Below are 72,089 nucleotides of genomic sequence, written 5' to 3' on the forward strand. Positions count from 1 at the left end.
AAAGAGCACTTCACACCAAGTATATTTTGCCTTCCTTCTCTAATCTGTGGGCAGGAAGAAACTGGAAGGCAATCTCTGACTTTCAAGTGCCTTTCAAGGTTCCTGCTGTTGTCTATGGCCTGCGCAGTTCCACTTGATGCCACATAATTGGTTCCAAACTGAATTATCTCCCAGATAACAGTGTAAGCTTCTGCAGTAGTGCAATTGCTTTTTGTGTTTTTGCTTTGGGGAGACAACATGCTGTCATATTTTCCTGGTGTCATTTCCTGTCAACTTTGTCCACTCTGGATCATACAGGAGTGGCATGTTTACTTAATACTGTAAGGAATGGTGCTGCAGACGTATTTGGCAGCATTGTATTTCAGTACATGAACTGCTGGATATCTGAAGGTGTGACACTTTTAGCTGGCCAAATACCCATTCCTGCTTTTTTTGCACGTAAAGTGTCCAATCCAGTTCTTTTGTTTCTATTCTCATTTCCCTGATGCTGTCCTCCCCCATGGTTTCTGTGGCAACAGCTTCTGAATGTAGTCATCCAAGAGGCATTCGTTTTCTGAAATACTATACTTTTGATATACACACTTCTAGACCACAGATATTATGTAAAGGAACTGCTTGAGGATACTTCAGGTTGCAATAGATTTCAGTTATAAGACTCCTGAAGTCATGTTCTTTATGTTTCAGCTGAAGTAACTATTTTAATTAGTTTAGTTGCTAAAAATTGTTTACTTCTGAAGATGATAGAAAGTATCATGGTTTGACATTACACACATTATCTTTTTTTACAGTGAAAGGATGCATTTGTGATCCAAGGCCTTATGTGCATTATTCTTACTAATAATGCATTTTCATCTGCAAAATATATCCCATATATGAAAAGAGGCAGGGGGGATGTATCTTAGATAGCTTTATGCTTTTTTTAATGCAGGTAGGAACATCTGGAACGACTCACCCAGATTTCTGTTAGTCTGCACAAATAGGCATATCTGGATGATTCACCTCCTTCCCAAACAGACACTTCTAGTGACTGATACAAATGACAACTCTACAGATCAGCTTTATTATCCAAGATGTCTGAGACTAGGGTATGCAAATCCCAGACCACAGAAACCAAACAGTTGGTCATCTGGAGAGGAACTGAGATAAAGAACTCACAGGTGCTGTGTGCATCTTCATGTGCCCCTTCTGCTGGGAGGCACCTCAGGGCTTTGAGAAGACAACGGCTCTTCAGATGCATGAAGTCTAAGGTGAGCCTGCCATTATTAGTAGGTAAAAGTTTTCTACTTCTGAATTTGCCTTATTCTTCAGTTGCGAGTTAAACCTGTTCACTCTCCGCACCTCTCCAGGCCACAAGGGAACTCCTTCCCTAGAAGCGGCTCAGCACTTGCATTGAGTAGCACCCACCAAAACCAGGCCCCGCTCCCTCCCTCTTCCAATGCCCTCACCCAGCACCTGCCCGTTAGATCTCAGTTGTAGGCCACAGGAGTTAGTAAGAAGGAAAGGGGAAAGTGGGAAGGGGAGGGAAAGGAAAGGAAGGACTGAAGGCGGAGGGCAACTCTCCCGCCTCCCCCTGCCATGCTGGGGCGCAGGACCCCGCCTGAGGCGGCCAGCGAACCGCCCCCGCCCGTTCTAACGGCTCACGGCGCGCCCCCACCCCGCCCCCTCGGCTCCGCGCATGCCTGTTGGGGCGCGCTCGGCGCCGGGGGAGACGCCGAGGAGGCGTGGCCAGCCCCGGGGCGGTGCCGCGGCTGGAGGGGCGGGCGGGAGGCCGCCGGTGACCCGGCGGGGCTCGGGCGTGGCTTGAGGCGGGGCTGCGCTGCGGGGCGGAGGGGAGCGGAGCGGAGCGGGGCGGAGGGGAGCGGAGCGGAGCGAGCCTCAGTGGCGCCGGCCGGTACCCGCGCGCCCGGACGTTGGGGCCGCTGGGGCCGCACGCGCCCCGGGGCGGGCGCTGCCCGGCCCCCGTCGCTCTGCCTTCGCTTTCCCTTCCCTTCCCCTCCTACTCCCGCCCGGCACAGCCCGGCTCCGTTCGGCTCGGCGCTGTGATTGGGCGGAAGATGGCGCTGGGCGGATGGAAATCCTAATGACAGTCTCCAAAATCGCCTCCATCTGTACCATGGTGAGGGAGTGAGTGAGGGGCCGGGGCAGCTCGCTCCCGGCTGCTCGCGGGTGGAAAGGGCGGTGTGGAGGCTGGGTTTGCGCAGCGCCCCGGTGGGCGGCTGGGTGGTGCGGAGCGGAGCGCTGGGACGGAGCAGCGGGGAGGCGGCTGTGGCCGTGGGTGGGGATGGGAAGCGGAGCGGGGTTAATCGGCTTTGGGAGGCTCAACCTTGGTGCAGACGCTGATGGGATCGGGTTGGGCTGGGCGCCGGGGGCAGTCCTGTCTGTGAACGGGACAGGGAGGAGTGCGGGGTTGCTGAGCGCGGCTCCTCCCCGAAGTGTGCCGGGAGCCGGGGCATTGCCTTGAGTTCGGGTGGCTTGTTGCAGGTGTGTTGCTCTTAGCGTAGGGTGCCTCCTTGTCCCTGTGCACTCGGTAACTGTCCCTTCTCCCTGCGTACCTCACTCCTGCGGTGGAGCAGTGCCCGTGAGCGGGCGGGTTACCCGGAAAAGTGCTCGCACCTTGCATGAGCTGCTCAGCCGCGCGCGCTCCACGCGCTGGCTGTAATTGGACTTGTTCGCTTCGATCCGCGTCCTGATAGGAGCGATCCTCCGCTGATCGCGCTTTCATTACACTCTCCCTTGAAATTAGAGCTATAAGCAGGTGTGATAAGGTTCTCTCGGGTCTTTTTAAAGAGGGGTGGATTCACTGGTGGAGGAATGCTGAATTTAAGGAAGGAAATAGCCCTTAGTCAATAGAAGTTACTGTTACTCGTCATGGAAGAGATGTATTGATGATTCATAGCTGAGGATCTTGCATTTGTGCTGTTTTCTACCTATTCCATGGCCAAGTGAAAGTTCTTGTTCTCAAATCTGTTTCTGTGAGGGAGGGGAAGAGATACTTGAGGGGAAAAAAACTAGATGCACTCTGTCATCTAGTTTTTTAATTTGCTGAATTGGGATTATAATGTCTTGTAACGTCAAACAGTGGGGAATGCTCACGTTTTATATTACTGGAAACTGATTTATGGTTTTCATAAATCTTGCTGCAAAGAGGCTTTAAACAGGAGTTTCAGAGGTGGCTCATGCGAACTTTGTATGAGCATCTGTAAGTCCGTGTGGTGAGATTGCTCAGGTGGGGTGTTGGTCTGCTGGAGCAGTAGTTTTCTGTGATATGGGAGATCACTTCCTTTTGTCTGGACTTGGAAAGTCTGACTTCTTGAATTAATGAGCTGTATACCAGCACCTTTATGCGGCCAAATGTCGTAGGACATAGATTTTAGGAGTTTTCATTCTCTGAAGTAGTTAGATTTTAGGTTATACTGTTGACGTGTCAGTGTGGTTGACCCTTGACCTGGGACCACCTTGTTTTATTGCCATTCTAACTAACATATTTTCACTTGCAGCTGACCACTAGCCATTGTGTCAGTATAAATCCAGTGCTGGCCCTAGATTAGGCCCACTGAAAGAAGAGGCCTAAACTTTTCTGCTTCTGGACAGCACAGAAGTTGTATTTGTGGACTGGCCAAACAGCTAGTTTAAGGTTATTCTGTATGTATGCTTATTAGAAATTACATTATGTCAGTGCCATTTAGGTCAGTCCCAAATCGATTAGTTTCAACTAAAAATCTTCTGATTAACTAAAGTGTCTATATCCATGAAGCTGAAATTCTGATGGAAATTGGGCATTATCTGTCCAATCGTAATCATGTGCACCGAGATGGATAAATTCCAGGCATAAGGTTTTTCCTGTGCATTTCTGATGCATGATCTTGAATAGTACTGTGAGGCGGGACAGCTGGTATAGGATACCTGCTTTAAAAGTTCTTTCACACTTAATAGATAGTGTGAGATTGTGCTTAAAAATATTTCCGTAAAGATAGTGTGGAGAAGCACTTGGTATTTACTGTGGAATTGTTTAGACCAGTGTGGTTGTGGTCAGGCAAATCTATTTAATTCTAACAAGAGTCATATACTCATGTTTAAGCATATGTTTTGCAAAACCAAAAAGGAATATAATTGCTGAGTAATACTATTTTTTTCCCAGCAGTTCTTCTTTGTGTCAACACACTGTTTGCTAAACTGCCAACTTCTTAAAAATCTGTACAAGTTTGTCCTGCCCTTCCCCATGTCTCTTACAAGAACTTTCAGGCTGCTGCTTCTCTTCTTGTGTTTGCTTAGTACAAAACCAGTAATAGGCAATTTTTGTCAGAGACGGTTTATGCCTACACAAACCTAACACACACGTACACTTACAGTCTGTAACAGAGCAGTCTGGAACTGTGTTGAAGAAGCCCTTCCATTGCAGTCCTGTGTTTCACGACTTCCATTTTTGTACCCAAATTTAAGTTTCACTTCTGCTGACTCACTTGTCTTTTATGCATCTTATTCTTGTTCAAGATCTGAATATTAGAAAGTAATAAATGACATTTTACGGTACTGGCGGATCGTGTGGGTATAGTGAAGAGCGATATCCAGTAATTTTAGTTTGTTAGCCACAGTGGCTTTTGAGATGATCTTACAAGAGCACATTCTGCCTACAAAGGGTTTTCTATGCTTCATTAGTTCATTCATCTATACTCCAGCGTTCATACCAGTGATGGCAGAGCTCTTCCTGTCATACCGTCTCCTAGTGCTGTATTCCCTTCGAGCTTCCTTTGCTCTGCGTCACCACTCACATGGTTCCTTGTGCTGTAGTCTCGATTACAAGGCTGGAGATTGTGGAAGAGCACTGGAAAATTCCTTTGCCCTCGAGTGGTTTAGCCAGTGTTCTTGTTGCAGGTGGATAAGGTTAACAGTGTGGGGCCTTTTTTTTTAATGTCTTTGCAGTAGAAGTAGAACTTGGTCTTTTATCCTCATCCGTGCATTAAACTGCAGCCAGAGTCTTACCTGACTGAATTATATGGGGTTTTTATGCATGGCTTAGAAATGGTAAAGTAACCCATGCTAACTGCCATGAAGGTGTGACCCATGCTATGCTCACCATAAAACGTAGATTGAATCTAATACTTCTGACTTTTGCTTCTGTTATCTAACAAAAAATTGCTAGCAGTTGAAAAGTATTAAATCTTATAGTGGCTGAAGCAGAGAGGAGATAGAAATTACCTTTTGTAGCTTAAAAGCTACAAAAAGCTACAGAGATGTCAGTCTAAGACATGCAGAAGGAACTTGTAATGGGAGTAGTATTTGGTTTTCAGTGTTCTAGAAACTGGTTGCTTATGTTACCACAGCCTGAAAAAGTTTAATGAAATTTAAAAATGATGCTAATCTGGAAGCTGTTGCATTAGACATGAAAATCTTTTCTTCATGTTTCAGGTATTTGTTCCCTTCTCTATCTGCCAGTTTAGCATCTTATTTACAGGACCAGTGTCACTGAATGTCTTCAGTGATTCACTCAGCTCCCCAACATTGACACGACATACATAGTTTTTAGCTAGACTGTATGATGTGACAGTGTGTTCTTCATGAGAAATCTGTGCATATCTTATAACCCAAATTTTTGTTTTTGAAAGGAGTGGGACTTGTGGAGCCACTCTGAATGGCTGTCTATTGTCCTTTTCCTGCCTGTCTCCTGTCTAAGGGTACTGTCACCAATACCCTTTTACTGTTTCAGTCACATTTGATGACGATTTAGAGGTCTTGGAGGTACTTAAGTTCAAACAAGCACATTGGGAGTGGCAGAGGGGGAGGAAAGCAGCTTAGAGGAAATAGACCCTGACGTGCCCAGTTGAGAGAAGGCTGCAGTGCACCTACCTTGGATGTCACAGCAGAGAGGCTTTATAAAAACATTGAACTGTAGGAAAATTTAATAACTAACTGTGAGATAGGTAAACATACATGGACTTCATTATTGCTTAAGGAATTATGTGTTTACAATAGGTTTTTCAAACCTGATTGTGAAATCCGCACTTAATGTAAATTGATGTTTGCCAGAGTCTGCAGTGAGCCAGAAATGGCTATGATGTACTCACTCCTGTTCCCTCTAATTGCACCGTCTCTTCTGAAGCGCAAATTACAATACTTAAACATTAATTGATGATAAGGTTAATAGATTCAACAGGAAAGTGTGCAGAAGACTGGTGCTAGAAGAAGTGAGAATTGAAAATTACAGCAAAGAAAGAAAAGTTGTGGGAAAACATACCTTCAAAATGAATTGGTGACAGAAAAGAAAGCAGGGGAGGAGAGGACTAAAGTAACACAGAGAAGATAGTGTTATGGTATTCCTTCATCCAACTGACTTGCTCATGTAGCAGGGTTGGCAAGAAGGAACATGTGCTGTGTCTCAGCCACTGTATTTCATTCTGGCATCATGACCTGAATCCGCCTTGAGACACAGACTGGAGTGTTCAGGCACGTGTTCTGATGTGGTGATTCTGTTGCAAGCGCATTACATTTTGGAGAAGTATTTGTTGGGTAACAGCTTAAACCACAGTAGGGAGGTTCACTCATCTGTTGGGAGTTATCAGGAGAGTCTTTCATGATAAATATGACCCTAAGATTCAAGTTGTCATAATTTTTCTAGATGTAACATGCTACAGTATGGTGATAAAAGATGAGTCCATATATTTGCTCTTTAAAATACTGTATCTGTGACACTGCTTAGTATACTAATTAATTTAGACAAATTTGGTTTAAACTTACATGAAACTGATTTTGACTCTGAATTAATATAAAGCAAATGTCAAATATGAGACACAGAGAAAAACTCCTGAAGTTGTATACCTGTAAAGCAATATTTATACCAGCACCAATAATTATTTAGTTGGCATATTACTTATATTGGAAAATGTCAATTATATAAATGTTCCCTTTTCTTTTTTACCTGCTTGTACACATATACTCATCTTGCAAGTTCTAAGCACAAAGAAACAACGAAATACAGACTTGGGCTCTGGTCTTGCCAACAGAATTTTTAGCTGTGTTGTAGGGAATACAAAGCTTGAATATCTAGATTGGTTATTTAATACTCTTTGTCTTTATTTTTTAAACTACTGAAACAGCTAATTTGCATTAAAACTAGGAATGACTCTATAAAATGTGGTAAAAGGATGTTTGCCTTTTAATTGATATTGCCTACTTTTCTCTTTCAAATTTGTGAAGGAAAGAGGTATATAAAGGCCCTGTATGGGGGGTAGCTTCTGTTTTTCTAGCTTAGCAAATTTCCTAAAGTTAAATGCTTTTAACAAATGATTTGTTCAGTGTATCTGATCTTTCAGTTGAGGGGAAAAAACCCCAACTAGATCTTTTTGTGGTGTAGAACCAGAATGGTGTATTAACATAAGTAGACCAGAACTGGAAAAGATTTTTTGCTGTTTTTCATCAACTCAAATTCTTTTTATAATTCCACAGAAGTGGGAAATTATAAAAGCAACATACTTGTTTTTATGAAACAGGAATTATGTGGGTTAAAAAAGCATGTGAGACACATCACAGTGTGCAGTTTATCAATGAAAGCAGTTGAGCAAATGTGTTGTTCCCTACCCTCCCCTGCATTTTGGGTGATTAGTTGAGTCTGATTTTTCCAAAAGATTAATATAATGCTTATAACTGACTGTACTTTTTAGGCAGTAAAAGATTTCTAAGATCAGATCTTCTTTAAATACATCTCGCAGACTCCTGTCTTGTCTGCTAGTGTAATTCAACCTTTAACTAAAAGTCTTTGAAGGTGGTAGTTTTGATCTTTTGGGACCTCACTTAATGAGTGTTGTTATGAGATGTGTTGCTCTGATGCTACGGAAAATCCATCTGATTGGAGGAAATTGAAGCAAAGGCACCTAATATTATAAACAGCATCAACCCAGGAATTTTCTGGAATTACACAGTATAAATACGACTTACCTTGTTGCCAGTATTTTAGTTTTTAGGAATGTGATTTTATTCCGTACTGGGGGTAGTACTGAACTGTAGAAGGATCACTGCATCTTTTTGTGTTTGGAATATCCATTCCATGGAAGAGCCAAACCCAGAGCCCTAATTCTCTCTATGTCAGCTTCATAGGTTAGAGTAATTTATCTTTGACTTCAGTATTAAAAGCAGAAGGAAGGATGACTGTGCATAGTTGCTATGAAGAAAAATGTGTTGTGTATGTTCAGTGGGGCTCAAAAAGATGGGTTTGGTAGATGCACCAAATATGAAGAGAAGGTGATTTTGTGCTATGATAACATTTTCCTTGCCCAGGTAGAGATGTTTTTGCTTTGTACTCAATAAAACCCCTTTTGTCTTAGCTGCGCATGATTAGAATATATATGACTATGTCTTAAATTAATTAGTTACAAATAGTGTTATTTTCTGAAGTATTTTAAAAATATGAACTGAAATTATCCAAATATTTCATAGTTACTTTAACAAGTTGTGTATAACTAACACATGTTCTTTTGCAAATAAGTGAACAATGAGGATTATTGAATCCCACTCAGTATATGTAGTTTCTGCTTCCTAGGCTGGAAACAGTATCAAAAGAAATACATTTCCATTTTGGCTGCAGTTGAAACAACATATATAAACTGATATAATGTAGCTGTTCTGTTTGCGCTTAATCACAATTCATATAAATATGTGGAAAAGTATGTATTCACACATTCTGTTAAAACATAACTGGAAGAGTGGAAATACGTATTTCTTCTTTACCAGATTCTGTCAGTTACAGTGTATTAGTGTAGGCTGTGAAATTCTGGATACCTTCACCAGTAGCACAGACAAGGAAGATTTTTCTAATACATGGCAAAAAAAAAAAGGCAAAAGCACTAGTAAATGAGCATTTCTACATTGAAGGTTTTTTTTATTATAACTGATTAATTTTATGCTTGCAGTGTTTTATTCTTGTTCAGGAAAACATTGCTATTCCTGGTTACCAAGTTTCCCTTTTAGTTCTAATGCCATTCACAGTATCACAGTATGCTAGAGATTGGAAGGGACCTCAAAAGATCATCTAGTCCAATCCCCCTGCCAGAGCAGGAACACCTAGATAATGTTACACAGGAATGTGTCCAGGCGGGTTTTGAATGTCTCCAGGGAAGGAGACTCCACAACCTCCCTGGGCAGCCTGTTCCAGTGTTCCGTCACCCTCACTGAGAAGAAGTTTCTTCTCAAGTTTAAGTGGAACCTCTTGTGTTCCAGTTTGTACCCATTACCCCTTGTCCTATCATTGTTTGCCACTGAGTAGAGCCTGGCTCCATCCTCGTGACACTCCCCCTTTATATATTTATAGACACTTATAAAGTCACCCCTCAGTCTCCTCTTCTCCAAACTATAGAGACCCAGCTCCCTCAGTCTTTCCTCATAAGGGAGATGCTCCACTCCCTTAATCATCTTGGTTGCCCTGCGCTGGACTCTCTCCAGCAGGTCCCTGTCCTTCTTGAACTGAGGGGTCCAGAACTGGACACAATATTCCAGATGGGGTCTCACCAGGGCAGAGTAGAGGGGAAGGAGAACCTCTCTCAACCTACTAACCACCCCCCTTCTAATACACCCCAGGATGCCATTGGCCTTCTTGGCCACAAGGGCACAGTGTTGGCTCATGGTCATCCTGTTGTCCACTAGGACCCCCAGGTCCCTCTCCCCTACACTGCTCTCTAACAGGTCGCTTCCCAACCTATACTGGAACGTGGGGTTGTTCCTGCCCAGATGCAGGACTCTACACTTTCCCGTGTTATATTTCATCCAGTTATTCCCTGCCCAACACTCCAGCCTGTCCAGGTCTCGCTGGATGGCAGCACAGCCTTCTGGCGTGTCAGCCACTCCTCCCAGCTTAGTGTCATCAGCAAACTTGCTGATAGTACACTCAATTCCCTCATCTAAATCATTGATGAATATATTAAATAATACTGGTGCCAGTACTGACCCTTGAGGCACTCCACTAGTTACAGGCCTCCAACTAGACTCAGCCCCATAGACTACAACTCTCTGGCTTCTCTCCTTCAGCCAGTTCACAGTCCACCTCACTACCTGATCATCCAGTCCACACTTCCTCAATTTAGCTGTGAGGATGCTGTGGGAGACTGTGTCAAATGCTTTGCTGAAGTCAAGGTAGACCACATCCACCGCTCTGCCATCATTTATCCACCGTGTTATTTCCTCATAAAAGGCTATGAGATTGGTCAAGCATGATTTCTCCTTGGTGAAGCCATGTTGACTGCCCCTCATAACCCTCTTATCCTTGATATGCCTTAAGATGGCACCAAGGATAAGTTGTTCCATCACTTTCCCAGGGATGGAGGTGAGGCTGACCGGTCTATAGTTACCCGGGTCCTCCTTCTTGCTCTTTTTGAAGACTGGAGTGACATTTGCTTTCCTCCAGTCCTCAGGCACCTCTCCCGTTTCCCAAGACTTGGTGAAGATGATGGAGAGTGGTCTAGCAATGACTTCCGCCAGTTCCCTCAGCACCCGCGGGTGCATCCCATCTGGACCCATGGATTTATGGATGTCCAGATTGCTCAACTGATCTCTAACCCATTCCTCATCGACTAAGGCAAACCGCTCCGTTGGCCTGACTTCATCTAAGGTCTCAGGGGTACAGGGCTCTTCAGGACTGCCTGCAGCAGAGTAGACAGAGACAAAGAAGGCATTCAGTAACTCTGCCATCTCTGTATCTTCTGTCACCAGGGCACCCATCCCGTTCATCAGTGGGCCTACATTGCCTCTGGTGTTAGTTTTGTCTGCCATGTATTTGAAAAAGCTCTTTCTGCTGTCCTTGACCCCTCTCACCAGGTTTAATTCTAAGGATGCCTTAGTCCTCCTAGCTGCCTTCCTACATCCTCTAGCAGCAGCCTTATATTCCTCCCAAGTGGCCAGCCCCTCCTTCCATGACCTGTAAACTCTCCTCTTCCACTTGAGCATACCCAGCAATTCTCTGTTTAGCCACGCAGGTCTCATGGCCCTCTTCCTTGACTTCCTACGTGTCGGGATGCTCCGATCTTGAGCTCAGAAAAAGCAGTCCTTGAATGCCAACCAACTATCTTGGGCCCCTTTACCTTCAAGCAGCCTTGCCCATGGGATTTCCCCTAGCAATTGCTTGAAAAGGCCAAAGTTTGCCCTGCTAAAGTCCAGGGTTGCAATTCTACTTGCTATTCTACTGGTCCTACCACACAAGATCCTGAATTCCACCATCTCATGGTCACTGCAACCAAGGCAGCCCTCAACCTTTCTGTCATAGGAAGAATAAAAGTTCTGTTTTGTAGCATTAATTTTTGTGATTGTTCGCTTACCTGTACATAAGGTAATGTTTAAAAAAATTGGACTTATATATTCCTATGCAACATGGTTTAATGATGTGAGTCACCTTTTATCTTTATTTTTCCTTGCTTCTTGAGGGAGGTGGAGAGCATTGTAGGGAAGGATCTAGCATAATGCGCATGTGAAGGGAAAAATGTATCTTCAGAATTTTTGCAATAAATCTAAGTTTCAAGGTAAATAATTTCAAAGTGAAATGTTTTGTTTTACTTGGGAAATTTACAACTCCATAAAGCTGGATGATAAAGCTGTTAAAGCAAACTACTGCAAAGATGAGCCACCAAGTTACCAACCGATACTTATTCTAGAGAGGGATGGATCAACCCCTCTAGCCCAGCCTAAGAAGACTTAACACCAGTGTAATCTTCAAAGCACATTTGGCTCATTATGAATATAGTCTTTGTAAGAGAATTGCTGCCAACTAGGTGGGATGATAAACTGCAATTGTTTGCCTGCTGGCTGGCATGTTTTTAGACAGTATTTTTTTATACAGGTTGGCTTTTTTTTTTTTTTTTGGTTCTTTTTAGAAAAGTGCCAGATGCGTTTTTGTTAGTGTTTTAGTTCAGATGAAGGTCTGTGCAATTCTGAAGCAATTCTCCCAAACAGCCTGCATCTTGGAGTGGTCTTCACATGCACAAATCAGATTGCTTGTGGAGAAAACCAAATCAGGCAATGTAGTTCAGCTGCAGCTGGGTGTTCAGTCACCAGCCAGCCTAGAACTAATCTGGCAAAACCCTTCTGAAACCCAAAGCCTGTATGTCAAATCATAAGCACCAACTGATTTGCTTTACAGTTTGGCTTCTGTTAGCTTATCCATATGTTAGCTGTTAGTGTGTCTCAGGGATACTAGTTTGACATGTAGCACCACAACAGTGTGACTTGTATGGTAATGAGAAAAGGCACTAGTAAAGTGGAAATGGCATTTAAGGATATTACTGCTTTAGCAAGTGAAAAACTAAACAAATAAAAATGCCCATCATATGTCTGCACTTTTCATTTTTCCCTTTTTCCATTTAAATGTACAATATCGGGGGTTTAGTTTATTTTAGAACTTTGTGAGAATCAATATCTGTAAAACTGGAAAATCAGGAAGATTCAACTGTACTTAATTAGAAGATACTACACTGTCCTCTCCCACTGTATTTTCTGAGCTTTGATTCCACTAAACTGAAATAAAACACTCATTTGGTTAATGCTACATGTAGTTATTTATAGAAAACCCAAGCTCTTTTGAAAATAAAAGTTGAGAAACTTAATTAAGGGCCTTCAACAGTAAACACGGACTCTTACCTCTTCATTAGTAGCGCCTTTTTCTCTAACTTGGTGGTGGAGATCAACAGTACATGTTCAACTGATTTGAACATAGTTAAACTAAGATTACTTATTGTTTATCTCGTGTCAGTTTGAAGTTAAGCACAGGATAAAGGGTACAGTGAAGTAAAGGTCAGCTTTACACCTAACTTTCATTATGTGTGAGAGCACTCGTTTATAATCATTGATACTTTAACATTGTTTCCAGGATCATTTTTGGTAACAAAGGAAAGTTATGCAAATCTTCATTTCATATTGTGTTTTTGTATATACGCCTTAGCTGATAAACTTTCCACTTTGTAAAGCTATATTGCGTTCAGTATGACAAATAGGTGTTCTGTATGCCTTTATAATTATGTCTGTGCTAGAAGGTGTGTAATGCAGGGCAGTATTTGGTGATGTATAGTTTTATACTAATCTGATGCAAAACCTAGTAAATGCAAGTACTATTGCAATATTAGCTCTTTTGGACTTTGTGCCTCTGTTCCTTCCTACTTCTGGTAATGCCTTGCGTGCTTCTGCTCAAAAGGGTAGGAGAAACTGGAGGTGGATGTACTAACCAAAGCTGATGATGTTCTTTCTGTCCTCTGCGCAATGTCAAAGCCAAGTTGCTGTGTGGGAGCTGAGCACCTATGGTATGGGTTGTTCAGTGAGACCCCCCGAAAAGAGAGGTTTGTTTTGGGATCTTCATACATCCCAGTTAAGTGGCAGAGGAAGAAATTCTGTATTCTGCAGCATGCATCACAAGCTGAAATTTCCCAAGGCTAGATCCCAAGCCAAGTAATTCCATCCAGGCTGATGGAAAGAGGTAGACTCCACTCCTGCTTTAAACCCCTGCTGTCCTCTTGACCAGAAGATGGTATAATACCACAGTAGTTGGTGGTGTGACAGTGCTTCCCCTCTGCATCTGTATTCACAGAATAGAAGAGTCAGCTGGAACTGGTAGTGTGTATGGTAATAATGAATGTGAAATGTTTTGCAGTGAGGGATAGCTAGAATCTTTAAATGTTTTTTATGGGTCAGACGTGAACATGCATTTTAGCATACTCTTTCAAGCCCCTGCTGCATACTGTGTTTTCGCCCTCTGCAACCAACATGCTGTGCGCTGTATGAATGATTCTTTGGAGGGAGGAATAACATCTTTTATGACAGACCAAAAGAGAGCTGTAGGGGGAAGTCTGAGTAGCTTGAGGGTTTTTATATTGGTGTAAAACATCCGCACTGGTTTGTAGTAATAAAACATTCATAAACAGCTGCATTCAAACATAGGCAATGCCCTGCTTTGAAATCATGTGAAAGTCTAAGCCTTGAATGAAACAGCCTTGAAGAATCAGAAAACCATAACAATATGGGAGTATCTCAGCATGTCTATCTTGTTGCCAAGTCAGGGTCTGTATTGTGCTACAAAACTAAATACAGAGTTCAGGTTTGTACAAAACAAAAACATCAAAGTTTATACCATAATATTCTTCCTTCCAAAGATAGAATAAAGTAGCTGCTCCACCCTAGCTTCGAAAAGAGAGAGAATTTCCTAAAAGCCTGCTTTTGAATGTATTTATTTTTAAAGAAGTAGAGATTTTAACAATAGGATAAAAAGGCCTCCACAGTTCCTTTTTTGCCTAGTTTATTTGCAAATAATACCCACCCAGCCAAAGCTCATGGGTGTATTTCAGTAAGGATGCAAAACTAAATACTCAGAAATCCTGGAGACCTTTAATCTTAAATGAGGGTTTCTACCCCTTAGCAGCAACATCACCATCTGAGAACAGCTTCTAAGGTAGTAAACCCTGCAGCTAAGTCCCTGGTAAAGGAGAGGCTTTATTGTACTGGATAATTGCAAGGGATACAGCTGACCATGCCATGACATGACCTGTCAGCAGCTGGGGCTGTGATGTGAATGGAGCAGAACTGTACTCTCTCAAGTGTGGAATTACACTCTTTTTTTGCTCTATTCTAGTTAAAGTTGCTACCTCCAAATGGGCCTTTGGCCATGTGTTTCAGAACTACTAATCTAAACTGTGTAACCACTCTTAGGTTCTGTAATACCAAAATCACATCATGGCAGATACCACAAAACAGAGTTTCATTTTTATTTCATACATTTTGATACATTCCTAATTTTAAGTCTACACCCTTCCCCCTATCTGTAATTAGCCTGTGAAATCCTGCATGTAATTTTTAATGCAGTTGTGATTTTGATTTATAGTTTTACTGTTGTAATGCGCAGGGCTATTTACTACGTCTTTGGTGTAAAGAAGGAACTTGTCGGGAAGGAGTCGTATCTGGTTTTAAGATTCTTTGCTGTATACTGTGCGCCTCTGGCTACGGTCATGTGCCCAGCGCTGTTGCTTTTGCTTTATTGACTTTGTCCTTCAATAAAACCTTGTTATCTTGTTTAGAGGAGGGAATTCGTATTTCACAGTGCCATTTTAGCTTCACTTAGGCCTGACTTTAGACTGGAATACTGGAATAGTCATGCTTATGCATTCGTTTGATAGTGTGTATGTATATGTATATATATACACATATCAGTGATGTTGTATGCAACGAAAGTGATTTAGAGTTGGATATATTTGCTTTTATCTAAAACCAGTCAGTGTAAGAGCTCATAAAAAGCTAGGGGGTTTTAGTTCTCTCAGTTTTCCAGGGTAGAGGTTTTTCTGTCTCTGAATAAATTAAAAAAACAAAAAAAAACCAACCCCAAAATAACCAAACAACAAAACCCGCTTATTCCTTTGAAATCCAATGTTTATTGCACCAGTTCAGTCAGCAGTTATTGGTTGGAACTATAGAGTAACCAAAGTTACTTTCTCTGAGTTCTTTTTGAGGACCAGACACAGCAGATTTGTTGTGCAAAGGCTGCAGCATTCGTAATGCACACCAACAGTAGCTGTACTACGTTGTCTTTTAATTTTACAAAGTTCAAGGTATTTAACAAAGCCCTTTGAACAGTTTATGTTTTCGGTGTAGGTGGAACAGACCAGTCTCTCTGCTTCCTATGACCAAGCTGCATTTTTTAACTTTTTCTGAAATGTGCTATGCATTATGAAAATTACATGTGAAGAAGAGCTTGCCATTTGGCCTTGTATCACCTGCTTTGCAATACTATATTAATGCAGTTCTTACTAAAGAAGGTCCTGTCTGAAAATAATAAATACAGAACATTGAACCAGTATAATTGCATGAAAATATATGAAAATGATAAAACTTACTCGGGATGTTTTTGAACAGAACATATTTGGAAACACATATCTCTGAGGTAATTTGGATTATGTTGAAATAGTTTTCTTGTGGTGGAAGAATGTTAGGCTCTTTATTATAAGTAGCGAAGCATTATGTTACGGCACAGAAGACTTGCTGTCTACTTTAAGACCTGTGGGAAGTGGTTTTGTAGACAATCTAAATGTCCTGACAGTGCAAATCAACAGAGAACTTAAAGGACTGAATTTTCTACATTCATGCCTAATGTTATCGTGCCTATGAGCTTGTCTTTGCATTAACTAAACAAGTTCAGTTAATTTGCCATGTGTGATTGTTGAGCTGGGTCACAAGCTCCACTTTCTCTCCCACCTCCAGGGTAGAGACAGAAAGGTGTTTCATCCATTTTTAGTATTTAGTCTCATTGATTTCTGTTTTTCTCCCTCCTGACTAGAGAGACTTTCAGTGCAAGTAAACTCAGTAAACCAAAGTCTTATGCTCTGAGATCTGAAGATACTGGTTTGGTGTTAGCAAGGTCCATAGTAGTAACCAGTTTTGTTAGGGGGTTGTTTTTTGGGGGATTGGTTTGTTTTGGTCATTTATCTTTGCCAAAAAAACTTCTTCCCTTTCTCAACTACTTAAATTCACTGTGTACATAGTTGCAACACTGATATTTTGTGGCTTTTGTTTTTTCTAGGGCGCCAATGCCTCAGCTTTGGAGAAAGAGATTGGTCCGGAACAATTTCCAGTCAATGAGCACTATTTTGGTTTGGTTAATGTAAGTTTCAGACCATAACTTCATTGCTTTAAAATGCCGGCAGAGGATTTGTTAGATTACAAGATTGTGACTGAATGATGAATTAAAGCACTGAAAGATACAGTAGTTGAATATACATATTTATTGAAATGTTTCAATATTTACTGTATTTGTTGGACTGTGTATTTAATGCTTAATCTCATTTTACTAATGTAAAATGTAGATTACTCTTAAAAATAATTTTCTTGCTATTAAAATGTCTAAGTCTTAACAAAAGCTTGTTCATAGTATGCCAGTCTAAGTGAATAAATAACAGAAAAAAATCTGTGAAAGGCTGTTGATGATATGTTCACGTCTGCTATTTGTGTTAACATTTACAAAAAATACTGAGCCCAAAGAGGAAAGCAGTGGTAGAAGAAACATACTGAATTGTTTGATTCAATCATTAGTTTTAAGGAATTATTTAAATTTTAATTTCTGTTATTACCAATGAAAAGTGTATCTTGTTAGAAATTGCGTTATTCTGACACAAAATATTAAATGATTTTCTTTGGGGGGGCTTCAGAAAGTACATATTTCATCTAAGTTGATTTAACAAGAGCTATCATCTTGCTTTTCTTAATGAAACTCATTACTTCTAATGCCGTCCTGCTACTGTAACATAGGTTTCTACCTCTAGGTCCTTAGCACTGACATGGTTCAAGAGTGCAATCTGAGTAGACACTTTGAAGTCAGTAAACATTCTAACTGATAAGCTGACTTACATGAACCTCAAATGCCATTACTTAAATTACTGCTAATTTTAACTTTCTCATGAAAGTTGAAATACCTTCAAACTGACACATCGTTTCTCTGAAAAGAGGAAATACAGTAGCTTAACTGTTAATACTTGCTCTGTAGCAGAGCTTAGGCTTTCCATCAAAACTGTCCTTATCTGCTATTATCTGTTACGATATTATCAGTATCTTCTCAATTCTGTTATTCCGTTGACAGATCATATGTTTTCTTAATTTCTTGTCCAAATCTAGAAAGGATTTAAGACTTCACAGTAAAATTGTATTATACACCTAATCTTGAAGTTTTACATACTTTGTACCCTTAAGAAAAGTTTCAATAAAGGACAATCTTCCTAATATATAATGAATATAAAGAAATCTTGCCTTTCTGTAGTCCAGAGGGAGTAGGAAATTTCAGAGGTCATCTGTCTTTAAGTCATTGCTCTCGGCCATACATATAAGAGGCAGGCAGCTAAGATACCTTGGAGTGCTGTTAACTTTCTCTGTAATACAGGAATATGCTTATTTTAGCTCCAAACAATAAAGTTTTGTAGACCAGAAGTCTTTGAATTGTAACAGATAGTAAAATGGGATTCCATTACATCTGTGGCACCCTGGTGCTGTGTTTTTTGCTATAGTGGTTAGCAAAGGAAATTCAGTCATATTGTTGCTTGGATGGTTTTCAGATCTGTTCTACTTATTGTGTTTACTAACACAGTATGTTTACAGAAAGAAATATATATAAATATATAATATAAATAAAAATTTATAAAAATAATAATATATATATAAATATATAAAAAGCTTTCGGAATTTAAATCTATCAGGAAAAAGAAAGGTAGTGACCTTTTCATTAGCAAACTATGGCGAATAGCCATTCAGAAAGAATGACAGCTAGTAATAATTAAAAGAAATATTAGATCATTAGGTAACAAATTTAAAGTACTATTAGTTTGAGAAGTGGTAGAAATCACTGGTTTTGCCTTCATTGATTTCTCTAATTGTTTTTTAGCAGTTACAAGAAGTGAACCTCTTAGAGGTTCATTAACATTTATTGCTGATTTTTTCTAATTTGTTTATTGATTTTGTTTGTGCTGACTTTGTCCAGCGTAATGGAAAAAATTGAGATAATGTGGAAAACTGAGGTAATGTGTAGCTCTATCCTACCTCTGTAATAGCTAGCCATTTGAGACGTCCAGAATGCAGGTCAGGATTTTAGATAAAGATGGCAGTTCTGAAATAGAGATTTGTCACTGGTAAATGTGGTGTTTATTCAGAGGTTGTGTAAAGAAGAGAAGGTAGAAGCACTGTCTTATCTCCTCTCCAGCTTTGTGTTGTCACCTAAGGATTATTCAGAGGATGTACTGAAAGAACAATTAGAGAGGTAGGAGAAGAATTAAGAAAGGACAATTATGGGAAGCAGATGTAAGACCAGATGGGATTTTTGTTCTGTCAATGAAAGCTCAAAATGGAAAATTTAGTTTAGACTTCGAAGAACAATATCATTCACTAAATCAGCAGGAAATGTTTTAAATGTGATGAGAGGAAAATGTTAGTAGTATGATGTTCCGTCACATGGACAACCAGGAACACCAAGTCTGCATATCATTCTTTCCCCCTGTGGTGCAGTAATGCAAACTATTAAAATCTATGTGTTTCACAAATTAAATGAATTATTTTATCCAAAGGGTATAAGATAATGGACATTTTTAATCTCTTGAGAACTAATCTGGTGGCTCCTAAACAGTTTACCAGACTTACTCTGAGGGTGGTGAGGTACTGGAATAGGTTGCCCAAAGAAGTGATAAATGCTCCATCCCTGACAGTGTTCAAGGCTAGGCTGGATGGAGTCTTGGGTGACATGGTCTAGTGTGAGGCATCCCAGCCCATAGCAGAGGGGTTGGAACTTGATGATCTTAAGGTCCTTTCCAGCCCTAACTATTCTATGATTCCATTATAGAGCAGGAAGTTTGGTTATCCAGTCTCTTGCAATGGATTGCATGTTTTGGAGAAAGCTGATTTACTGGCATGGCCCATTGCAGCGATAAAAGTCATCGGATCTGTCAACACATCAGAGCTGGGAGGAGCCCAAGTGCTGCTCAGTGTTCTCAGCAGATCTGAGTTCTTGTAGATCTTGTGTTCATTTTTATAGCTCTGCGGTGTTCAACAACCAGGGTTCTTTGTGGTTGTATGTTGCATCAGAAGATTAAACTATAAGGCTACAAGCCTTAGTGAGTGTGTGGTGTTTTTGCTGCAGCTTTTCTGATTGTCTCTTTTTATATTTCCACACAGGTTTGGGGTTTTTTTGGGTTTTCTTTGTTTTTTTTTTTTTTTTTTTTTTTAAAAAAAGGGTGTGTGTATGAAATGTCCAGAATGCAGTATTTTTGTGAAAGGAAAGTCTGATTTCTCAGAATTTGGAATAGAAGAGTAATGTGGACTGAAAAAAAGAGCAAATGTGTATTTTGTACGTTTCTTAGATATGCACATTTTAAGAAGGTCTCACAGAAACAGAGAGGCAAACAATAAACCAGTTGAAAACATGGGTTAAATGACTCTGCTGTGTATAGTCTCAATTACGTTTCCCTGAATGAGGTTGAGGAGTTTCAGTGTCCCACACATTACAATGATGGCCTTTCTTACAGTTTGCCACTGTTACTCTGAGGCAGACTTGACAAGCATTTTGTTATACAGCACTTGCCAATCTTCTTACAAGTGTTGTGCTTCTGAGGCCATGAGGGGAGATGGAAGAGGTCTGTTGGCCTTGTTAAGAGGGTTGAAGTGTTGAGTGTTGAATAAGCAGAATTGGAAAGCAAAGTTCAGTGACTAGTGGGAGGATTGGGAGACTGCAAAATCTTGGGTGTTCCCTAAACGTGGGATCTACTTTTGTATTGAAGTCAGTGACGGGAAGTAAAGTAATAATGGTGGTAAGACCAGTATTTATCCATGTAACAAATTCCCTGTTTGCTTAATCTAGAAACCTCCCTGCCTTTCCCCCCTTGTTTAGTACAGGTACCATTATAATTTTTAACAATTGGAAGCTTTTCTTTCAAAGTATTTGAAGTTTTGAAGCAATGAAGCCAGATGCTTTAGATATAAACCAAATGTGAACTAATTAATCTTTTTTTCAGGAGTTTGTTTTATAACAATCTTCTATTGCCTACTGTCTTTCTGGATTAGGTTGAAGAAAACCTTTCTCTGCTTGCTTTAATTTCCTACCTACAGGCACATAGATTAGCATACATTCATCTTAAATTAATCTGAATTTTGTTCATTGTTTTGAGTTCTCATATTTTCGTTGTCTTTCACTTCCTGTGCACCATTCTAATTAATTTATCATCAGACTATTCCTTTTTAAAACGGGAAGATTATGGAATTTCTAATTTGCTGCCTTTTCATCTGTTGACATTTGCTGTAGAAATTTTAACACTTTTCCCATTTGATTTAATTTTAAGAACTTTCTTAACATTTTAATGTAGTTCTCTGTGGCTATTTCTAATTATAACCTTATAAACAGTGAGCTTACAATACTAAATGTTTTGACATAAGCTACTGTGTAATTTCATCTGCTTCCTTTTAGGGAAAAAAAAAGCTGGTTTTCCTCTTAAGTTCATTTACCTCCTTGAGAGCAGATTTGGACAAAGAAGCTAATATAAGCATTTTCCCTAGCTTAAATAAATAAAAATAATGGGTGTTAATTTCCTCACTTTTTGATATGGAGCTCTTAAGACTTCTAAAAATATATATATATATATATATATATATATATATTTGAATACACTTCTTATTCTTTGGACATGTCTTGGGTATTTAGAAAGTAGTTCTTAATATTTCAGTAATTTAAAATAATAGAAAACAATGTACTTCCCAGTTTTGTGATGAAATTGCGTAGTGCTCTTGTTTGTCATTGTCTCATTCAGGAGAGAGCAAAAACCACTTACTTACCTGTTATTGCTAGGATGTAAAATCTTTCAGTTCTTTTTATCTGTTGAAAGAAGCTGTTCTTAAAATATCTCTCAGTGCGCTCTTTTTGCTATATGACAGTCTCCCCATCACAATACAGTCTTAGAATTTGTTACCCATATATGCTGCTATCTTTACAGAAAACGTGAATATGAACACTGTTTTCACATTTTACAGAATGTGTGTGGTAGGTATGTGCTTCAATTTGCGGTTGAGTGACTGCAGCTGAAAGGTTGGATTACTTGCTGAGGACCTTAAAGATTTTTCTCACACTTTCAGTGTTAGATAATAGGTTTCACTGGAGGAGGGCAGCATAAAATGAGAGTGGCTGTATCCACCAGCAAGGCACGATGCCTTTGTAGAGGAGGTGGGGAGGTTCACAGTGTTGGGGTGAGCTGGAGGCAGTGTCAATGAGGTGGAAGGAGTCTGGGGAAGAGGGACATCTGGAGCGTCCTGGTACAAAGCGGGTTATGGATGTTTTTCTTGCTCTGCTTGCCCCCTGGCAATTCAGTAGCTTGCCTCCAAAATGTGCATGTCCAATTTGTGCATTTTTTAACTTTCAGTCTTGCTTTGAAACTACTGATAGTGCCACAGCTTTGAATCCTGAAGAGGCCATGTTGCACTGTTTCAAGAAAACTCCTGAATTCCAATCCTGTTGTAGAGTCGTATCATAGAATCATAGACTGGTTTGGGTTGGAAGGGACTGTAAAGATTATCTGGTTCCAAACCCCCTGCCATGGACAGGGACACCTTCTGCTAGACCAGGTTGCTGAAAGCCCCAGCCAGCCTGGCCTTGAACACTGCCATGGATGAGGCAGCCACAGCTTCTCTGGGCAACCTGTGCCAGTGTCTCACCACCCTCACAATAAAGAACTTCTTCCTAATAGCTAATTAAATCTACCCTCTTTCAGCTTAAAGCCATTCCCCCTTGTTCTATCATTACATGCCCTGTCACCCTAAAATGAGTGTCACTGAAACCTGAGGAACAAGTTAAAGCATTATTTCTGACTTTGATCACAACTAATAAGATACGGAGAATCCGATTTCTGAAGTGTCTTAGAAGCTTTCAATTTATTCACAGTAAAAGCTGAATTTCTTCACAGTACAAGGTCATGCTGTGCCTGTTCTTTACTGTTGTGTCTGACTTAAGTAGATGTATAGTTATTTTTACCTGGGTATATTTTGGGCACTGTGAAATTGATGGTATTTGTTGAACATTTTGACCCAAGTAAATGCAAAGTATTACTAGTAAGTTAAATTTACAAGTGAGACAAAATTAGATAGCATTGTTCAAATTGACCTAGGTTATTCTTGAACTTATGTACAGTGTACTTGTTAATCCTTTGCAGAACAGAAATATGCTTTACTATTTTAAAGTCAAGAAGAAACAACTTGCAGAAGATTTGTCCCTGCTTATGCATTCTCCTATGCTTTGAGTTGAATTTTACTTCTCTACAGTAATACAATGCAAGCTAATAGATCTCTTTCTCATTTTATAGTTTGGGAATACCTGCTACTGCAATTCAGTTCTTCAGGCACTTTATTTTTGTCGACCATTTCGAGACAAAGTCTTAGCATACAAGAGTCAACCAAGAAAAAAAGAGAATCTCCTTACATGCTTAGCTGATCTGTTCCACAGTATTGCAACCCAGAAGAAGAAAGTTGGAGTAATACCTCCCAAGAAATTTATAACAAGATTACGAAAAGAAAATGGTAACTTCTTTTCTTTTTTTCTTGTGTAATAACCATAGCTATTGTGATTTAATTCTGAATCTGACATAGTGGGATACCTATATATTTGTTACACGTGGAAAGTGTTCGTAGCGCTACAGTATAATAAAGAGGTCTCCCTAGAATAAGGGTGTAACCCTGGAGCTGTTTAGAGAAAGAACCCTTGTCTGTCTCACTTCATGTAGCACTGAGTGTATTGTCAGGGGTGCTTAGGAAATTGCTTGCTAATTTTGCCTCTCTATGAATTGTCTTTTTATAATCAAAATTCACTGCTCAACTTTTGCTCAGTGTTTAAAAAAACATCACCCTTTGGATGCAGGAATCAGTCTCCCAAACTGAGTGTGTGGGAAGGACAGTAAGACTTTCCTGCAAGAATCTATCTTAAAACCCCATAATTTTTAAAATTCATTTAGAATTTATGCAGGACATAGCTTGAGCTACTTTTTGAAGGATTAATGAATTTTAAAATCACAAAGTAGTTTTGTCTTATTTTTTTAAGTGTAATTAATATCCTGAACCACAAGAGATTTCCAGATATTTTAAACATTTCTGGTTTCTTATCTGCAGGGCTAATTGGTCAGAATGTTTTAGAAAATCAGTGTTAAAATATAAATGAAGCCTTGTAATCTAGTACTCAATTTGCATACAGTTATATAAAAATATAACATAAAACCTTTCCAGAAAATAAATACTGGGTTTGAATAAACTGTGTAAGATACCATATTTAACACACCTGCATGTTCATACTGTTGTAATCTCTGCAAGACTATTTATGCAGAACAAAAAAGTATTTAAATGCTATGATGACCATCTCTGTAGTAAAAACAAGAAATAAAATATTGTGATGACGTTCCTAATTCGAAGTAACCCCTCCAGTAAATGCACACCATAAGTTGTAATAATATTGTTTAAAAAAGGCTCTCAGATAATGTACAGTCTCTTTCCTATGGAGAACAGAAACTGTCATTCAGTTCTTTGGTAAGTATACTTGAGAAATATGCCTGCATGTTGATGCATTTACAGAAATAGTTCATTATATCAACAAATGTTGACTAAATACAGCAGACGTGGAGAATGGTTCAAATGGAATGCAGAAAGTAAGCCACAGGAGTCATTAAGTTCTTTCCAAAAACTGCTCTTTTTAATGCTTAATTACATCATTGTAAGTGGGAGAAGGCAAGTGGAAACTCTTAGAGAAATCAGATGAGAAAGTTCAGCTCTTGTTGGCTTTTTGGTTTTCTTTTAATGATAATACTCTCACCTTTTCTACAGATAAATGGCTAAACTGTCAGGCAGTGATTACATGGACATCATATATGCTATGAAGTGATTATTGTAAAGGTATATAATTTTGAGCTTTAAAGAAGAGATAATTAATGAATCAGGTATGCAACACCGGTTGTAGGTTCTGTTTCAGTTGTTACCTGGCTATACCAGGGTGATGACTGAGAACATAATCTTAATGTATTCCAGACTACAGTGCTGCTGTTCCATTTTTATTTTCACTGTCTGAATACAGCATACATGTATTAATGACCTTAAAGCTTAACTGGCTGGAAGCAGCTGCTGGGTTGAAGTCAGCTGAAGGTATACTGTAACGTTTGCTTAAATTTCTTTAATCATAAAGTGAACAGTGTGTACCTTTCATTCTGTTGTGCTTACTGCTAATTTACTGACTGGGCACATAGACCTGAGAGATCTGTGATGCAATGCCGTGAAGACCCTCTGAAGTGTTTAACCTCAAGAGACTTGTAGCTCTTGTTTTGCCTTGATTTACTTGATTAAATAAAGACCTTATAGTTGGATAGATTCAGAGTGAAACTTATTCGTACTCTCAAGAGTAGTGTAGTAGTTAATTAAATAAACTTCTTGATTTGCACTCTTGCCTGGCCTTTCCCACTACTTAACCTCTCCAGATTATCTAGATTAGCATCAAGTTTTCTCTACTTTGTTCATAAATAGGGATTTTTTTTCTTTTTGAAGTTTACTCCTGGATGCCATCAAGTGATTGATAATAAAGCTTCCAAGTAATTCCTGTGTGCACGTTAAAACTTCAGCTTCACTGAGTATCTTTTCATCTTTCCAGTCTTGGGAACTATCCCTCCACCGAAGGCCAGTTTCATAGTATATTCTTGGACTGTAAGCAAATTGCATGTTATAATTAGCTGAAGTAATTGCACAGTGAAAGACTTACATGATATTAGCTAGAGATATAGAATGCTTTTTAAATTGGCAAGTAAATTTCCTTGTAACAATTCCTGGTCAGAGAGAAGTAGTAACTGTTACTAAATCTGGTTCAATGCCTTTATGGTTTTCTTAGCCCCATTCCTTATGTGAGGATTTGTAGCAGCATGGAATTTCTCAGGTTGGTATCCCAGGGGACTGCAATAAACAGTGTACCAATTTGAACATAAGCCAGAGAGAAGACTTGTGGGAAATAGTTCAACTTTACGCTTTAATCTGTATCATTGCTATACATTGCAAGTATGTGAAACTATTCCCCTTCCACTGAATTAATCCTAAAATTATTATCCTTAGAAATGCTGACAGAGTGAGGACATGAAACATAAAGCATGGTGAATCCATTATTATCTATCCAGCAGGTCCATCAGTAATAAAGGTGTCACATATACCAATATCTAGAAGCAATACTTAACATCTTGAAAGGCAAATCTATGTATTCCTAGAAGTCCTTATTTGAAAACTGTTTGCTGTGGCTAGAACTTTAAGCTAATTTGGCTTCTGCAAGTACTATCTTACTTAAAAGGCTTTGAGAAAGAAAATACTTGTTTAAAAGTAGCAGTATCTCTAGATTTTTAGTCTTACTTTCATTGCTAGTATTTATGACACTGTGCTTATGACAGAGCAGTAGGCTTAAAACCCTAAAAGCAACATTTTGAGCATTTATTTTTCATATTCTTCCTGTGATAGAACATATCATAGGATCTTATACTGGTTTGGGTTGGAAGGGACCTTAAGGATCGTCTAGTTCCAGCCCTGCTGCCACGGGCAGGGAAACCTTACACTAGACCAGGTTGCTCAAAGCCCCACCTGGCCTTGAACACTTCCAGGGGTGGGGCATTCACAACTTCTCCGGAAAACCTGTTCCAGTGCCTCATTACCTTCACCTTCTGGTTCCTTACATGTTCTTGAATCTGACTTGCTGTGAGTGGTTCTTAAATCTCCCAGTCCCTATGTTTTCCTTCTGCTACTTGGGCGGTGTGGCTGGAGCACTTGCTGGTGAAGACCAAGGCAAGAAAGTCACTAATTAGCTTAGTCTTCCCCATATCCTGGGTAACAGGTTTCCTGTTTCCTTACTGAGAGGGCCCACATTTTCCCCATTCTTCCTTTTATCATCAGCATACCTGTAGAAACTTCTCTTGTTGCCCTTGAGGTCCCTGGTCAGGTTTATTTCTGTCAGGGCTTTGGCTTTCCTAACCTGATCCCTGGCTGCTCAGGCAATTTCTCTGTGTTCCTCCCAGGCTAGCTGTCCTTGCTTCCAGCCTCTCTAGGTTTGTTCTTAGTGCTGGAGTTTCTCCAGGAGCTCCTTTTTCATCCATGCAGGCCTCCTGGTATTTTTGGACTTCCTTTTTGTTGGGGTGCATTGCTTCTGAGCTTGGAGGAGGGGATCCTTGAATATTAACCAGCTTTCTTGGGCTGTTCTTCCCTCCAAGGCTTTATCACATGGTACTCTACCAAGTAGACCCTGAAGAGGCCAGAGTCTGCTCTCCTGAAGTCCAGGGTAATGATCTTGCTGTGCACCTTTCTCACCACCCTAAGGATGTTGAACTCCACCATTTCTTGGTCACTGCAGGCAAAGCTGCCCCTGAGCTTCACATTCCCCGCAGCCTCTCCTAGTTGGTGAGAACAAGGTCCAGCATAGCACCTCTTTGGCTCCTCTGTCACTTGAAGAAGGAAGTTGTCATCAACTCACTCCAGGAATGTTCTGGATTGCTTATGCCCCGCTGTGTTATCCCTCCAGCAGGGACTGGGGGTGATTGAAGTCCCCCATGAGGGCTAGGGCTTTTGAAGGTGAGGTTGCTCATATCTGTCTGTTGAGAGCCTTATCCCTCTCATACAGACATTGAAGCTTCATGTAGATGAGGAAACATTTCCTGTCGTAAGTTCTCAGTTAATTTATGGAAAGTATCAGTGTCTAATGCCATTTGATATGCCCTGTGTTATCCAAGACATCGACCTAAGCTTGGCAGAGATATCATAGCCCCTGTAGGAGAGTGAAATCATCATGGACTGGCATGTGGAGGCTGGATGGGAGGAGCTATAAAATTTCAGGTGGCACTGTATGTACACCTGTGTTTAAGTAGCTGAATCATGCCCTAGTTTGCTTGCAGAATGGCTCACTCCTCTTTTAATTCCCATCAGGTGAGAGATTTCTGGGAATGTAAGCTGACATGCCCTCCCCTCTTCCCATCCCCTATGTTTTTGGCTTAGTTTATGAAGTATGCATTTTGTATTGGTGTTGTATTATCATGAACAATTCAAGAAATAAAGACTGGTTTTGAAATTTGACTTCTTTTAAAAATATTTTTGTAGTATGGCACTAACCAATCAAATAAAAACTCTTCTGTCATTTTATGTTGTAGAGCTTTTTGATAACTACATGCAGCAGGATGCACATGAGTTCTTAAACTATCTATTAAATACAATTGCGGATATCTTGCAAGAGGAAAGAAAACAAGAGAAACAAAATGGTCGCCTACCTAATGGCAACATCGACAATGAAAATAACAGCCCGCCAGACCCAACCTGGGTTCATGAAATCTTTCAGGGAACATTAACTAATGAAACCAGATGTCTTACATGTGAAACTGTAAGTCTGTATGTAATTCATAAAATGAATTCTTCTTTGTTTCAGAACTTCATGTTTCCTTATTCATTTATCTCAACAGACTAACGTCCTAGTTTTTTTCTTTAGAAATCTTATGTTCATATGAACATTTGCATTTTTAGTTTGTTACTGAGAAAATTTCAGCAACTCATCTGTGAATTGTAGGAAAAGGGTTATGTTGATATTAGGAAAATGCTTACATGAATTTTTGTCAGTGTGATCATAGTCGGCTTCCCCTCTACTCTACTCTTGTGAGACCCCACCTGCAGTACTGCCTTCAGCTCTGGGACCCCAACTCAAGAGGGACATAGACCTGCTTGAGCGAGTCCAGAGGAGGCCATGAAGATGATCAGAGATCATCTTTAGCCTTTCAATACTTAAAGGGGGCCTCTGGAGTGAAACTTTTTACAGTGACAGCACAAGGGGGAATGGTTTTAAAATGAAAGATGGGAGATTTAGATTAGGTATTAGGAAGAAATTCTTTACCATGAGGGTGGTGAGACACAAACAGGTTGTCCAGAGAGGCTGTAGATGCTCCATATCTGGCAGTGTTCAAGGCCAGGTTGGACTGGGCTTTGAGCAACCTAGTCTAGAGGAGGTGTCCCTGCCCATGGCAGGGGGGTTGCAACAAGGTGATCTTTAAGGTCCTTTCCAACCCAAACCACCTAAGATTTTATGATTCTGTGAATTTCAAAATTTAGAGAATGCTAAATTGATGTATCCCTAAGAGCAATGAAGCCTGCTACTTGGGGATGCGGAGTTCTCAAATTTAATGTCATGATGACCTAATGTCATGCTTAGTGGTAATAAGTATTGTGATTCAGCTTCCAACAATTTCTAGTTTTAAATTTAAAGCCATTGAAATCAAGAATCTGTGGTTGGCTTTTAGCACTGAGACTGGGATTCTCAAAGAACATAACGATGTGCAGGAGAAATAATGCTTTTTTATGTGTCTTTTCACAGGAATTCTGATATTAGACCCTGAGAAATAAACTACTCATTTGAGCAAGCTATATAAAATTTTCTCTGGAAATAGATCTATAATAAGAAAAAGCATATATTTCAGAAAAAAATCATAATTGAATTTTAGCAGCTTGAGAAAGAGAAAAAGCAGTACAGCTTGAAAATCACAGTAATTCTGTTATGATCTATGCGTTAGATATAAAAAAACCTAAATTACTGTTATTTTGCATGACTTCATACCTGTTTTGCTTAAGTTAGGTAATGAATGTATTTCAGCATGACCTTGGAAAGAAAGAATTAATCAAATTAAATCTGTATGTTTCACATGGGATTTTCTCCATCTTCTAGAAATACTCACCTCTCTTTTATTTCAAAGAAAATAGCTTCCTAATGTCATATATAATGTATCTACAGACCTTAGCAGATCATGGTATTTTGCTTAATTCAGGTGATGATTTCTGGCTACCATATTTTCTTTCCTGGTGGGTTTCACCTCTCTAATAACTATCTCATGGAAACTGTCAATTGCTTCTCTTTTAGTTTTTTAACTGATTTTGTTTTTCTTCTTGAAACATGAATTTAGCTTAGTCTGTTAACATGACTGACATCATTACCTTTCCTTATTATGGCATCGTAAGTTACTGCTGTCAGGATTTTGATCTAGATAATAGTCCTTATTAATACATTGTTTTAATGCTGATATGCTCTTTGCATACTTTATTAGTTACCAGGCCTATCATAATTTTGAGTTTTACTAAGATGGGTCAATTCTATTTTTCTGTTAGCTATTGCTGAACAGGATACACCATGTCTGTTTGCCACTGTGCCTCCTTGGACGGTTGAATATTAAATTCAGTGTTGTAATGCACATGAGGTTTTAGTGTATTAGGGCCTTTGTCTTCCAATAATAGTAATTTTGATTTCTAATAATCTACAAACTATTTTATCAGCTTCTGTCTATTCAGTGTATCAGCTTGTTTCTAATTAAAACACAGTGACCTGAAAATGAGCACTTAGATTTAGACACATTAAATAAGTTCTGTTGCTGTGAATATTATCTTACTTTCAAATATAGTGATATTGTTTTAATGTTTATTGGAAGCTGTTGGCATTTAGACTCATTCTGTGTTAAGAAATATAATTTAAATGTCAGGAGTACTTGAATGCAGCTCATGTGGAAGATTACACAGCAACAGTGGATGAATTAGTGCTTTTTAATGATAAGACAATAACCTTAGGGTTTTTTAAATTTGGAATTTAACACATACTTAAATGCAAAGCATAATATATCTTTGCTCTAAGTGAGAATGAGTATCTTCTAACTGGCCAAACCTTCTCGGTGTTCCTAAAATCACCATGGCAAGATTTTGTTCTAATTTGAGTAGTCCTGACTGTAGAAAAGAGCTTCTTTCCAGGACACACAGTCTCAGCCCATCCTTGTGATAAAAAAATTAACTGATTAAAGATTTATCCTCAGTTTAAGTATGGACAGTGAATACAAGGAACATAGATATGATTCTTTAACGAAGATTTGTGTCGTGGGTCAAGCCACACCATAAAGTAAATGTTACAACATGGACTGCAAGTTGTCTGTACACGCCTTTAATGTGATTTCGTGTTATGATGCTTTCTCCCTTCCTGGATAGAGGTAGTATGATGAAGTGAATGGTACAAATTTTTGTGGCTAATTGATAAAAATGATCCAGAAGTTATTTGGTTTTACAGATTTATCTACACAGTTTAAGGAAATCATAACAGTAAACAAAAAATAATATAATTGACCACATTGAGGTTAAATCCGTAACAGATAAATGTGGGTAATACTTCTACAGAGAAAAATAGGAAATTGTGTTGGGTCAAAAGCACCAAATGTATCAATAATGTTTTTCTACAGCTGATGGTCTTGCTCTTGTGTTCAAATGACTCTATAGGGCATAAAGTTCTGGCTCAATTCTACTTTGGACTGAGAGAAGGCAATAAGGCAAATCTCAGTAGTCTCTCTTCTGGGAGTACTATAGATACTATAGAAATGTTAACTATGCCCTACTTTTTTCTTTTTTTTTTTTTTTTTCAATAAAACCAAGATAAGTCATGTCTTTTGTTTCAGCTTCATTTAAAAATAGTTTCTGGTTTTGCACACAGGGGAGCCTACAGCTGCAAAACCTTTTTTGTCAGTAAGCTGATTCACATTGCTAGTGAAATTCCAGACTGAAAGAGATAAAAATTCCAGGAATTGTAGCCTTCTGAGTTTTCTGTTCTTCGTGACATTGGTTGTCAGAGTACTACAGCTGAGCTGTTTGAGTGCAATTATGTCCTTGATGTGAGAACATACCATCCCCTTTAGCCAGGATACTGGAGCACCCAAATTCTTCACAATTATACAGATATTCCTGTTAGGAGCACTCAAATGGCTGTTTGAACACATCAAGGCTTGATTCTGCAAGTGATGAGGTCTTCTGAACATGTCCATCTTTTCTTCATTCTCTATATAATTAAAAGATATATAGCATTGGTGACTTTAGTCTAAGAACCTTAGTGGTGTTTATTTGAAACAAAACCTCTGCAGAAGCAGGGGGACAAGCAGGCTGCTCAGAGTGGAGGGTGACTTTTTTGTTTAATTAAAACTGAGTTAATGCTAAAAAAAAATAAGTACTGTTCAAATACTGATGTTCAAAACCTCTTTATTTTTAAGACTAGCAATTTCTAAATTATCAACATAGATGGAAAAAATCCACTTGTCCTTTCAATACAGCCTTTAATGGTTCTTCATGATCCTAAGTGCACAATGGACCATCTAATCTGAGAGAGGTTCTTTAAGGCTGCATTATCTGTAAGAATGGAAAAATTCCTTTTGTGAACTTCTGGTTTCAGCACCGATCTTTCTTTAACCAAGCACAAGGCATCCCTTTCATCTTCTCCATCTCCTCCCTGCACTTACAGCTTCTGTGTGAGATAAAGCTGCCAGTGAAATCTTTGTTGTTTCATGGAATTTTTTTTTTATTAGACCAAGAGAGGAAGAATTCTCTAATTGCATGTCTGAATAACACTGATCACGAGTCCTTAATTCCAGCTGTCCTAACTGAAGACTGCAGCAGAGTCTTTTCTGGAACTGATGTGTTTTTTTCCTGAGCCATTCTTAATCCCTAGGCTAAGATGACTTCCACCAGAGTTCTTAGTGTTATGAATTTAAGTTTGGTAATTCCAAAAGCTTTAACTTAATTTCAGAAGGTTTTGATTTGTCGTGTGGCATTAATTCTCAAAAATATTTGACTATCTGTATCCATTTTTTTCCCCCATATATGTTGTCCTTAGGAACTGTGTGTTTGTTATATCTTGATAAGATATATGAAGAAAAAATTCCCAAATCTCTTTTTATTCTGAGTTGAAAGGGAACAGATCTCATATGTTTTGAAGATCAGTTTACAATACTTCTCTGGTAGCTGTTTAACTTTTCCTGCTTTCAATCAACAAACTGCAGCCAGGCATCTTTTCTAAAAGCATTTACTTTTGTACCTAGGAGTAATAAAAGGGAGAGAACATTCTCAACAGTGGCATTGAGTATCTCTAGAGAGGAAACACTAGCAGACAAAAGTTAAGGCTGCAGACTGCTGTTTCCTAAACCTTTTGATAACATAGCTGGTTTTCAGGGCAGCTGTGGATTTCATCCGTCACTGTTTTTCAGGATTGGTAATGGAATATATTCTCTCCTTCTAGGAATTTCTTTTTGTAAGAAATGGCTCTGTACTATTCTATCCCTATCAGATCTAAGTCCCAGGCTCTCGTTTACTAACTAATTTGCTATCTGCTGCTCATTTAATAGTGTGACTCTAACCAGGAAGAGGCTTCAAAGTATTTGTGCTGTTTATTAAGGACACTATGACATGCAAATACACAGCCCTCAGTGGGAGGGAATCACGGGAGAAGAACAGTGGTGAAAGCGCTAAATGGAAGATGATTGTGTTCTTTTGAAAAGGGTGAGGTGTACAAGGAACTTGGCATTAATATTGTTGAGCTGCAGTCACAACATAATGACAACTGGCATTACGTGCCCTCACAGACACATGCACACTTCCATCTTTCTGAAAAAAATAAGAAACAGATCTAGCAAATCTCTGAAATAGAAAGGCCACTTATAACAATTTTTAAAAGGCTGTTATAAAGTAAGAGAGGCATTCTGTCCATAGAAAATGGTACTGAGAAACAGAGATAAATTCATATAACTTGGTTTAACTATAATCTGTTGTTTCTTTTCTCATGCAGATAAGCAGCAAAGATGAAGACTTCTTAGACCTTTCAGTTGATGTGGAGCAGAATACTTCAATCACTCACTGTTTAAGGTAGACACAAAAATCTGAATCTTCATAGTTTGTCTTTTATCTTTAACCGAAAAAGCAGAAAGTAAAACTAAAAGCTCACAATTCTAGCTTATGTAGACTTAATACTATAAAATTATAGTACATCTTTTTATGTATATTTCAGAAAACAAAATCGTATCCGTAGCATTTCTTTTTTTTTTTTTTTTCATTCAGAGGTTTCAGCAACACAGAAACTCTGTGCAGTGAATACAAATACTACTGTGAAGAATGTCGCAGTAAGCAAGAAGCACATAAAAGGTACATTGGATTCCAGGAGGACAAAAAATAACCTGTGCATTTCATGAAAATACTCTTGGTTTCCTTGTGTGTCTGTGTATGAGGCAGGGGGAGAATGTTCTTTTTCCCTTAGTTTTTCTCACTCTTCCTCCACTTAAGAATAACTTAGTTTCCAATTGCTGTAAGAATCAGTTTGATAGAACTTTTTTTTCTGATTCAATCAGAATGAGGCTTGTAATTTTTTTTGTTAAGTGAGTTTCCAGTTTCTTGAAAGTGCACAGTTAGTTGTGCTAAACTTTTGCTTCACAGTGCTCTTGAAAAGCATCAGGAGCTCTGTAGAAGCCTGAAATTCATTATATTTAAAACCAGTTCTTGTCTGCCTAATAATCCTTTTAGTCTTGCTTGCACCTTTGAAAAACCTCTGATTTTGTGTGCTGTCTGGTATTTATTATCTGGGAAGGTATTTGGTTGAAGGGGTGGGAACACTGACATGCTCTACTGGTTGTACCACTGATTCTGGTTATTTGGTTTAACCATAGATTCAGCACATAGCTTTGGCATATCTCATCTGCAAAGGCTGCCTTCACACATTGCCTAAGCTTACTAATTGGTGTGTATTAGAGGGTTGTGAAGCCAGGTCTGTCCTGTTGTTTTTTTCTGTTATCTGAGCTCTTTTACTGTGTGGGAGGAGGTAATGTGATTCCTGGCCAATATAAGCTGTGTTGATGTAAACCTGTACTGTAGGCACTGCCATATTGGCAAAACACAGCTTTTATCGTTTGTGCTCTTCATATGGGGCTTAAGTTCAGTTTCACTACAGTCATGATTTTCTTTGGTCCCTATAACAGGGAGCTTATCTGTGATAGTGTCTACTCAGTTAGCAAAACTGGGGTACCGGATCCCTTCACCAGTGAGAGAGCTATTCTCACAGTTACATTACAAGAAGAGGACATAATTTTGAAAAAAGAAATAGAGCAGAAATTATATCTGTATCTCAGGAATACAATAAATTGTAACCCTTCTGAAAAATAGCTCCTTCTATCATCTTTCTGCCCTTTTCCTGCTTTTTCCATTTCCTAGTTCATTTGCAGGCCATGGAGAAAATTTGAGTCTAGCAGGGTTTTCCTACAGGTTAGGGTCAGTCTGAGTTTAATGAGAAAAAGGGAAGGAAGGGGAATTTTCAAGGAGTTTGTCCCCAGGCCCCTCTCTTCTGAGAAATGTACAGACATAATTCCTGATACTCTGAAAATATGGTCTCAGTAGACAAGTCTGAAATCTTTTTTTTTCAGGGCTGAAATTCATCACAGTGTTGATCTAAGGTAATCTGCTGTGCTGAGAAGCAGAGCACTCCAGCTTGGCCACTCTTTTAGTGTGGGCAGATTCATTGCCCAGAGAGTGGGAAGTCTGTTTGCTGCCAGGCAGCTGTGGTTGGCTGAGGAGGATTTGTAGGCACTGGTGCAAGATCTCAATACCTCCAACTAGGGAAAGGGGCCCATGTGCTCTCAGTAAAACTAGGTAATCTGGCTTTGACTGGCATAAAATAATGCTGCAATATTTGTACAAAATTGCTATTCTAGAGCACAGCATTATCTTGTTTGGGTAGAAGGAGGTATGATGCGTGACAGTGTGCTTTTTATAACCCTTGGGGATGCTAAATGAATGGCTTGATATGAAAACTTGGAGTAATATATATGTAACAAAGTGGCGTAACAGTGCTTACTTTAAAAAGCATGTTTGACTCGGCTGGTTTACTGAGTAATTGGCCTGAAACAGGGTACCTGGAACAACTTTGTTGCAGTACCTCCACTGTATGTTGAGTGGGATCTAGGTTTTGCCTTTGGGAACTCAGAAAAGCTGTAGGTAGGTACATTTAAAAATGAAATTCTGTGCTATATGGTCTTTATGTCTAAATTACTATATGGGTTCGTCATGGTTGTTATAGCTTATTGTTCTAAATGCATTTGCAATTCTCAGTTGTTAAAATCCACCTTTAGCAACACAGGACATACTTGTAAACAGCTTCTTTTAATGCTTGCAGAACTATTTTAAGACTTCAGTAAGACAGGTTTCCTGTTTGTTGATATCAACTGAATGTTTTGGATGGATATTGGAAATACTGTTGGATTTTGGTTTGTTTTTTGGTTTATTTTTCAGGATGAAAGTAAAAAAGCTGCCTATGATTCTAGCTCTCCATTTGAAGAGATTTAAATACATGGATCAGCTGCATCGATACACAAAACTCTCTTATAGAGTAGTTTTTCCTTTAGAGCTTCGTTTGTTTAACACCTCAGGAGATGCCACCAATCCTGACAGAATGTATGACCTTGTTGCTGTGGTAGTTCATTGTGGAAGGTAATAACTTATTTTATGCAGGCATTTTTGTGTAGTGTAAGTATGTTTAAAAATCAGAACAAAGCATCCACTGCCACACAACTCTAATAGCATTAAAGACATCTTAAATGAAAAGTTTCTTAGGAAAAAAAACATTGTGGGTAGATGGTACCAATCCTGACAGCATATAGCTTTGTTGCTGTGATAGTAAAAAGTGATAATGGTGTATTTCACATCACAGATCTTTGTATGAACTTAACTACTTTTAAAACCCGCCACAAAATTCGCAGTATCGTATTGCTGTAATACCATTAAAAGATCACTTTAAAAAAGTTTCTTAGGAAGGAAGGCGTTATGGAACAGATTCCTTTACAAACCTTTTCCTTTAGGGTGTTTTCTTTTGAAGGCTTGAGCAGCATTTTCTGAAATATATCCATATATTAATAATTTTGTTGATTGCTTTTGTTTCCTTGCTTTTGAAATATGACTGTTAGAGTTGTATTTGATTTTGCTATGTTCAACAAATGTTCTTGTGGCTTCAAGTCTTAAAAAGGGCTGCTCTACAAACTGCTTATTGAGTAGATATAAGCCCCGAAGATGAAAGTGATGTTTTAACAACTAGAATCACAGAATAATTTTATGTTGTGAAGCTCAAAGCGGGGCTAACTTTGATATTAGGTTGCACTGTGCTCAGTCTTGTGGCTGGGATTGCTGATTCACTGCCTCTTTGGGCGGTTTCCTCCAGTCCATCAGTGTTCTCACTCACGCCTCCACTCCTCCCTAGATAGACCTAGGATTACAGTAGACCTAAGATGACTACAACTCAAGTTGGCCAGGACAGTTTTGGAAATAAACCTTTGTGCCATAGTTTTCGTGGATGCTTTTGTTTTGGATTATAGGGAAAAATCTGTCCATATCTGACCATTCTGTCAAATTCTGACAATTTCTCTCTCCCTCATTCAATCTGCAGTTTTGGGACTGCATTCTCAGAGCCGTGGCACAATACAAACCTTGTTTTTATTGAGTTATGCAACTTGGTACACAGACATGTCCCTCACAGGTGGCAACCTTCCCTCCCTGATCTAGACATAAAATTTGTATTGAGTGCTGTTAGCCAGTTGAGGCAGTTCCAAAACTGCTTTAAGTAGTCCTCCATTTTGAGTTGTAAGGTTCAGCTATTTTGGAAAGTGTGTTATTTCCTTACTTGAAACCTGATTAGAAAAAGGACACCATTAGAGTTGGGTTTTTTCTGTTATAATTGTGAAGAAATTTCTTGTCTGCCATAAGCTGAAAAGCTGTGCATTATAACAGTTTTAGTTTAATTGTGAGCCCTTCTTGTTGCTGTGAGGATTCTTAGGACTTCTAAACTGTCAGTTTAATTCAGTTTTTGTTTACAGTGGGTCAGATAGAAAGGTTTCTGGTAGAGACTGTAGATGAACAACAGCAGCTCTGCAGCTTCTTTCTGAAGATCAGAAGTGTAGGTTGGGATTTGTTTTTTAGTTTCATTTCTCTGTTTCTTCATTTATTTTTTCAATGCCTGTGCTGTTTATTCCTCATTTGAAATTATAATCCTTCTTTTAACACAATATTAAATGTAGAGATAAGTAGGACCTTATTATGAAGATGATGTAAGTGGAGGGGGAAAAAAGGAAAAGCAGAAATTTTAGTGGTAACCATTTTAATTACTGCTAAATATCACTTTTCTCCAAGAAAAAAATGTAATGAAATATATTCCTACATACTTATGTGTTACTGTCTGTGTTCTTTCCTAATTTTATTCCACAGTGGCCCTAACAGAGGACATTACATTGCAATTGTGAAGAGTCATGATTTCTGGTTGCTTTTTGATGATGATATTGTTGAGGTAAGCTTTGTGTAACCATGGCCTTTTTTTCTAATAGTGACCAGAGCGTGTGCTCACACTCCCTTCCCCACCTGTGTACATGATTAATTAAAGTGAAAGGACTGATATGCTAATGGGGAGGGTTCAACCCAGTCTAAACAAGCACTAGCTGAGTGCAGAGCTGTTCCTTGCAATTTGACGGTACAATACTTTGAATACTTTGAATTGCATTTTGGTTTTTATACTTAGAAGATGCTTCCTTGTTTATGGCCATTGTCTTTCACCTTTGTTTGACAAAACATTCCTGTGGCCAGGATACAAGGCAAATAAAGATACATGAAAAACCACGAGGTGGTTGCTGACAGCCAGCATGGCTTCACTAAGGGGAAATCCTGCCTAACCAATTTGGTGGCCTCCTATGATGGGGCTACGGAACCGATAGACACAGGTAGAGCAGTTGATGTCATCTACCTGGACTTGTGCAAAGCGTTCGACACTGTCCCACACAACATCCTTGTCTATAAATTGGAGCGACATCAATTTGATGGATGGACCACTCGGTGGATAAAGAACTGGCTGGACGGCTGCACACAAAGAGTTGTGGTCAATGTCTCAATGTCCAGTTGGAAACCAGTAACGGGTGGTGTCCCTCAGGGATCGGTGTTGGGACTGGTCTTGTTCAACATCTTTGTCGCTGACATGGACAGTGGGATTGAGTGCGCCCTCAGCAAGTTTGCCGATGACACCAAGCTGTGTGGTTCGGTTGATACCCTGGAGGGAGGGAACGCCATCCAGAGGGACCTCGACACGCTTGTGAGGTGGGCTGATGCCAACCTCATGAAGTTTAACCATGCCAAGTGCAAGGTCCTACACCTGGGTGGGAGCAATCCCAGGCACAGCTACAGGTTGGGCAGAGAAGAGATTCAGAGCAGCCCTGTGGAGAAGGACTTGGGGGTGTTGGTTGATGAGAAAATGAACATGAGCCGGCTTCAGTGTGTGCTCACAGCCCAGAAAGCCAACCGTATCCTGGGCTGCATCAAAAGGAGCGTGACCAGCAGGTTGAAGGAGGTGATCCTGCCCCTCTACTCTGCTTTCGTGAGACCTCACCTGGAGTATTGTGTGCAGTTCTGGTGTCCTCAACATAGAAAGGACATGGAACTGTTGCAACAAGTCCAGAGAAGGGCCACGAGGATGATCAGGGGACTGGAGCACCTCCTGTATGAAGATAGGCTGAGGAAGTTGGGGCTGTTCATCCTGGAGAAGAGAAGGCTGCGTGGAGACCTCATAGCAGCCTTCCAGTATCTGAAGGGGGCCTATAGGGATGCTGGGACGGACTCTTCATTAGCAGCTGTAGTGATAGGACAAGGAGTAATGGGTTAAAACTTAAACAGGAGAAGTTTAGATTGGATATAAGGAAGAAGTTCTTTCCTGTTAGGGTGGTGAGGCACTGGAGTGGGTTGCCCAGGGAGGTTGTGAATGCTCCATCCCTGGCAGTGTTCAAGGCCAGGTCGGACAGAGCCTTGGGTGAGATGGTTGTGTGAGGTGTCCCTGCCCATGTCAGGGGGGTTGGAACTAGATGATCTTAAGGTCCTTTCCGACCCTAACTATTCTATGATTTTATACAGATAAATTGCTTTTACTGCAGTTCTTTTCCAAGGGCAGTTCATTAGAACAAGCCATTTGCTCATATTGTCTAGGAGCTTATGATTTAATGGAACAGATCAATATAGTCGTCTGTTTTATCAGGTATCCTGGATTGTTTCAGATGAAGGTGTAAGAAAACTCAAAATAGGTAAAAACTTCAGATTTTTGAAATTTGACCCTAAAATTTTCAAGTTAATCACTGAAACATGAGCCTTTTGCTTCTGTTGGTATTTTTGCCAGTATTAGCTGTGCTTCCAGGAATTACTCTCATTAAAAAAAAAAAAAAAAAAAAGTTTTTTAACTAATTTCTTGGAACATTTTATTCTTTATGCAGAGCAAGAGCAGGAACTGCTGGTTTGCCTGTATTATATCATCTCATGGTTTTTGCTTGTTCCGTTGTCTTCCTTTTGTTCCCCTTGTCTCTGCTTATGTATGAACAGAAGTATGATTTTGCTGTCCTTTTCCTGCCTTTATTTGAATTAATCCAATTTATAAAATGAATAGTTTATATTTTCCTTACAGTGCGCAAAAATCTGTGTGATTGAAAAGTAGAAAAATGGGTGAGACAGGTATTGGACTTGCATTGTTAATTGGCAGGCAAGTCGAGTATTGAAGAGTTCTCTCCAAGCCACATTATGGATGTTTTTTCATGCAGGAAATGTCAGACATGGAAATACACAGAACTGTTGGGAAAGTAAAAGGATTGCCCCTGTGTCTTAGCAAGGTAGACAGTAAAGTGAAATGTCTTGATAGGGTCAGAATTTCACTTTTCTCCTGGAAAAAGAGAGCTGTAGTAAATGGCACATCATTTCACAAACATCAGGGACAACCTTTTCCAGTGCCAAAGCATTAACTTGGCAGCAATGTATTTTTTCCTGTTAGCCCTTCTAAAGAGAAAGTAAATAATTTTTTTGTTCTTAAATCTAAAACAATCTTATTCCAAGTAATGGGAATGAGTTGAAATAAAATCTTCCTAAGTGAAGGAAAAATTATCTTTCTGTCTTTTGGCTGTTAGTAGCCTAATTGCCTTTGATTTAAAATGTGGCAAGAGAGCATGCTTTCAGTTTCGGTTCCTTTTGTAGCTGAAAATGTTAACTGTGAAAAGCAGACAATACTCTTTTCACCTTCTCAACTGAAGTTTTGCATCTTTTCCCCCAGATTTTGATTATAGGAGGCTTTCTAGGCTAAGAGGATTGCAAGCAATCATTCTGCCTTCTCTTCATTCTCCTCTGCGCTGGATTGGCCCATGCTGCTCAGAGTTAGAAATTATAGTTTGTACTTACATTTTTCATATTGATAAATGTCTTAATAGGATATTGTTGCCTTTAAAACTTTTCCTTGTGAAATTTGAGCAAGCAGTGCACATAAGATTGCACTTACAGTAGGTTCACTTAATACTTAAAAATGCATATATAAAAATATCTATAGCTGCTGGCTTCTGTGCAGTTGATGACAGATGGGAAACCAAAGCATAACAACTTGAAGAATTATTTGGATTTTATTATTTTATGTAATTATGTGAGTTATTTTTGTTTTGATAGTAGTTTTTAGGTGGAACTTCATGTCATGCATATGCTATGCAAGATATTCTTACTTTAAATATTTTTTTTTTTACACACAGAAAATTGATGCACAAGCTATTGAAGAATTCTACGGGTTGACATCAGACATCTCAAAGAACTCTGAGTCCGGTTACATCCTCTTCTATCAGTCTCGGGATTGAGGGGAAACTGTAGTGAAGAGAGATTTTCATGTCTCACATCTCTATCTTGGAATGGAGGAAGCACTGAGAAAAAGGAAAGGAGGGAGCTCCAGGGGCAGTGGCACAGTTTGCACACAACTAAGCAAAGAGTTTGGGCTTATTGAGACCTTTGTATCATTTTAATTTTATTTGCTCAGGTATCATGCTTACTACCCATCTCCACTGCATCCCATAAGCAAAAAGAGAGATACCAGCCACTCTTGCAGGAGCTTTCTGTTAGGTAATACTATATCTGTGGTCCTAATTCAAAACCCATTAAGGTCACTGGAGAACCTTTCATGGACTTCAGTGGAGTTTGAATCAGGTTCTAACTGCACTGCCAGGTTGGTGCAATAGGAGCATTAGAAATCTGTATTTTATACAGACTTTGTGTGTAAAAGGTAAAGGACTCTTTGTGAACTTAGATTCCCGTGCTTAAGTTTAAAAGAATGAGGTTCAGGGGATAACGTGTAAGCGAGAAGATGTATCTGGGCCCAACACAATTGCCTTCTTGATGGTAGTCGTTTAACTGAAGATTTAAACTGGTGTCAGGGAGGCAAGTATGTTTTGCTTCTCTGAAGAAGCTTACGTTATTTATAATGTATGACCGGGAACAATCAGTCAAGATTATGGCTTTTAATCTCCGTATGGGGAAAGATTTGGTTTGTAATAGTTTATTTTTATTTATAAATTATTGTAACTTAGGATCTTGTGTATTGTCCTTTATTCTAACAAGTATTGGAAATTTTATATATTAATTTGAATTAAAACTAATTATGTTTAAATGTTAAGCAAGAGCCAATATAAATTCTAAAAATAGTGCTTATGATATCTGTCAAAAAATGAATAACACAGAAGAGAGATTTTCTTCTGGAGGAACTGGTATCTAAGTGAGGTACTTTAATAAATTAGAATATCCTCTTTCCATTAATGGGTGAAAAAAAGGTGATCAAACTATTAGAAGACTTCAAAAATGCATATCATAAGAAAATGATGGTGCAGTGGTGGTATACTGGTCTTTATAGTTTGTTATAGGTTGTTAATGGTTCATACAAATTAGAATGATTTAGATAAAGTAAACCATTTCAAGAATATTATTCCCGTTCCTAAAAATGGATCTTTTTCTCTTCCTAGCGTCATGGGTGACTCTCAAAAGCCACTCAAGGTCTCAAGTATAAATGATGTCTGAGTAGTAAGAAGAAATAAGTTTGGAATTTCGTGAGACTGAAGATACCACATTCCTCTAAAAGTAATAATTCTTAAATCCCTTAGAGTCAAAATTTCTGAAACTAGGCAGTTTGTCTTGCTTTACGTTTATGAAATAGCATTAAGAATTAAATTTTGACAAAACACCTGATCTGTGAACTACTGTGATTTGACGTTCTTCCACTTACCAGGATGTTGCCTGACAGTAGCTGAATGTAATTTCTGGAAAGTCATGGGATGTGCATTCCAGATTATGGCAATCAGGTCTTGGATGTCCTTGTCACTCCCTCTTCAGCTAGTGATTTTTACATTATTGTCATTTTCTAATGTTATTTTATTGATACTGTTACAACTTTTAAAAAGAATGTCTCCTGTCTGCTGCTATAACTGACTATTTACTTACCTGTATCTTTTAGCTCAGGAAATGACCACCTATTCACTCAGTTGAACAAATCTTTAACAGGGTCACTAAATAAATTGGGCTATTTAGCAACTGTCATACTGTAAGAAATTGCTTTTGTTAAATGCAAAGTTTCTAAAGCTTTCTAAAGCTTGGTTTGGCTGGAATTCTTTTATAGAAAATTGTGTATCATGATTAAACTACCAGCATTGTAAAGTACAGCTTCAAATATTATGTGAGATGCAGAAAATATGACTGGATTTTTCTAAAGGGATTCAAGTAATTTGAAGTCCTTTTTTCAGCTTTCAGTGGCAAAAAGGTTAAGGGGTGAATCAGTTGGATAATGGTGCATGTTAGAAGGATCAAGTCCTTTGCATACTAAAGGTACAGTATTGTAGAAGAACTGTCACATTACTTTTTGCTAATTCAATATCTGGGGTTTTGTCTTTTTTTTTTTTTTTTTCTTTTTTTTCTGTTTGGATTTTGGTTTGTTGGGTTTTATTTTAGTGTAGTAAAAAGCTGAGATTAGTCGCTAAATAGTTTATGCCCTAAAAAAATTGAAAACGTTTTTGTTGTTTCACTGGTTTTACTCCTGCTATGTATTTTTATAAGATACTGACTTTTATTTTGCATAGGGGCTTTGAGGTAGTATTCCAAATTATATATTTCATTTTTATTTTAGTGCAGTTGAAATGATTGTAAATTCTTAATTAAACTGGTATCAGAAGCTGCAACTTAAAACACTGAAAAGACAGAAAAGTGCAAAATATAACCGATGGGTATGTAAAACGTTATGGGCTTTTTTTTCTTGGCTGTAATACAGGAGGGAGCCTGGGAAAGTCGTCAGTTGTTGTAAATGGTGGAAATTATTTGCTGTGTAACTATGTAAATGTTAATTGGGACTACAGTCCCTTATTTTGTATATTGGAGCAAAAACCTTCTATTAAATAAAGTATGTTCTCTAAAGGTAAGTACTGTATCCTTTGTGGATCCTGAATGGTCAGCCAGCTGCCTTGTGTGCTTTTCAGTGTTTTCAAACCTTAAAAGTATCTGGAATTTCCTGTATTAAGCTAACTGCCATGAGCCATGGAAGGAGAAGTGTGTTTAAATACACTGCATTATATATCTTACTAGATGTGTTGTGAAGAAAATAGTTCAGTGGCAGCCATGGTTTTGGTGGTGTACTTCTCTAGAATTAGTTTTTAAGTAAGTTGCTGGTTTCTGAGGTGGAGAAGGGAGTCTTCTGAAATACTGCTTTCTTCCATTTCCTCAAAAAAAAATCTGTACCTTGCTATTAAATATGCATCTGAGTTACTTGAGGGTTCACCACTTTGTAGGAGGGAAAGCAGAAGGAAAGAAAAACAGGATTTGTTACAGCACCAGCATACCAGAAAGACTGACTGAAGAACGGGAGTCCAGCATCAGCAGAAAAAGATGCAGCTGGTTACAACATCGATGTACGATTTGGTATCAAGTCATTCTTCACTTGGAGTGTATGCTACTGTTTGTACAGTTTTACAAACAGTTCATGCCCTGCTATATTCACAGCTGTGATAACCACATCTTTTTACTGCCTGGAAATAATGGCCTTTAGTTCAGATACTTGTAGGAATGGTTAATCTAGTTGTGTTTTAAGAAGTTAGTCTTTAGGTGACAGTCAGGTGTTAGCACATAGGGATTTGATGCTGTTTCAAATTGTCTGCCATGCCCATCGACATTTGCACAGGACTGGTAGGTGTAACGTAAGATTCACCCAAGATCTGTATCCTTCTAGAGCAACAGCTTCAAAGCCAAACAGGACATCCTGGCTTGTTCCCCTTGTCTCTGTCTAGGGATTTCCACAAGCAGTTGCATATGCTCTATTTGGATCACACACAGTTGAAAGTCTGTATTGCTTGGTTATATTTTTTGTGGTGGTATTTGTTAAGTTTAAAACTTGAAGTATTTGAGGCCTCTAGTTGCTTTCATAATTCCGTTAGTAATAGAACTTTACCTTGTGCTATTTGGTCTGGTCTCTCAGGTGTAGGTTTAAGATGATCATATATAGTCTTACTATTAAACTCATACTTGTAACTAAAGGAAATTTTGATATGTGACATCTTCAGTCTTCATTTACCTGAACTTACTTAGCTTTTTTCCTTACCTTTTCTACAGAAATTTCCAATTGCCTTGCCAGAAAGATCTGAACTGTGTGCAGTTAATGTCATGAACAGATCCTTGTAATTTTCCTCATTGCTTCCTTTGTTCATTAAAAATTCATAGTAGTCACCTTTGCATGCTATTACCTGCACAACACTGATTACTAAAAAACAGGGATGAATTCTTCCACACAAAGCTTTGTCTACTTACACACATGAAGAAGTGACATCTTTTTTTTCTGTTTAACTGCTGGACTTTGTTCAGTGACAGAATTCATCTTGGGCTGAATGAGTCTGAGAGTGGGAGCTTGCAGAAGGTCTTGAAAATGCATCAACAACTGAGGATGCCAAAAAAGGGCTGGGTGGTGGTTTGTGTGATTTGCCCGAGAGCAGTTATTTGCAGCTATATTCATAGGTTAAACCAGCAGTATGTGCATCTCTTCAGTTACCTTTATCTGTAAAGTAATCTGTGAGATTTCAGTACATCCGTGGGCTGCAGTATTCCATTGCAGATACTTTTATGACATTTTTGCTAAAAGTTTAAATAATCCAGATACAGTTTGTTGCTTTCAAAGAGTGGCTTTACAGTGTAAGCTGTCCACTTTCCCCTCCTGACATTTGTCTGGGTTAATCTTAAATTTGTGTGTCTTGTAAATTCAGTCTTTATTCTCCCTCCCAGTAATGCAATATGCAGTTTGTGGTGTCTGTCTTGTAACGCTTCAAAGTCCTCTAACCTCTCACAGCATAATAGTGTGAGATGTATAATACATTAGTCTCTTTACATGCGAGCCTCCAAGTACTCAGTTATTACTGAAATTAATATTCTACATAATGCGTATTCAAGGGTTGTTCATTTTTCAGCAGCTTTGCTACTGATTGATTGTTATAAATGAACTATGCAAGTCAGCTACCATGCAAACAAACACAGGCTTCATCTTTTAAATGCAGGCTTCTCTGAAATCTGTTGTGGCCAATTTTAACAGCAGAGTGGTGAGGCAACTTTCTTCAGTCTCTGTTAAAACATGTCTGCAAAATTCTCTGTCTCTTACCATTTTGATTTTAGTGAGTTAATTTTTAGGCTGAACATAAGTATCTGCTTATGGTTGATGAATCCCTTTGGGGAAATGTGTCGAATATATAAGGAGGATTGTTTGCAAACATCATTAGTTTTGAAGTAAACTGAGTAATATCTTCCAGTTTCTTCCCCAAGGTAAAAATAAATTATATTCTTTCTTTCTCTCTAGTGGCTAGTGATTGCTGCCTGCATAAGAGATTGTAAGGGCTCAGAAAAGGGCAAGGTACTTTCTACCTTGTGCTTTGTATAGAACTCGTGTTGGCAGCACTAGGGAGCTTTAATTACAGAAGGATCATCAGCCGTGTCCTTGATCTGTGTTCTGCAGGCTCAGTAATCCAGGAGAGAAAATGCACAGCAGGATCTGTCAGAGAACAGGTAGAAGGAGCTTTACAATTATTTACTAACACAGTCGATGTAAAACCAGCATTTCCCAAAGAGACAAAATACTACTGGTAATGCAGATTTCTGCTGTTTGGAGAATTTAGGGTGTGCTCAAAATATCCTGTCATTCTCAGCTTTTGTTGCTTATTGAAAGGTCATGCCTCTCTGCGTGTGTGTGTTTAATTTGCTATTTAAGTTTGTATGAGAAATTTCCATCCGTACGCAAATTTGTTAGGTTGATGTGATTGTATTAATGAGTGCTCCTCCAGAAACAGTTTATGCGTATATGTGGATCAAATGGATCTTTTAATAATCTTTTAATAGTCCCATTACAAAGTGTTTTCACCTGCTCACTAGGGTTCATTTTTGTATTTTCTGTTACTGATTTTAGAAAAAAAAGATCTCAAAATATTTTACTAGCGTGCTGCATTATTAAGTGATTCAATACCCATGCAGGCCTAGAAATCCCACTGCTGTCAAGTATTGACTGTTCAGCATTTGAATGTCATCACATTGTAACACAAGTTGATATACATCAACTGCATTGAGTGTGATCATTACGTTATTTCACCTCTTTCACTAAATGTTGCTTTATTGTAATGGCTGCTTTAATCGGCTCTCATGAGATGTACTAACAACATTCAGCTCGAGTTACATACTTTCATGCATGCACATTTATTTGTGTTTCTAGACGCTGATTATCTTAATGCTATGTCACGTCAGTCTTCTCTCCACATCTTTCAAGTCAAGGCAGATTGCTGATGCGCGCAGCAGCTGGCAGTGTTTGCTAAATTACTGAGTTGTATTTCAGAGATGAGATCAGTGCTTGAGATTTTTGCACTGAAAGTATCTGGATCTTTTTGCCTTCTAATCCTCATGCCTCTCTGGTGAAAGTGTTCTTCAATATTAAACAAAATGTCTGGAGTCATGGGACTGAATTACAGAATCATATTCTGCGATTCTATGACTGAACAAATACAATTAGGGTACTCCTTTCTTCCTCGTTTGAAAGGAGATACTGAAAGGCATTCGGCATTTCTCAGATTGTTACAGAACCGGAAATATTTGAAAAAGGGAACATTTGCTTTATAGAAGATATCCCTCAGATTATTATTGAGTTATAGTTCAGTGTTAGGGGCATGGCAATATTGCAGAGCGATCTATCAGGATGAGCAGCAGGTTACAGTAAAACTCCTTAGGAGCAGATACTGAGGGAGGTACCACTATATTTGCTAGTCCCAGTGTATTCTAGCAGATCCCAAACTTCACAGAGCAGCCACAAAGAACCTTCAATGAGTATCTAGAGAAAAGCTATGTTCAGCAGGACGGTACATGCTGTGCCTATGCAAGGCTCCAAGGTTGGCCACTGTTCCTTTTCATTCATCTTTTGATTGGCCACTGTTCCTTTTCATTCATCTTTTTTTGGATAAAGGGGAGACCATTTAGAAGATATGTTTATGTGATTGTTTAAGCCAAGTATTTACTCACGCTATTTGCAGTAAAATTCTGGTAACTTTCTGAATTGCAGAGTGTTAGGGGAAGGGATTGCAAGTTGAGAGCAAGAGGTGTGTTCCATCAATATATTGCAACACCAATTAGCTTCTTTTTTCTCTATATTGCGTATAGAAAAATAGATAATTCACAGGAGGAGACAAAAGTGACTGTAGTTCCTAAACTGTCGTTTGTCTTCCTCCACTATGGGATTGTTAGCAAGACAATGAATATTCTGGGGAAAAAAAGGTTCAAAAATTACTTGCGCATTTTAAAAAGTACAATGCATGATAATTCTGTGCTTCAGTGACTAATGGTAATTGTTAATATAAAGCAGTGAAAAGCTGCTTTTGGACAAATTTAGTAGCTTTAAAAAATACTAGCATACTGAAAGCCAAATAATAAGGATTAGGGTGAGATGCAAAAAGCCCCAGAGCCTTGAAATCTTTTAAACAATGACCATCCTACTAGAATGGAAGGAGAAGAAGTGCAGTAGAAAAAGCTGCTTTGTGCAGTCTGAATTATACACATTGTCAGCCTACACTGTGAGCCTGTCTGTCCAAGAAATGGCATCTCCTGGTGTTGGTGCTGTATGTCAGGTACATCTATGTACGTCAGAAGACACTGCTGTGCATTCAAAGGAAGACTTCTGTAAAGAACCTACCTGTGATAATAGTTAAAGCACATGAATATTTGTCTTTAACTGCACAAATATCAGCTTCTAAATTTGGAAATCGAGAAGGAATAATGTGAAACTACAGCTGCCATGCGTCCCAAAAGAACCAGAAATATTTGATTTATGAGGATGCAGAGCATCACTCTCCAAAGTCCAGGACAATCCGGAACACTTCGTGTTTCCCTTCTGGAAAACCTCTGTGATTCAGAGAGCTTCCATAATTCTTTCCAGGAGCACCCCAGCCTGCCTGCCACTTACGCTGCTGTAGTCTGGTGTTGCAGCCACCTACAAGAAGTGCACATAAAAAAGCCATCTTATAAAACATTGCTTGCAAAATCTGAGGTTAGCCTGGGTAGAAGGCTACATAACCGGCTGCCTGCATTTCCACTTGTGTGCAACAGGTACAGCAGCTTCTAGGACTTACACATGTCCTCGATGTTCTTTAAGTTCAAGTAATCCTTGTTCTAACTTGCTCAGTTTGGTGGTTTCTGAGGAGCATTTGTCATCTGCTCATGAAGATTATCTCATTAAACTGTGCTCTGACTCCAATTGCCATTGCCAGCAGGGCACAGAGAGCAAGCATGTGCTGATATCTCATGGCTATTTACGTAAGTACTAAGAGCAGCACTGCATTTTGTGTCCATTTCCTTCAGGGCTGGGTAAGATTGTATGGGTCAGCATGCGGGGAGATTACAAAAATCCAGTTAGTTGTTAAATTTAATGGGAATAAGATATTTCAAGTACCTGTGTCAGTAAGGATCAGGGATAGTATAGCGCAAAAGCCGTAGATCCCTGTGGAAGCAAGGGGTGCTGAAAGTTTGTGGTCTTGAATATCTGCTAGTACAAACCTTTCAAGTGCTCCGCAAAAGCGTATGGACCCTCAAAAAGCAACGTCTCTTCTAGAGCACTGTCTTGGAGATGCTGATTTGATGCAGATGACATGCCTTTTCTGGTGAAATGAAAAGTAATGAGGCATTTTTCCCATTCTGTAAGCAAGATCCACATGTATTTTGAGACTGGAGATGGTTTTTCATAGAAAATTAGTTTGATGTTTTGTGATTAATAATTTACTGGAACACTTCTTGTAGCTGATTAAGTCTGGTGAATTAAAGCTCTAAGTCTCCTTGTGTCAGTGCTGGTGTCCCACTGTTGCTGTGATTTTTAAATCATAGTAAGAAAGATGTGGAGATTAGAAGTCAGCTGTCACATTAGCGTTCCATGTATTTGGCAGATTGGTCTGTTGTGGATGTCTCCGTAATTATGTGTAAAGCACTGACTTGCTAATGGCCAAAGTGAGGGGGGTTTTCCACAAATCTGTCAGTTCTTGAATGCTTCTCCTAAAGCATGAGGAGGAATTAAAAAACATTTTGACATACTCATGCAAACGCAAGCTGAATGCAGGCAGCCAAATGCTTCTCCTGCCGTCGCTAAATATGGGGGCTTTCAGACTCCTCCTTTTATACTGGAAAACAGGCTATGCATTTAAAAACAAAAACTTTTGAAACGCAAGTGCCTGACGCTCATCATCTCAAAGTGACTTACAATTCTACTTGTCTTTGGAGTACTTTTTCAGTGTTAACAGTACAAATCCCTTGAAATGGAGCTACATAATCTCCATGTCTTTGGGAAGGGCATTAAAATGCAGAAGCCCAGTGCAGAGTTGCCAGTGTTGGCCTGACTTACTAATACAAGTTTTCAGTAGTTTCACGTAAGGTAGCAAATCCACCTCATGGGTTATGAAAATTTGCAATTCCATATACTAAAAAGAAATTTTTGCATTTCTAAATCCTAATTTTCTTAAAATCACTGGAGCTAGTAACAGCAGTCATTACAGAATTAGGAATGTTTGAGGTGTGGCATGGTAAAACAGCATATTCACCTATGTGAGCACAGATTTGTGTTTATGGATGATTAATGCTATTCATACAGAAATAATGACATCAACAGCAGGGCTTTTGCGTACTAAATGTGAGAGAGAAGGTCTCTGTTCTTTAAATAGTCTTTTGAAAACAGTCTTTGCTCATAACTTTACTGTACTCAGTTACTCGCACAAATCTTTCACTAGAATTCAATCTGGTCTCCTTCAGATGCCATTTGGGGCTTGCAGAAAGCATTCACAGTAAACTGGAATGGCTCTGCAAATTCAAACGAATGAATTCAAACTAAAACTGAGTTGAAGAATGCAGCCAAACATGGTTATGATTAGTTCAATCCAGTTCATATATTATTGCATATAGAATTTTGAATCTTAAAAATGGAATTAATAATAGTTGAAGAGCTGTCCTTATGCTGTTTTCTTACCCTCTTGATCTTACGAGTTTTGGTTTTGGTAACCATACATGCTCTTTGAAAAGAAAACCCCTTCTGTGACATGTAATAAGCTAAATTACAAATCTGTACAAATATATACATGTAGTTCTGTGAGACTCTGTATGTCTTTCACTAAGTGCTGAAATAAACGTTGCTGAGCATGTTGATTAATGAAGTGCAATTCTGAGCTGCAGAATGGCCGGCTGACAGCAGGGCTTGGGTGTTTTGTTCTGTAAATCATGTTTTGGCTGCTGGATGTAAGTATTCGCCTTTCCCTGATGCCTCTTGTGCTCTTCTCAAAGAGCTCTGAGGAAAAACATTGATCTGGTGTTCCTGTTGCTGGATTAGCACTGGTGAGCAACGAGGAATCCTGGCCACAGCACACAATATGTGTACTTGATTTCACACAAACTCTGATCAGTGTTGCCCCATGTCACTCAAGAGCAAGGTGAACTGAAACACTGGATATGGAACAGACTTACCCAAAGGGCAGGGGGTTGGAACTAGATGATCTTAAGATCCTTTCCAACCCTAGCTGTTCTATGATTCTATAAATGCATGATTTCATGAAGAGGCAACTGAAGGTTCACCCTGGGATGCTCCCAAGCAATGCTGGCTAGAAAGAGCTGGCGGTCCTGCTGGAATGCCATTACCTGGGCTCCAGGTATGGCTCTGCCCATCTTGCAGGAGGGCAGACATCACACTGCTGTAGAGGGCAGACATCACACTGCTGTAGAACTCAAACACTTGTTACACCAAGTCCTCCCAAGGCGCCACCACATACAAAGTGTGCTCAGTATTTGATTGCCATCAGGAATTTCACTGATGACTACTGGTGTATTAGGGATTTTTTGGTTTAGGGTGCTGTTATGAGGAAAAGTAATTGCATTCATGTCAGTGATACACACACTTTTAAAAGCAGGGCTGCCACGACAGCTTTGTGAGAAAAGGGAATCTAGCTCTGTTGAAACATGTTTCCCTTTCCATGACAAAAATGAAATCCAGCAATTTGCTTGGGCAAACAATGGGATTGCAGGAGGGGGCTTTGAAGCACTTCCAGCTTGTTGAGCATGCAGTGGGCCAGCTACCAAGCAGCACGCGTCACAATAAACGTAACACCCAGCACTCTGAGCCCTGTGCTAGCTTACTGTAAGATACTGGCTCAGCTCCACTGTGCTATTCCCAGTCTTCAGAGCGCTAATGGACTGCACTTCAAATGTCTCAAATCCCATCCTTCTCCCTCTGATTAGAGTCAACAGAATGGAGCTCACCAAACCCACAAGGGCCAGGGTAAACTCCACTAGTGGGGTACAGCGCTTTCTGGAGAGGGTCAGCTCCTGATGTATTTGTGCATTTGTGTCTTCAGAGCTCCAGCTGGGTAGGAATTTTCCAGCAAAGATTAATGATTTATGAAAACTGAAATGTTTCATGGTAATGTAATTCACCAATTTGGGGTGAAACAGCTTGCCGAGTGAAGAGAGCCATCAGTTGCTTGCCTGCCAGCTCATCAGACAGGTTTATGAGGAGCCCAGATTGTTGCCCAGATTGAGCATAACTTGTGAACTGTTCAGTGGCAGGAGATCCCACCAGGTGGAATGGAGTACTCATGAGGTTTTACGACAACACAAATATAGAAGTAGATGCTTTTTCTTGTGCTGATAATTTATCAGTATTGAGAGGGACTGGAAACTTTGACTATGAAAAAGAAATGAAGGGCATTGGGGATAAGAGCAAGAGATGGGATGGTGGCTTCCAACCAGTTTGGCATGAAAAGAAATAAGTCATGCACTAGTTAATAGGGAGAAAATTAACTCTATCCTAACCAAATCTAGGACACAGAAGCAGCCAACAAGAAGTAATTGCTCCCAACTTCACGCAGGGGATAGATTCTGAGATTCTATACGAGATAGCCAGTGGTCTTCACAGACTTTCTGAAGAAAACAGGTGACCTTGGAGTGAGCTTCTGATTCCCCAGGCTGGAGGAGATAGTTTCCCACCTAACCCTCAATTCTCACACCTGCCCGTTCACAGACTCAAGATGGTCCATGTAACATGGGGTTACTCTGTGCCAGGGCCTGAGCAATGCTGCCTGCCAGAGAGGGTACTACCACTTACTCTGTTTTCAGCCTGGAAACCCTCTCCTCTGCAGTGTTTTTGTTGTATTATACAAATGCTGTGGTTTTTAGTTCCTTCTTGTCAGTGGTCTGCTCCCCGCTGTTATCTGCACTCTGTCTTGGACAACCATGTCAGCTTAATTTTCTTAACAAAGTCACTGTACCTTTTCCTTCATCTCCATTTATACATAATAGGAGTGCTCTGCATAAAGTCTAGTAATTTGTAAGCTAAAAGCACTGGCGACATGACTTCGTTATTTGCTTTCTAAGCAAAATTATCCTTGAAACTCACCTGTAAGATCACCTGATGGACTGTGTCTGCTGCTAATAACATCATAATTCTTCTCATTTTCTAATTGTAAGTTTGCACTGGTCTCATCCATTTCCATTTCCCAGCGAGTTACTGTGTTACCCTGAAACTGTAGGGAAGACTGGGTTATTATTACCTGTTTATAAAGGATGAGTCCAGTGGGGCTGGTGCCCTACATGCTGTGGAAGTTCAGTCACAGCAGTCATTACCTGTAGAGGGTATTAGACACTGAAGTAGGAGGCATTCATTACTGCTGAGCTCAGATTTACACTTGTATTCCCCTAGACAGTGATGGAAACTGCATTTTTTTATTTTGAGATGAAATCAGTTCTCTGTTTTTTCGTCCTTTGGTGGTGGGGGGGATTTCCATCTGCCCCAGGATTCCTCATTCTCAGATCCGTGTAATGCACTGCCATTTTAATGGTCTGCCCTGCATTGCAGGCACGTCGGTGTTTCTGCTGCTATAATTAAGCCATGGTGGTGGAGGACTGGGGGGGTGCTAAGGGGGCATCTGTGGGGTTCAGCACACTGGCTGCCCTGCCATGATGGCCAACTTCACAGGGCTTGCCCAAACAGCATCACCTATGAAACCCAGCAGATGTGTAAGGCAAGGAGGAAGCACAGTAGTAGAGCAAACTGTGTGTTACAGCAGCTCTGTTGTATACAGCTGTCTTGCTGCTGCTGGGGTTAACAACATGCTTGTCTCATCTCTTCTGCCGTAACAAACCAAGCTTGCTAAGAGGACTGCTTTCTGCCTAACAAAGGGCATGCAACCAGCGCTGTGAATTCCTGGGTTTCTGTTGACAAGTAATGAGCAGATGCAGCATGGACCCTGTGCTCCTGATGGAGGGTGAGTCGCATCCATCTGAACAGCACTGCAGTTTGATGCACTGGGGATAGAGTTTTCCCAGTGTCTTCCCAAGTGGAGGTTGCTCACGGGGTACCGCTGCTCTTGCCTTAGCCTAGAGCTGCAGTGTCTCCCTGGCACGGCTCCCCATCATTCCCACCTCCCTTTTCCTTGCCAAAGGAGGTGAACAGCCTGGCAGCAGCACACACCACCTCAGAAAACAGCTCTTAGGGAAGGGGGTTTATAAACACTGCACCAATACATCACGAAGCGGCATGAAGCTGTAATGGGGAGTAATGAGAGGAGGTGCGGTCCCAGCATGCTGCTAAGTAGGTACTAAAAACCTGCGCAGTTGTCAGCACCATTCTCTCCAGTGATAATTCGAAACCCGGTATTCATCCCTGGTGAATCCCCCTTGATGAATAAATAAAGTTACACTAGGCTATAATCACCTAAAGTTATGGCAAAAAAACCCATCCACTTTAAGCTGTTCCACATCTCAGAGCAGTCCCTGGCAAAGCCGGGAGGACTCATTCCAATTATGCTGGAACATGACAACATATTGCTCTCTTCTTTATCAACACTTACTGAAATCTGCACTTGTTATTTCCCCACAGCCGATGGCAGCAGCGCCGCTTCCTCGCCTGGCTGGGCTCCAGCCCCAGGCTGTGCTGTGCCTGCCATGGCTTGTCTGGGAAATCAGCTCCCGAGCTGTAATTTATCCCTCCAGCTGGTGCCTCTGCAGCATCACTGGAGGGATGTGCTAATTGCCTGGTGTTAATTCAAGCACACAACGCTTTCTCGTTTGTAGGTAGGATGAAGACGTTGGACATTGGTCCTGTCTTTAACAGCCTTTTGGTTGTGGTGGTGGTGGTTTTGCTGGGCAAAATAAGTGTTAGTAGCTTGCAGGAGATTCTGATATTTGACCTTTATTTCCTCTCTATCCCAGCTGAGAACAAATACACAAACATTGGAAATATCCTCCCAGACAGAAAGCCTTGGTTTTAGATTTTAAAGTTTCCTGTTATCTGGCGATTCATTTTTATACTTGATAGAATTGTTAGAATGGAAAAGACCCTTGAGGTCACTGAGTGTAACTATTAATGCAGCACTGCCAAGTCCATCACTAAACCAGACTCTTCCCCCTTTAAATCTGAGCAATGTAACTTGTTCTTCTGGGACATACTTTTAGGAAGTCAGTGACTGCAGGGAAGTACCAAGGAGAGGGTTTCTCCCAGTAACAATGTAATGGTGTTCCATGCTCAGAGGGCAGGGCTCCGAGTGTCTTTTCCCTGCTCAGTCTATGCCTGAGTCCCTGCTCAGTGTATTTTATTCCAGTGGGGGAAGAGTGATAAGAAGGGACAGATGCTGGAAGTTAGCACTGCAAGTGCCTCCGTCACTTACCAGACTTTTCTGTGAGTTATTCCCACTGAACATGAAATGTCCTTACTTCAGGTGTGTTATGTGGGAATTGTAATTGAAGAATGAGAGGCACCCAGACATAGCTGTGTGACAATGAGTGTGTATATGGGAGAGCAGGATGTGCTGCCTGCAGCTGTGGGAGCCCTGAGGAGCTCAGTGCTGGGCAGCTGACTCATGACGGCCCCCTCTTAGGCGTCTATTAAGCTAGATATAAGGAAGAAGTTCTTTACTGTGAGGGTGGTGAGGCACTGGAATGGATTGCTCAAGGAAGTTGTGAATGCTCCATCCCTGGAGGTGTTCAAGGCCAGATTGGACAGAGCCTTGGGTGACATGGTTTAGTGTGAGGTGTCCCTGCCCATGGCAGGGGTTGGAACTAGACGATCTTAAGGTCCTTTCCAACCCTAATTATTCTATGATTCTACCTCCCTATGGCTCTACAGAGCCCCAGCTGCCCATGGCTCAGTAGCCAGTCTCTGATGTGGATGAGGGTGTTCATGTTCCCCGACAGACAGGACAGAGAGTCAGCTGGAATTTCCCTGTAGACACAGCCAGACCCGGTTTGGGTTAGCTAAAGCAGCACAATTATTTTAAGGCACAGCCAAGTAAAAGATTCAGCAAGACCTACAGGAAGGTTTTAAAAACTGTTCTTTTAAATCCACGTCTGTAGGAGGTGAAGATATTACACTGCTCACATTGGGCTCTTTGGTTTAGAAGGTCAGATTGAGCACAAATGTAACTTCCTTTGTCCCTCTTCTGCCTGCTGGCCTCTGATATAGGCCAGTTTCCCTTTAGATACAATTGAAAGATAAAAGATAGGGTTTCCAAAGGTCAGGAGCTCTGGTTGCACACCAGGAATCAGACCCCCAGTACATCACACACAGCCTTTCCTATGTAGATCTGCGTAAACCCAAGATCATCTGCTCTATGAGACCCCTACAGAGCAAAGGGTTCACCCAACTCAGTGACTCATTCAGGGTTGCCCTTTGTTCTCCTAGTCTTCTTCTTGTGCCACCCTGAAGCATGTGAGGGGTGGAGGAGTGCTCACCCCTGTGCAGCTGCTTGGGAGGGGAGTGTGAGGGGAAGGAGAAGCTGGCTCTGCTGGCGTGGGTGCCATGAGAGCTGATGGCTCAGTCATGAGCCTCTGTGGTTATTTTTGGTGGGGATCGTGGATTAACTTGGAGAAACAGCATGCAAACACAAGGGCCTGTCAGCTCAGCCCAGGTACTCTGTGGGGTACCCCCACTCAACCCTGCATCTCCTATCAAGGAAGGCTCTTGCTGTTGGGAGGCTGGAGAGGCCCTGGGGTCTCTTCTGCCTGAGGAAAACAGCAAGTGGGAAGAGGGAAGAGACAAAATGAGGCAACACAAGTGAAACTGTGTCAGGCTTGCCAAGCTGGTGAAAAGGGCCTTAAATTAAAGCTGCTGGGGGAGGGGAACCTCAAACCATCCCACTCCTATAAGTCTGATGCCAGTGCCAGCAGTAGATACCCAGAGCTTGGACAAGGATCATAGATCATCTGGAGAGCACCTGAAGAGCAACACAAAGGAATTCCAGCCACTCCAGCCACTAAGTCAGTTTCATTGCCTCTATACGTACAGCATGGGGAATAAACAAGAAGAGCTAGAGATGTGAGCACACCTGCAGGGCTATGATCTTACTGGCATCATGGAGATGTAGTGACATGGCTCCTATGATCAGAGTGCTGAAATGGAAGGATACAGGCTTTTCAGGAAGGTCAGGCAGGGGAGGCAGATGGAGCATCCACAGCTTCTCTGGTCAACCTGTGCCAGTGCCTCAGCAGTCATCATAAGAAAGTCCTTCATTATGTCCAGTCTATACTGAAATCTCTTTCAGTTTAAAACCCTTGCCCCTTGTCCTATCACTGCAGGCCCTGCTAAAGAGCTGTGTGTCCCTCATCATTCACTGTATATGGTATGGGACCATGGTTCCTCCTGTGCACATACCTAAGTCAGTCCGTGTTTGTGGTTCAGATGGGGAAGGACAGGAGGTGGTGGCTGGGAGTCTTGGCAGCCCTTAGCAGCAGTGCTCTGTGGTTGCTCATCTGAGCAGAGGCTGCTCTGCAGGAAAGCTTCTGGGGTGTCAGGAATATGCCTTGTGCCTACAGTCGTGGTGAAAACCTGCATCTTGTTGCTTTTCTCCTCCATAAATTGTATGTAGGTGGAACCAATTATATGTAATGTACTTCAGCTTCCTAAATGCAAAGCACAGGAGGCTAAAATGTGCCTCTGACTGACGTCAGTAGTATTTCAAGTGTGTAACTGAAGGCACCCCTTTGATATCTGTCTATTAGTATCTGTTTTGCTGATGTCATGGGTAGCTTTTCTTCTATTCATCTGTTTTGGGTTTTTTAAACTGTATTTTCAACAATGATTTTCACCAGCAGAATAAAAGAGAATCAGCAAAGACCAGGGTGGGGGTGTGTGTAGCTGTTTCAACAATATGATTCTGTAGAAAACACTCCTTTGAGCTTCCTGGGTTCAGAAATAAGCCCAGAGCCACATTCTTTGGAGGTGTGAAGTACATCACTCACAACCCAGTGGACTTCAAACTGTGCCAGTGCCTCCTGGCTCTCGGGGACCCAGGTAATGGTTCTGCTCTCATAAGCACATGTATTCAGTAAGAAATGTTTTCTCAGCATCTTTGGAAATGCCAGAGCTGGCTCAAAGCTGTGCAGGCAGATCCAGATCTGTGCAGGCAGCTGGGAGGGAGGAATGTGGGGGAGATGGTGGGCCACATATGTGAGGGGGGTGGGATGGGGAATGTCCTTCAGTGGGCAGCAGTTGGGCTTTCCAGGGGCTCTTGGTAGGGAGCATCTCTGTCCCACATCACCTCCTTCCTCATCCCCTCAGGCAAGGGAAAACCCCACACTAAGCTCTTGCAGGTCCTGGGACCCAGAGCCATTCTTCTGCCCATGCTGCTGCTACCAGTTGCCCCACCGAGTCAGCCCATAGGGAGCAGGTAAGGGATGTACAAGCAGTAGGGGAATGCAGATCCACACAGGAGCCTTCCTGCAGGTAAACAGACGGCTCCCGTGAAGTGTGAGATGCAGCCTTTCAGCAGCTCTGTGACCTTCAGCAAACAAGTGGGAGCACCTGTGATTGCACAGCAGAAGATGCACACTTCTATCTTGCATGGGAAATGCTATTAAATGAGAGAAGGACAGAGATTTATTTAGGAGATGCTGGGCTTATTTAGCACACTTGCTAACCAGCCATCTCTTTTGCACCAATCAAGATCTACTGCCACTTCAGGCAGCCCCAGTGCCTGTATCCTTCATTGCTACTGGTGCTTCCACTGCAGGGGAGAAAAGGTGGAGAAAAAGAACAAGGAGATTGTCTGTTTTCAGAAAGGACCACACTTTCAGTAGCTTCTGACACCCTTCAGTCATGTATTTCACCTGCTAACATAATATTCATAGTCATGCTCCATGCTGTGGATTCAGTATAAGCAATAACTTTCCATATGCTGCTTCTTCAGAAAACTCATATCCACCACTAATGAAGTGTAATTAGTAATTAGGGTCTTTAATGATGTTATTTAAAATGGATTGTTCTCTATGGACGATAATAATGGCAGCTCTCTCTCTGTATCCTTTCCTTGAAAGCTCCAGCAAGTACTTCTGTCCTCCTGATGAGGCCACTGCTCAAGGAGTTGGGAAATGAAGAGCAAACCTGACCACACAGGCAATTAGTTGAAAGCACATCTTACCCCTTCAGAAGCTGGTCCTCGTAGTGGGCACTCAGCCCACCACACTCAGAAATAACTGAAGAGATCATCTGGGGAAATATGCTATGCAGAACCAGCATGTACAGAACACACTTGGGTAAAAGGACATTCAGATTCCTGGGAAGCCAGCAGCCATTACCCTGAGGGCTGCTTATGCCAACAGCTCCTGTCAGCCCCTGTTCCTCCCACTGCTCCTCATTCCTTCTCAGCATCCCACTGCCATCAGGCACCGCTGTACCTCGTGTCCCTGCCCATCTTACCCCACCAGCACTGCTTTCCTCAGCACTCCAGCACTGCATCCAGCCATGCAGGGTGGAGACTGTGAGGGGATGAAGCTGTGCAGAGGAATGTGTCTGACCATAGTGGACTCAGGGAAAAAAGAGGCCACTCTGCAGTACAAGAGCAAACTGAGGTCTAGAAGCTGGCCAAAGCTGTGCAGGGTTCAAAAGCATCACAAGCACTCTGGACGTGCCAGTCACATGGACCAGCAGCCTCGGAGATGCAAACATTCCTCTGAAGCCACCAGTGCTGAGAACCACGGTAATTCCCCTTATTCCATGTTTGCAATGGAGTGGAGCAATTTTGGCTCAAGCGGTTACAATTCCACCTGGAACTAACACCTATCCAAGAAAAGTCAGCACAGAGTTAAAGCTGGTGATTTTAGACACAAATAAAACCTTCATTTCAAGAAATTTCTGTACAGTGGGGAAAGGTTCAGCATTCCCTAAAATGACTGTCCTGAGGTGGGGAATGTCTCTTCTTGAATAAGCAGGAGGAAGATAAATAAACCACACTGGTGCAGATAGAGCAATGCTTCTCTGCCCTGTCTCCTTGGGGAAGTCACTGACAGTGCTGCATTCTAGCTTGGAAAAGTATCCAGACATAGGCTCGCTCTAGGTTTATTTTTTCTCTGTTATTTCTTCCTCAGTCCCATCCAGAAAATGTATCTAAACCAACTGATAAGAGCCACCACAGACTACACCATGGTTGGTGTTGAACGCAGACACATCTTTCCTTCAGCCTTGCTTCTGTGGCTGTTACACATGAAAGCCAGCAAAGGATAAAGCAGTAATGAGCAAGGCAATAGAGGATCAGCAGAGCAGGGATGCTGTGGCAGGGACTGTAGCAAGAGCACCTCGTTAGTCAGAGGGACAGTCATGTTGGGTGATTCAGCCTTGGAAAATGTGCTTTTTTGGATGACTTAATAAAAGGTTGTTCAATTTTTGCATTGAAATCACTGCTATTACTGACTCATTGCTCAGGATGTCAGGGGCGAAGGGAGCATGATGGCATTAGCCTATCCAACAGACTTGCAGCTATCACTTCAAACTGCTCCACGTGTAGCTCAGGCTCTCATTTACGCCATGACTGTGATTTTGATGGCTTTACAATTTTACCAAGTAGGCACCATTTGAACTGAGTTTTCCCATGTGGGTGGCCTGCCTTGAGCTTGCTATTAGTAACAGGACGTGGTGTTTCAGCTGTTTCCGAGAACTAAATGAGGCGGAAGTGTTTTGCGGATGACTGTTCTGTCCATTGCAGGACATGACAGTGACATTCTGGGCTCAAAACACCACCACAAACCATCAATGCTTTCAAAATGTATCACCCTCTGCTTTCTCAGATCTCATGTGTTTCCCACAGCCTCCTCCCAGTTCAGCATCCCTGTGGATGTCCCATGCTGGTGCTGAGCCTGCTCTGCCCTGGCGTGTTGCTGGTGCATTGCCTATTCTACAAACAAGGCCATGTCTAGAGGACAATGGCCCTGGCTTCATCCACAGGTCAGCGCTAGAGCAGGACTTCCTCGGCAATTAGTTTATTTCAGCTCCTGAGTGACACGGACAAGAGGCCAGAAAACCTCTCAACCCTCTGCTTTAATACGTCTCCCATTGGCAGAGAGAAGGAAGGAGGGGAAGGAAGTGTCTTTGTTCAAATGCCAGACAGAAATAAGTTCATCCAAGGATAAAAAGTATGGGGGGGAGGAGGAGGGCAACAGGAGACAGCCAGACTGGAGACTGCAAGGGCAGAAGGGGTCAAGCTAGCTTGGAGGGTATAAGCAGATGAAGAACAGCCTGTAACCAGTGCAGCACACTCCTTTCTTGAAACCTGGAACAGGACCCAGCACTGGCAATTCTCCACATTCCTCTGCAACCAGCAACATCTCTGCTGGTGGAGATGGTGTGGGGTTAGCAATTGGGGTGCAAAAGCACTGGCTCATGGATATCCCCTGTGGGTTCTGCAGAAGCCTGTTAGCCAAAAAGCCATGCAGTCAGCTGCCATGTCCCTGATGAAAGCTTGTGTGAGGCATCTGGGGTTCAGCAGAGGGGAATCAGTGCATGCTCTGGAGAGCAAGGGAAGGAGGGAGGGAGCTGTACACATTGCTGCCCTACAAACCCTCTGTGATGACAGAGAGGATACCATTGACAACACTGACAGCACCTGGGAAACGCCACCACCCATGAGAACCCCCTCTCCATTCCTCAGTGAGTGGGAATCACAGAACGGTTTGGATTGGAAAGGACCTTAAGATTGTCCAGTTCCAACCCCCATGCCGTGGGCAGGGACACCTCACACTAAACCATGTCACCCAAGGCTCTGTCCAACCTGGCCTTGAACACCACCAGGGATGGAGCGTTCACAGCTTCCCTGGGCAACCCATTCCAGTGCCTCACTTGTTTTATTGCTCATTTGAATAACCCCATGCTTTAATCAGCACACCTGAGTGGCTCCAGGAGCAGAGGGCTCAAGCACGTCCCCTGCTGTCACAGCTGACAAAATCCTCATCCTTTCCATACGTGATTCTGGTCATCAAGGAAGACAGCTTGGGTCTGCTCATCCCGGAAGGCTCTGTCCCAGGCTCACACTTCTCACAGCACTCTTCAAACTCTGATTATCAGACTCAGCTTATTCAAGTTTAAATCGATTTATTCTCAGGCTTTTCAAAGCCCCGGATACATCATGTACTATGCGAAGGGCAATCTCTATGCTAATAGGTGATTCCCCAAAGAAGCTCCAGGCTGAGAGTCAGAGTATGATTGACTGTTCTGTTGGGTATGATGTCCTGTTGCTTGCATTTGTAACACTCAATGTTTTTACAGATATTACTGTATGTTAGCTGGAGTTCTTGCACCAGACTGAACTTAAACAACAGCAGTGTGTGGCCGATATTGAAAGTCCAAACTGAGAACTATTGGGCCTACTGCTTTTGTTCTTGTTTTGATGAAACTTAAGCTCGAATAATCTCCATGAGGACGATGAATGCTTGTGAGAGCTGCAAAATTAGAACTTAAGCTGTTTATCCACAGAGCTTTCTGGAAAATGGATTAGCAGTGATTTTGTTTTAATTGCCATATAAAATACAACTAAATAAATCTATCAGAATGTGCTTCAAGAATAATTCGGCACTGGCAGAAGGACAGATTGTAACATCTCTGAGCCTTCTCTTCAACAAGGTCTTACAATCGTCAGGAAAAGGCTCCAAGTTCCCAAGAATGAAAAATGGGCCTCACCAGTACCCCAACTGCAGTTGTGTTGGTCTCGTTTTGTGCTGGTGCAGCCTAGATGGCAGCAAGAGGACCTGTGCCCAGGGTAATACGAGAGTGTCTCAACCCTTACACACACAACCAGGCACTTGGCACTTTGCTTTGCCAAAGGAGCATCATGGAGCATAAAGCAGTTTTGGGGCAGATCTACAAACAGCAGCCGCTCACCTCCTCTCCATTCCCTAGGAAACTCCAAACATCCCAGCTCTCCCTGAAGCTTTCTCATGCCCACCTCACTTTGGCACCAGACCTGGCTTTTGGGAAACATTTTCTGCCCTCCCCTTTTAGTCACATTTTCCTTCTTTGTCTTCCCTGTCTTCCTCCCCCTTCTTCTTTTCCACAAAACCTGGTGTTGGCTTTCCTCACCTTCACTGTCAAATCAGCTGGTGTATGCATGCGTGTGTCTGTGTCCTTGTTCCACTGGGCCAGTTACGTGCACATCCTCCCAGTCAAGCATTATAGAATCGCAGAATGGTTTGGGTTAGAAGGAACCTTAAAGCCACCCAGTTCCATCCTCTGCCATGGGCAGGGACACCTTCTACTAGACCAGGTTGCTCCAAGCCCCATTCAACCTGGCCTTGAACACTGCCACGGATGGGGCAGCCACAACTTCTCTGTGGCACCCTGTGCCAGTGCCTCACCACCCTCACAGGAAAGAATTTCTTACTTATATTTAACCTAAATCTCCCCTGTTTAAGTTTGAGCCCATCCTCACTCTCCCCAACTCCATTGCTCAGTCTTACAGGCTTGGCTCTTCCCATATGTCCCCTTCCCTCCAGCATCATCTAAAATCACTTTCTCCATCAACACTTCACTCTCTATTCCTTCACCCTGCTTCAGGACACCCCTATGCTGGTGCCTTGCAACATGCTGGCTGTGAGCCCAAAGGATACAGAGACCTCTGCAGACATCCCCTGACCATCCCTGGCCTTGTGCCACCCAGCTCACATGGACTTCGGTTCCATCATGGCATGGGTCTCCACTTGCAGCGTGCCCCTTCCTGGTGTGTTCTGACACATCAAGCTATGGCACAGAGCCTGCCCCCCAACAGAGACACTAAACTGCTTATAACCATCATGTCCTGGACACCCCAGTCCTTCCACAGCACCTTGGCTGCTCTGGTTCAAGCAGTGGATGACCACAGCCACATCCCACCCCACTAACCAGCTGGAAAAGAAAAGCAGGGGTCCCTTAGAAGTCCTGTACCCACTCCTTAACAGTGGGGGCTCAGCTTTAACTGCAGATAAGGCGATGAAGGAGACAGATACAACATCTGTGGAGGGGGGAGGAGGGGAGAAGAGGTGGATGGATCCCCCCTACCCCGCCACGGGAAGGGAGAGCGCTGCAGTGCCACAGCGCCACCTGGTGGGGCAGGGCGGCTCCTGCTCTGCTCCTCCTCCTTGCCTCGCTGTTGGGAGCGGCACCGGTACAGTCCCAGTCCCCAAAGCGAGGATGAACCCCTCCAGGCACGCTTTGGGGTTGTGGTTTAAAAATCAATCAATCAATAAACCAACAAACAACAAATAACAAAGAAGAAAATAACACCCCCCCCAAAAAAACCCACAACCAAGTGATGCAAAAGAAAAGTGATGCCCGCCACCAAATGTCTGATGCTCAGCCAGCCCCCCAGCATCGTTAGACCACTGCCAACCTCCCCCCGGCCCCAGTTCTCTTCCTGAGCATGACACCATATAGTCTGGGATATCCCTTTGGTCAGTTGGGATCATCTGTCCTGGCTGTGTCCCCTCCCAGCTCCTTGTGTACCCCCAGCTCACTCACTGGTGGGGTGATGTGAGGAGAAGAAAAGGCCTTGGCTCTGTGTGCACTGCTCAGCAGTACCTAAAACACCCCTGAATTATCAGCACTGTTTCCAGCACAAACCTAAACCACAGCCCCATACCAGCTACTGTGAAGAAAATTAACTCTATTCCAGTCACACTCAGTAAATTCTCCTGCAGATAAATGGGGGACTTGAAATACGCAGTAACATACAGCCCCAAGAACACTTCAAATGTCATCACTAAGAGCCCATGTTGTAACAGCAGCTGGTGTGACACACACGTGTGTCATACACCCCAGCTTGTCAGCTCTGCCCATCAACCTGGAGAGAAATGTGGCTTGCCCTTGGGTCCACCCTAGTGCCATTGCTTAGCAAGGGGAGATCTGGGTCTGCAGAATCTGGGACCATTGCTGTTCAACCAGTTACCAACCCCTCCTACCCCTTGAGCCTGGAAAGGGTTTGTCCTGGGTTCAGCTGCTACAGCTGGAGCCAGGACAGGGTTGGAAGCCTTGAAAACCCTTGCAGAGCAATATGTTTGCTTACAGAACATGCACAGTGTTTCCTTCAGTGCAAGTATCTCAGAGGACGGTAAACAAGGAATTAGCAATAAAGCGCCCAAAAGGGTCCTCAGGTGTAGATGAAGTTCCGTCAGTGAGAAATTTGGCCAAAGCCACTTCCTGTGCAATCCCAACACATGGTTCCTGGGGAGCAGTGAGATTTCAACCTCCCCTTGCTGTCTGTATGCAGCACATCTGCACACAGAGGCAAATTGAACCCACCACTGCCAGAGCTGTTGCAGATCTCCTGCTCTCTTGCTTATACCAGGGGTGATGGTAGCCTACCACAACTCAGCCCCTCCCATTCCATTAGAAACAGCCATGCATTTCCTTTTACAGAACTGTAGGTCTCATGGGAAGTTGGAGGGACAAGCCTGGGACACGAGGAAGGGCTCACAGGTTGTGGATTAGAGCCTTGTCCTGTACACCACCCCTATTTTAATACCTGCAGAACGTTAGCAACAAGGAAGTCCTTTTTTTTCTGCAACCTAATGAGGTCCCAAGGGAATAAAAGAATAGGCTGTTGAGGTATGGGCTGAAGCTAAGCACTTTATGGAGGACTGCATTTGAGGGCTCTCCTTTAAGCAGTAGATGTGTAACCCCCATGCGTGCTACCTCCCCTGGGCCAGCAGCCCCTGCTGTGCTGCCTCCCCTGCCTGCTGCACATATAAATGTGCCATTGGAAAAGTTATGAGCTTTTTATTGTCACTTGTGGAGTGAGATATTGAACCATCAAAGTGCTTATTCATTTCTGGTTATCTGATTGTCGTAATGTTTCTAAACTGCCAGTTGAAGGTAAGAGATAAACTGCAGCCAGGCTCAGACTGAAAGGCGCCTTTGACATAGCTGGGTTTTTTTCATCAGGGATAATATATGATTTATTGACCCACACAGGGTCACCTGGAAATACTTCATGCAGGGAATCGAAAAGGAAGAGTAAATACTGAAATCAAAGGCCTGCAGCACCTCATTCTGCCAGTGGGAGAGTTTTTCTCTGCTTATGTGGCCATGGTGGACCGAGAGTCATTCTCAGAAGGAAGAAACTCCTGTGCCCTCTGTCATTCCAAAAGGAACAAATGCAGTGCAGAGCAAAACAGGCAGCTGTGTTATTTATTTCTCAAAGAATTCCCTTTCCCTGTGTCCGTAACCTCACTCTTTAACACCAGCTTGGAGATGGTAAGCAGAGGTTTAGGGGCAAAGCTGCTGCAGGTGCTTGAAGGAGTGAATGGCAGGGATCTCCTTGAGGATGGCAGGAGACTCAGCATCGCTGCCAAAGGAGAGGAGGCAGGGGGGTCCTCACTGTTACTGTTCTTTTCCTGTGAAAGAGCATTCACATTGTAAAATGAAGAAAAGGCTTTTCTGAGGCCCAGGGGAGCTGTGTGTGTGCACAGGGTTCAGAGATAACAATTCTCTGAACAAATCTTTGATGTTAGCCTTCCAGCGCATAATTTCAATGGAAGACAGGAGAGACATCCATCTGCTAAAGGGAATATTTACCTCTTCCATTCTGCATCTCACTTCACTGTTGCTATGGTCACATGTTGTTATAAATGTCTTTTATTATAGAGACTCTCTTTCAAAGACTTTTCTACCCGATGCATCCTGCCAGCTTTCTGGTTCGTGAATGTCTATTTACCTATTTAGCCTGTCTGATGATGGCATTTTTAAGGCCCCAGGGTATTTGGTTTCCAAGCAGTGATAGAATTAACAGAGAAGTTCCCAGCATGATCATGATTTCCTGAAGTCAAAGGCAAGTTGAAAGTAGTGGGGTTGGATATATTTTTTGTGTGTGTTGATAAATAGAACGCTCCTTTCTGAAAAAGAAAATGTGTGAGGATTACAGCTTTTTCTCGTTCAGATATCAGATAGAATATCTGGATACCTTCTGACTGGATTTTGTCTAGCCTGGTTTTCAAAGGCCTCCAATTGGCCTATTATGGGCTACATACGGATTGTACAATTTCCCTGCAGTTACCAGTGCCCTGAGAAATAAACTCTTAATTTCAAAAGCAGATTGCTCTGCAGCAGAGCCTTGCTGCACACCAGGCTGGGGGCTTGCAGTGAGGCCAGTACCTTCTCCACAGGAGCTGCTGGAGTATGTGACATCTTCATCCCTGTCCCATGCGCCTGGCCATCCTTCCAAAACCAGCATCTTGGGAAATGAAGGGAATGTGCACTTGGATCCCATCACAAACAGGAGCTGTGACATGGCAGCAGGCTCTAGAGCCTGGGAAATGTGCCTGTGTCCCAGGTATTTTACAGAAGCCAGGTTACTTTTGTCTTGTTGTTGGTAGAGATAGAGAATATTGTCACTATACCTTGTGTAATGACCTGAAGACTCTTGCCGTATCACTCTCAGTTTTCTTCCTCAAGAATATAAAACTTTGCATATTATTTTGCATTAATTTAATTTTCCTTCTTTCAGACTGTTTCTGTACTTCAGATCATGCAACATCCTAGTCCCTTCTTCCTGAGCACTTCTGGTTTGCTGACCTGGGCCAGTTTTATAAGGATGCCCTTTACTTTGTTACCCACATGATCCTGGAGCCAGAGGATCACAGCATGGTTTGAGTTGGAAGAGACCTTAAAGCTCATCCAGTTCCAGCCCCCTGCCATGGGCAGGGGCACCTTCCACTAGACCAGGTTGCTCCAAGCCCCGTCCAGCCTGGCCTTGAACACTGCAGGGACAGGGCAGCCACAGCTTCTCTGGACAACCTGTGCCAGTGTCTCATCACCCTCACAGGGAAAAACTTCTTCCTTATATCCAGCCCGAATCTACCCTCTTTCGGTTTAAAAGCATTTCACCTTGTCCTATCAATGACCTCACAAAATGATACCTAATGAGAGCAGACCCATGTTAGGCTTCTCTTCACACACCCTCCAAGATGGGAAGTGAATTGTTGGTAACTACTTCTTGGCTTTGCTTGGTTTGAGCAAACAGAGGTTGAGCTGGCAGCGTCCCTCCATGCTGAGTGCTAAGCATTGGCTGAATTCAGCCTCACCTGGCAGCGGGACAGAGCTTTCAAAGAAAATTCTGCCTGTCCAAATGTCACCAAAGTACACAGCCAGATGGGGACAAGGACCCTTCCCAGAAACTGCACTGAGCAAACAGCTGTAGCTGAGCTCTTGGGTCTCAGACACCAAGGAACCAGCACAAGTGAGAGCTCTGATGAACCCTCCAGGCCAAAGCAGAGCTGGAATCAGGCGTTATCACCTTCGATGCTGGAGTCAGCCACAAGGCAGGTCTGTAGGTGGGCAGGCTGTGGTCGGCCCAGAGTTGAGTGCAGCTCCTGAAGCAGCTCCGAATCCACCTTACCACCACTTTTCCCTCTTTGCTGGGGAACCCCACCTCAGCCAGGGTCAAAAGCAGCACATTGATCAAAAGGAACTGCCAAATGGCAAGTCTCACCCTGCAGTGAGGTAATGATGCTGATGGCTCTGTTGGCCAGCATGGGTGGGCTGCTGGGTATTGAAAACAGCAGCTGAATCCTAAATGAAGCAAACCCAGCTCCATCACTGTGTCTGCTCCTGAGTGTTCACATGGTGCCAAGGGAATGCGTAAGAACAGCTTTATGGCCTGGGCTGTGTCCCATGCCACAGTCAAAGGCTAACAGGCTGTTATACTTCTTCAGACACAAGGTCTGGGCTGTGCCCAGCTTAGCACTTCCTTGCCCCTTGCAGTCCAGCCGATGTGCTCAGCATTCGAGCTGAGGCACCATGTAACGCCACTGGGACCAGCTGCAGCCAAACTGAGGCCTCCCCAAACTGTGTTGCCATGGCAATCTGTGCTCCAGCCTCATCTCTTTTGGTCACCCGCTTGGCACACAGCAGGTCTCACCTCCTTCTCCCCATGCCTTTCATCCTTCTCCCCATGTCTCTCATCCCTCCTGCCCTGTTCTCCATGGGGCAGTGAGCCTCTGTGGTCCCTGCTGTCACACAAGCTCTCCTTTTTTAGGGGAGCATCCATCCTCTTTTTGCTGGACTGCTTTGCCATGGTTTGCCTGGCAGCTGTGGTGAGAGCTGTGTTGAGGCTGCTGGGGCACTGCAGTGATTACATCTGATCATTTATATTAAACAGGGGGACTGCAGAGCCAGTACCAGAGGCCAAACTCAAGTGGCTTCAATGACTGGGAGCTCTGTGCTCAGACATTGCTGCAAGGGCAAAATAATAATGGGGTTGTGGACATTTTACTGCTGTTGCAGAGTATTAGCTTTCAGGGCAAATGGGAAAGAAAGGAAACAGCATTCAGCTTGGTGCTGCTGACTTAATTGGGAAGAACTAGAGTAGTTTTATCTTGCCCAATACCAGACACTGATCATCTGCTCCTAAAATCTGCCTACTTCTGGATGCCACCTCTGCCATGTCTGTCGCTGTGTATGGCTGTTTTGAAACCAAATGCGGATGAGGAAACAGGTGATGAAAAGGCAAAGCTGAATTGCATGGTCAGAAATTCACCCTTCCTTTGCCTGCTGTGAGGATGTGAGAGGGCTCTGTTTCTCCTCCCAGTCCTCAGCATCCCTGGCTTCAAGGAGCAGTGCCTCAATGGGGAGCAGCTGCAAGAGTGCAGCTCGGTCCCATGTTCAACTGTGTGATTATCTGCAATTAGCTGTCTGCAAATCCAGCAGCTGGAGTACAATGGGAGTTACCAGACCCAGCTCCTGTGCAGCTCTCAAAATGTTTAGAAGAGCACTGCCAGTCACTGCAGTGATTGCACAAGGATGATGGTGAGAACATAGGCATGGCCATACCAAGCCAGCCCAGCACCCTGTCCCCAAGTGATGGCTGAAGAGAGAAAGAGGCTGTTTAGGCTTGTTAAGGTTGCGTTGATGCCCATCTCCAATGGAGAAAACCACAGAAGTGGCTCAAGGAAAAGCAGAAGGACCAAGCAAGTACATGAGATGCCTCAAACACATGTATTCATCATGCAGTAATCTACAGCTTGGGGGCCTCTGGGGCCTTTGCACTTATGACACCTCAGTGGATTTCACCTCCCTGAGGATGTCCGAAACATATGTGAACCTGCGCACACTTCTCTGATACCCGTAATGTATTCTCAAAGGCAGCGTCACAGATTTAAACACTGTGCAACCATACAAATTCTACACTGTATAAAAATAAAATGCATTTTGTTTTCCTTGATATTGCTGCCTGCTGGTTTTCTGTGAGTTGCCTGAGCTGTTCTAATAAAAAAGGCTGACAGGTGGTTCCTCGTTCATCTTCTCCATGTCGTTTGTAATTTATAACCCACTAGCATATCTTCCTGTCTGGTTTTTAGGCTCAGATGCTATCTTTACGTGTTTTTTCCATGCACAGAAGCCTTTCTGTACCTTTGATCACCTTTGTCAGCTTTCTTCATATCTTTCTAGTCGTAAAGCAATATCCCCTGTCACCTGTCCATAATGCTGTGTAAATGTTAAGTAAGGCCAATGTGTACTATTCATTAAGCCCAAGGGAAATCTTTGGAGGTGTATGAACCCCACAACACTGAGGGGCACACAAAACACATCCTTGTGTATGAGAGAGTGGATTCAGAGCAGACAGGCCATAGCGAAGACCAGAGTGGGGAAGGAAGGAAGGAAGGAATATCTGCAGGACCAGAGAATGAGCAAATTCTCATCCCTACAAGGACACGGCATCCTGCCACAGCCTGAAATAATCAATAAGAAACACAAAATCTCTGTACTGAACACTGGAATTCTTGCTGAATTCCCAGAGGGAAGTGTTTTAAATGTGGGAGGGGTTGGACACATCCTTAGAGTGACAAAGGGTTCCCTTGAACCAAGCACTTGAGGTCAACCTGTGTCAAAGGGCTAAGTCACTCTGCAATGTCCAGGTGTGCGTAAAGAGCATGTGCTCACAGCTATAGGTGAGTGCAACGTGTGTCTGCCTTAAATTCCCAGCAGGGTCTGGGTTACACAAGGAAAAGTCTCCAGGTGTGTGGAACCTGGTCTCACTGTTTGCATGATGTGACAGCCTGGATCCTAACATGGAGTCCTCCTGGATTTTTAGCATGTTTTTTGGAGGAGTGACTATAATAGATGTTTCTGAAGCACATAAATATAGAACCCGGCACTTTTATGCACAAATCACAGCACTTTCTCTCCCAGAGCTAGAAAAGGCATCTGTTGTTCAGGGTGGCTTTGCAGACCCCATGTGCTGGTGACACCAGGGATTAATGAGCCAAGGTCTGAGCCATCAGAGCACTTTCCTCTAATATCTTCCCTGATTTTGCCTGCCCAGGTAGCACACACCTTGAGGATGGCAGAGATGTGAGTCCAGCCCCTGCACAAACACATTTGAGTCCACATCTCCATCTTGCCAGGAGAGTTCTCTATTTCCTGACATGCAGGTAGTCAGTGTATGTAAGAAGGAAGAAGAGTGCAAATTACAGTTCTAGGTTATCAAAGCATTTGAAAAGGGCTTTCTTAGGGAGTGATTTTTCTGCCCTGTTGCAGATGTGAGTGCTCTGGGCAGAGCCCAGTTGTATGTCAGGTAGGACTGCTGCTCCCCACGCACTGCAGGAAGAGCCCCAAGGGCCCTGGCTCAGAGCTGGACCCTCGTGGCCAGGCAAGCCCTGCCCCAGAGCCCTGGCAGACTGACTTTAAGTAAGGCAGAGGAACAGTTCACCATAACATGTGCCAGGCAGGACTCAGACAGGCCAGGGACACTGTTTCTGGTCCTTGGCCACCAGCCTCGCTCTCTTCTGTCACCTTGGTGTGCTGCTACTTCCTCCTCGGCTGCTCCCCTTACCATGACACAGAGATCAGCTAAATTGAAATCAGTGTGGTTGCGTCTTTATGCAATGAATATTCAGGCTTAATGACAAAAGTGTAGGCACTGTTGCCTTGAAAATGTGTTGCTAAGAAGCAAATGAAGAGGCTGAAATATGTAAAATACAGGCAGCAAGGGAAAACACAAGCACTGCTATGGAAGGAAGGAAGCAGCTGTACTCATAGCTCCCTATAATCAGGTACTGCAACGTTTAAACCATTGCTTTCAGGAAAATCCCAAAGCCATTTTTATTTTGGGCCATCAATGCCAGGTGTTATCATCAATAAATAGGTTAATCACAAAGAA

General features: G+C 41.7%; 1 protein-coding gene across 1 annotated transcript; it reads left to right on the plus strand.

Moving 5' to 3' along the window:
* The first annotated feature begins 1,881 nt into the window (after window positions 1–1,881).
* On the plus strand, window positions 1,882–43,592 carry USP12 (ubiquitin specific peptidase 12). The gene is made up of 9 exons (XM_062615139.1): window positions 1,882–2,116; window positions 16,526–16,606; window positions 22,821–23,034; window positions 27,657–27,883; window positions 33,125–33,201; window positions 33,394–33,477; window positions 35,611–35,808; window positions 37,573–37,651; window positions 40,896–43,592. The coding sequence occupies exons 1-9, from the start codon at window positions 2,069–2,071 to the stop codon at window positions 40,995–40,997; spliced, it is 1,110 nt and encodes a 369-aa protein (XP_062471123.1). The 5' UTR covers window positions 1,882–2,068; the 3' UTR covers window positions 40,998–43,592.
* Window positions 43,593–72,089: the final 28,497 nt, after the last annotated feature.

This window comes from Pezoporus occidentalis, unplaced genomic scaffold (genome assembly GCF_034315485.1).
Source record: "Pezoporus occidentalis ecotype Australia unplaced genomic scaffold, CSIRO_AGI_Poc_V1 ctg18, whole genome shotgun sequence".
NCBI classification, from domain to species: domain Eukaryota; kingdom Metazoa; phylum Chordata; class Aves; order Psittaciformes; family Psittacidae; genus Pezoporus; species Pezoporus occidentalis.

Bases quoted from the DNA above. Each gene is read 5' to 3' on its own strand.
- USP12 (XM_062615139.1), top strand. From the start codon at position 2,069: ATGGAAATCCTAATGACAGTCTCCAAAATCGCCTCCATCTGTACCATG. The intron at 2,117-16,525 runs GTGAGGGAGTGA...TGTTTTTTCTAG, and splicing joins TCGCCTCCATCTGTACCATG to GGCGCCAATGCCTCAGCTTT. The intron at 35,809-37,572 runs GTAATAACTTAT...TTTATTCCACAG, and splicing joins GTGGTAGTTCATTGTGGAAG to TGGCCCTAACAGAGGACATT.